Genomic DNA, 51101 nt, shown 5'->3' on the forward strand with positions numbered 1-51101 from the left:
GCCTGAGGTGGGATTAATCCAAACAGTCTTTCCTAAAATACCCTTCATGTGAACCCCTGGGACTTTATCTACTGTGTGCAAGGGTTTGGACTGCGCAGGTCCACCTCTGTTGATGGATCCTCAAGTGTTCACCATCCAGGTGGCTTTGGCTAAGTTCACTTCCCAATTCTTGAAGGTCCCTCAGCCTAGTGCCTTCAGGGTACTCTTCAGTAGTCCATTGCACCGTTCTACTTTCCCGGCAGCTGGTGCATGATAAGGGATGTGATGTATCCATTCAATGCCATGTTCTCTGGCCCAGGTGTTTATAAGGCTGTTCTTGAAATGGGTCCCATTGTCTGACTCGATTCTCTCAGGGGTGCCATGTCTCCACAGGATTTGCTTTTCCAGGCCCAGGATGGTGTTCCTGGCAGCAGCGTGAGGCACAGGGTAGGTCTCCAACCATCCAGTGGTGGCTTCCACCATGGTCAGCACACAGCGCTTGCCTTGGCAGGTTTGGGGAAGGGTGATGTGGTCAATCTGCCAGGCTTCCCCATACCTGTACTTAAACCATCATCCACTGTACCATAGAGGCTTCACCCGCTTGGCCTGCTTGATTTCAGTGCAGGTTTCACAGTTGTGGATGACCTGGGAGATGTTGTCCATAGTAAGGTCCACCCCTCAGTCACGGGCCCGTTGGTATGTTGCATCTCTCTCCTGATGACCAGAAGCATCATGGGCCCAACGAGCCAGGAATAATTCTCCCTTGTGCTGCCAGTCTAGATCTACCTGTGATACTTTCACCTTGGCACCTTTGTCCACCTGCTTGTTGTTGCAATGCTCTTCATTAGCCCAACTCTAGGGTACGTGCACATCCACGTGTCGAACCTTCACGCTCAGTTTCTCTACTCGGGCAGTGATGTCCTGCCAAATCTCAGCGGCCCAGATGGGTTTTCCTCTGCGCTGCCAGTTAGCCTTTTTCCAGTGATTCAGCCATCCCCACAGGGCATTCGCTGCCATCCCCACAGGGCATTCGCTACCATCCAGGAGTCGGTGTAGAGATAGAGCCTTGGCCACTTCTCTCGTTCAGCAATATCCAAAGCCAGCTGGATGGCGTAAGCTCTGCAACCTGACTCGATCCACCTTGTTTCTCAGTAGCTTGTGCAACTCGTCATGTGGGGCTCCATACTGCAGATTTCCATTTCCAATTAGCACTTAGAATTTGACAGAAACCATCAGTAAAGAGGGCATCTCTTCTTTCAGTCTCTGGTACCTCATTATACGGTGCGGCTTCCTCAGCACATGTCACCTCCTCCTCCTCTTCTTCAGAAGATAATCCAAAAGTCTCACCTTCAGGCCAGTGTTGCCATGAGGTTTTTTCCTGGTTTGCCGAGCGTTCATATTAAAGGAGAAATGTGCAGTTTCTCGCGCTCGTGAATGTATACACAGGACCATGTTTTGTAAACACCGCCCTTTTTATGAATTCCTTCTCAAGGAGAAGAGGAAGTTGAATGACAGCCGCCTTGGCCAATGTGGTGGGGAGGTGGGAATTCCATCCTCCAATCCACAGGCCTCATAGGAAATGTATAAAGGTGGGTTTTTTAAATAAACTGGGTCTTCCTGCCCTGCATGCTCGATGAACCCAGATCTGTCCCCGAGTCTCATTTCTGGTTAGGCCCCGCGGTGATAGGCCAGTTTGTTTTAATTTCCAGAATCCCAGGGCAATTCGGGTTTCCAATACAGGCACGCTGTGTAATGAGGGCAATCCATTTGCTTCATGTTGTGTCGGTGGCGTGATGTGTGGAAGGAACCTTTCCCTTGAACATGCACTCCTGTCACAGACGACACGAAAAGAACCACACGAGAACATGCTGGTGAGTGAAGCAGGAAAAGGGATGAGTTTATTTACAAAATTCAACTTCATACATTTCCTATGGGGTCTGTGGATTGGAGGATGGAACTCCACCTCTCAAACCACATTGGTCAAGCCAACTGCCAATCAACTTTCTCCTCCCTACTAAAAATATGTAAACAATGAAAGACAGTTACCAAAACAAGGCCATTGTTTATAATACAAGCTGTGAGAAAGTGAAAATTCTTACTAATATGAAGAACATTACAGAAGGCTTAGAAAAGTCTTCAAAACCAAGGTGACACACTCCAGCACCGGTAGTTGGGGTGCCAGAAGTAGCTGCATTTCAGTCCTAATCACTTCTGAGGCTGCTTCAGCTCCTTCATAGCCAGCCAAGATTTCCTTCTCTGTGGGAGTGTAGTTGGCTTCAGACCCTCTGTAACTTCGACTCCAGAATCCCAGTGGTTGACCCCAAGTCTCACCAGGCACCTTCTGCCAAAGGCTCCAGGACAGGTCATGGTTCCCGGCTGCAGAGCAGAGCACGTTCTTCACTTCTGGTCCTGTCCTGACTGGGCCAAGGTCTACTGCATGAGCAATCTCCCTCTTGATCTGGGCAAAGGCTTGTTGCTGTTCAGGGCCCCAGTGGAAATCGTTCTTCTTGTGGGTAACCAGGTAGAGAGGGCTCACAATCTGGCTGTACTCGGAAATTTGTATTCTCCAAAAGGAGAATTCACCCAGGAAAGCTTGTGTTTCCTTCTTGTTGGTAGGTGGGGACATGGTGGTGATCTTGTTGATTACCTCTGTTGGGATCTGGCAATGTCCATCTTCCGACTTTACTCCCAGGAACTGGATCTCTTGAGCTGGTCCTTTAACCTTACTTTGCTTAATAGCAAAACCAACTTTCAGCAGAATCTGGACAATCTTCTCTCCTTTCTCGACTTCCCCTGCCGTGTTCCCCCATACAATGATGTCATCAATGTACTGTAGATGTTCCAGAGCCTCGCCCTTTTGCAGTGCAGTCTGGATCAGTCCATGGCACATGGTGGGGCTGTGCTTCCACCCCTGGGGCAGTCGGTTCCAGGTGTACTGCACGCCCCTCCAGGTGAAGGCAAACTGGGGCCTGCACTCTGCTGCCAAAGGAATGGAGAAGGCGGCATTGGCAATATCAATGGTCACACACCACTTTGCTGCCTTGGATTCCAGCTCGTACTGAAGCTCCAGCATGTCCGGCACGGCAGCCCTCAATGGTGGTGTGACCTCATTCAGACCATGGTAATCCACCATCAGTCTCCATTCTCCACTGGAATTACGCACTGGCCATATAGGGCTGTTGAAAGGTGAACAAGACTTGCTGACCACCCCTTGGCTCTCCATTTTACGAATCATCTCATGGATAGGAATCACAGTGTCTCTGTCAGTGCAGTATTGCCGACAGTGTACAGTTGCTGTGGTGATTGGTACCTGTTATTCTTCAACTCTCAGCAGTCCCACAGCAGAGGGATCATCTGAGAGACCAGGCAAGGTATTCAGCTGTCTGATGTCTTCTCTCTCTACAGAAGCTATTCCAAAAACCCAACAATATCCTTTTGGGTCTTTGAAATATCCATTTCTGAGACAGTCTATGCCAAGGATGCATGGGGCCTTTGGGCTAGTCACAATGGAGTGTTTTTGCCATTCGTTCCCAGTTAAACTCATTCAGCCTCCAATACAGTCAGCTGCTGGGATCCTCCTGTCACCCCAGAAATAGAAATGGATTCTGTTCCTACATAACTTGATGGCATCAGGGTGCATTGGGAGCCAGTGTCAACCAAAGCCGTGTATTTTTGTGGGTCAGATGTGCCAGGCCATCGGATCCACACAGTCCAATAGATCCGATTGTCCCTTTCCTCTACCTGGCTAGAGGCAGGGCCCCCCTATTCCTGCTCATGCTGCACGTTGCTCTCTTCCTGTAAATATGTTTCTGAGGTCCCTTCAAGAGGATCAGTCATATCATCACTCCTGTACTGTCTGGAGTTCTGTGCATGAGAGAGCAGAGCAGTGTTGACTCTAGATGAGCTCCTCGTGGTAGGTGTCCCTCTTTTCAGTTCACGTACCCAGGCTGCTAAGGAGGAGGTGGGTTTTCCAACCCATTTACTCATGTTTTCTCCATGCTCCCGAAGAAAAGACCAAAGGTTACCTAGTGGAGTGTATCCTCTCTCCCTGGCTGGGGGACACCTGCTTCTAATGGCAGAAACTCTTGTTGGTTCTGGCGAGATGTGGTAAATTTCCTCCTTAAGTTCTTTTTTCAGTTTCTGGTGGCCCTCTTCAATCAAGCTCCTGACTTGCTCAGCTGACAGCCTTGTTTCCACAGATGAGACATGGGTGAGAAAAGGGGTGGTGACAGTGTCCTCATAAATTCTTAGTTTATTGACCAAGGCGCCCACCCTGTCCTCGCCTTCTCTCCATTGCAGTGTTGCCTGATAATGGGACACCATCTCCGGTCCAAGCCGTGCGAGTCTCAGCCACATCTGCGATGTGCACTGGACACCGTCTGGGCTTTTAGGGAATCTCTTGTCTTTTGAAAAATGATCTCCAGAACAGCCAATTCCCTCAGGCACCGGATACCTTGTTCCATTGTGCTCCATTTTCCTTGGTACACCTGGAGGTCTTCTTTACAAAGGTATCTGTCCTTCCAGCAGTCGCTGCCATAAGCTGAGAGTTCCTTGGATTCTCCGGATCCCCTGGTCAATGACCACATCCCGGGACAGCGATCCCAGTTGCCTGGCCTCACTTCAATCCAGAAGGGTGTCATTGGCTGCAGAGTCCCAGATGTGAAGCAGCCAGGTCAGGATGGACTCGTTTGTCTGGCAGGTGAATTCTCTCCGCAGGTTACGCAGCTCACCCAGGGACAGAGAGCGAGTGATGATCTCCGGCTCTGTCTCTTCTGCTGGGTGCGAAGGTCCTGCTGCATCCTTGTCAGTCACTATGCGGACTGATTTGCTCTTTGATTTCTTCTTCTGAACAGGGGCAACTGCTACCGGTTTAGGCTGTTCTGGTTAGGTGACGGTTTGTGTGGGGATGCTGACCGTGCTTTTGGTTCCTTCCTCCTCAGTGACAGCCTGTGTAGACACTGACGCTGTTACTTTGTGTTTGGTTCTCTTCTCCTCTGTGACAGCCTGTGTAGACACTGACACCGTTGCTTTGTGTTTGGTTCCTTCCTCCTCTGTGACAGTCTGTGTAGACACTGACACCGTTGCTTTGTGTTTGGTTCTTTTCTCCTTTGTGACAGCCTGTATGCACATGGACGCTGTTGCTTTGCCTCTTTTCTCCTCTTCCTCAAGAAGACGCTGCACCACACCATGTAGCGTTTTGTTTCTAAGCATGTTGCAGGCCGTGCAGAGAAGACAAAGCAGAACCACTATACTGTCCTTGGCATCCAGAGAGAACTCAATATTTTCAAAAACTGCTGTGTCAGGCCTGAAAGGCTGGAAAAATCATTCTTTACCCCTCCCCACAGGGGCTGGGTGTGATTGTAGAGGCCCCAGACGTAGCATCCTAGACTAGGACAAGCAAACAAAATTGAGTATATATTCCAAATGACGTTCATTGCCTTGGAGGTTATCATGCAATAGACATAATAGACCAATAAAGGAAATTTGATACCATACCCCGGTCTAGACAAGAGCATTAAGACCAGCAGATAGTGCCCTATGTGTGGAAAAAAATAGAGAGCTAGGTACAACACCCATGTAAACATGCTGAGTGTCATAGAAAACAGGTGTCTCCTTCAAAAAAAAACCAAAATTGTAACTCTGACTTTTCTCAGTAGCTCTTGTGCCCCACATTGGGCACCAAAAACTATGTGCTGGTTTGAGAGCAAAACCAGTGAGACTCCAAGTCAGAAATACAATTTAATAGAGAGAGAAGAAACAAACAACAAAAAGAATAAAAATAAGATAACTACAACAGAACAAAGGACCACTGACAGAGTCAGAATGCAAACCTGACACCCTGTTGGTCAGGGTGTTGGAAGCAGCCCAAAGTAAGTCCTCCCAGAGTGACAGATGTGGCTCCATTGAAGTAGAGATGATCCTCAAGAAAAGGTCCAGTTGTCCTCTGGGAATCCAGTGGAAACAGGCCCCCTTGGTGTTTGGGAGTGCTGGTTTTATCTCAGTGGAAAGGCTCTGGCTCCTCCTGCTGGGTGGAGCATCTCACAGTGGAATGAAGTAATGTTATCAGTCATGTGAGAGGCCTTAAATGGCCCATTCACAGGTGATATCCCTCAGAGGAGGATGGGTGGAGGAAGAGATAAGAAGGCACTGCCTTATCTGGTGTTATCAATTGTCCCATTAACAGAAGGCATCTGCCCTCTTTCCACCCCTAGTCACAAGAGATAAAGAACAATATCTACCAACCGACTTCAACAGATGAAAATAAAATACACATTTTGGTTACATTTTTCAACCCAAGACAGGTGGGCACTGGCCTCACACAGCTCCTCGAACGTGGCCACCTCAGCCACCAACCTCTCGAGGACATTGGGGGTTGCCTCCTCTGTCCTCTTCACACAGTGCTCGATGTAGGAGAGAGACCTGTCCATGTCACAGGGGTACAGGCAGACAGCATCACACGTGTGCACCAAGCGCTCCAGCAGCTCCCAGGACTCCTTCACCTGCTGTCCCCTTCTGGTGGCCACTCCTGCCTGCCTGGTGGCCACCACAGCTTCTTCCCTAACCTTGGTGGCTGCCACAACAAGGGCATCGTGTACAGCCACTTCTGAGGTCAGGGCCACTGACAGCTGCTGGGCCGTGGCCACCAGGCTGTCCCCAGATGTCTCCCAGCCAGGGGGGTGTCGTCCTGCAGGTCCCTGGCCAGGCCGGTGGCGGTGGCCTCGTTGGTGGCCTCAGCAATGTCCTTGTCCTCGAAGGTGCTGAGGATCTCCATGGCATCCCTGGACAGCCGCTCGCAGCTCTCATCAAGCGCTTTCACCAACTCCCACCAGGCTCTGACCATGGCTGTCACATCCTCCCAGGGGGCCCCTGGGGTGGCCTTGAGGGCAGCCAGGGCCTGGCTCAGGGGGGTGACACCGTGCTGGCGCAGGGAGGTGACATCGCAGTGGTCCAGGGTGTCCCTGAGGGTCCAGATGAATCTCCTCAGGTCTGTGTGCAGGGACTCTGGGTACAGGAGCGGCCACGCGCGCCTGTGTGGCATGGTCACAGTGGCCACCAGCTCGTCCAGGGCACCCACCACGTCCAGCTGTGCCTCCAGCTCCTGGGGAGGGGACAGGGGAGGTGGCAGGGACCTCCTGGCACTTGCGGCCTCCTTGGGTGGCCCTGCCACTGCCTGCTGTCCCTCCTGCCACCCCCTGCCACCCTCATCATCTCCTCGGCCACCCGGTCCCACCCTCCTGCTGTCCCCCTCCCATGCCTGCCACTCTCGGTCCCCTCTACCCTTCTGTCACCTCCCCCCTTCCTGCCACGCCCCCCTGTCCCCTTTGCACCCCCTCGTTCCCTCCCCCACCTTGCACCGGGATTGTCGCACCTCACGGGGCTCCATGGCTGCTGGGGGCACTCTGGGGACACCTTGGGGACACTCTGGGGACACTCCGAGGACACTCTCGGGCGGCGAACAGGCCCGAACCGGCACTCGGTGACAAACCGGGAATGTCACGCCGAAAAGGGGCGGGGCGGTGTGACGTCACGGCTCGGACACCCCCGCCCCTCCCCCCGCCATTGACCGTCCTCAGCCACCCCCAGGGACACCGCGGGGACACGGGGACAGCGCACAGGTGGCACCAGGGACGGGGCAGTGCCACCAGTTCCAGCCCAATGCCACCAGGGCTGTCCCGGTGTCACCACCCCAGTGTCCCCCATCCCATCCCGGTGTCCCTAGGGGCAGAGGAAGGGCTGAACTGGTCTGTAAGGCCCCATACTGGTCTGAACTGGTCCGAACTGATCTGTACTCGTCTATACTGGTTTGAACTGGTCCATACTGGTCTGTACTGGTCCGTACTGGTCAGGGAAGGGGGAAGTCCCTTCTGGTCTGTAGAAACTTGTACTGATCTGAACTGGTCACCACTGCTCTGTACTGGTCTGTACCAGTCTACACTGCTCCATACCAGTCCATACTGGTTTATATTGGTCTATACTGGTCCATACTGCTCTGTACTGGTCTATACTGGTTTATAATGGTCCGTACTGGTCCCTACTGGTTTTTACTCATGCACGGCCACACACAGCACCATCAGGCCCACAGCCAGCCTGTGCCAACCCAGAGCCCACCTCATCCAAACTTGTCTATACTGGTCCATACTGGTCTGTACTGGTCTGTACTGGTCCATACTGGCTCACACTGATCCATACCGGTCTATACTGCTCTATACTTGCCCATACTGGTCCATACTGATCTGTACTAGTCCATACGGGTCTGTACTGGTTTATACTAGTCCATACCAGATTTCACTCACACCATTCTCTCCTGTTCTTTCCTTCAGGCCCCGCCCCTTTCCCACACCCCCAATTCTTGCCCCGCCCCTTCCCTTCCCCACGACTCACAGGCCACGCCCCTTCTTTCCCCATTGGCTGCCGCTCCCAGGGCCCCGCCTCCTTTTCCCAGGCCTCCTTCCAATCCCAGCCCCTCCCTGATCCACGGCTCCCCATTGGCTGCCCCGAGAGGCCCCGCCCCTTTATAGGCGTGGCTACAAGACCGATCGGCGTTTATTGAAAGGCTCCGCGCAGCGGCGGCCCCGGGGGGTGGAGCCAGCCCGGCCCCACCGGGGGGGCTCGGGGGGTCCGGGGGGGCTCGGGGGGGCCCCGGGGGGTGGAGCCAGCCCGGCCCCGGCGGGGCCCAACGCGGGCCGGGGGGGGCCGAGGGGGGAGGGGCTGGGGACGTTCGGGGGCGTTCAATCAATGGGAGGGGCCCGGGGGGTGCTGAGAGGGGGGCGTGGTGAGTGGGGGGGGGTCCCATGGATTGGAGGGTCCTGGTGAGTGGGGGGGGCGCGGTGAGAGAGGGGTGGTGAGTGGGGGGTCCTGTTGCACTGGGGGGGGCTCATGGATCGGGGGGGCCCAGCGCTTTGGGAGGGGTCAGTGAAGGGGGGGGGCAGTGAATGGGGTGTCCCGGTGCGTGGGGGGGCCCCGGTAAATTCGGAGGGGTCCCAGGTGATAACGGAGAGTCCCGGCTGATAATGGGGGTGGGAGGACAAGACTGAGCCCCAAGGGACCCCCCCGGTGCTGGGGACCCCCCTGTGTCCCCCCAGTCCCGCTCAGGTCCCCTCAGTCCCGGCGCTGTTCCTGGGGGATGAAAGGGAAGGGGCTGAACCCCCCGGGATGGGTGGGGGGCACAAAGGGGGGCCCGGGCCCGGTGCACGGGGGGGGTCGGTACACGAGGGGGGGTCCAGTCCCAGTTCCGGTGGACAAGGGGGGGTCAATGCACAGGGGGGTCCCGGTGCACGAGGAGGGTCCAGTCCCGGTGCTGGTGCACGAGGGGGGGGCGGTGCCCGAGGGGGGGTCTCTGGTAGTCCCGGTGATTCGTGGGGGGGTCTCTGGTAGTCCCGGTGCATGAGGGGGGTCCCGGTGCACGGTGACGGTGACTTGGGGGGGTCTCCGGTGGTCCCGGTGCACAATGTGGGGGGGTCAATGCTCGAGGGGGGTCCTGGTTCACGGCGCTGATCGATGGGGGGGGGTCTCCGGTGCTCCCAGTGCCTGGGGTGGGTCCTGGTGCACGAGGTGATTTCGAGGGGGGGGTTTATGGTGGTGCCGGTGCACGAGGAGGGGGGAGGTGAAATTCGAGGGTCCTGATGGGTGAGGGGGGTCCTGAGGGGGGGTCCCGGTGCACGAGGATGGCGAAATTCAGGGGTCCCAGTGCACGAGGAAGATGATGACGATGATGATGGGTGAGGGTTCCGGTGCTTGAGGCAGGGACTGGTCCCGGTGCTCGGGGGGTCCCCGGTGGGTGCCCAAGGGTGGCATGTGACACAGAGAGACCCCGGGGACACTGGGGACCCTTGCAGGGGGCGGGGCCGGTCCCGGTGACACACGAGGAGCTCTTGGGGGCACAAGGACCCCCTCCCCCATCTTCTCTGACACGAGGTCCTGGTGACACGAGGAGCTGGTGGCACTCGAGTGGCTCTTGGTGACACGAGGACGTGGTGGCATCAGGGACCCTTGCACGAGGGCTGGGCTGGTCCCGGTGACGCGAGGAGCCCCCCAAATTCCTCTCGGTGACACGCGAGGGCCTGGTGACACCAGGAGCCCTCGCACGAGGAGCTGGTGACACACGAGGGGCTCTGGAGCCAGGACCCCAAAATTCCTCTTGGCGGCACGAGGAGCCCTTGCAGGGTGACCCCAAAATCCTCACACGGGGACTCCAAATTCCTCTCGGGGGCACGAGGAGACAGCGGCACGAGGAGCTCTTGCGCAGGGACCCCGAATTCTCGCACGAGGACCCCGAAATCCTCTCATGGAGACCCCGAAATCCTCATGTGGGGTCCCCAAAATCCTCGCTCCCCCCCCCTTTTCCCCGTGCGAGGAGCCCTTTGCACGAGGATCCGTTCACGCGAGGACCCCCCTCACCAAAAAATTCCTCGCGTGAATCCCCCCGAATTCCTCGACTGGAGACCCCTCCCGGGGCGAACCCCCCTCGCCCTCTTCCTCCTCCTCCTCCTCCTCCTCCTCCTCCTCCTCACCCCGGGGGTCTCCGGGTGTTCCCCCCCCCCCTCCCGCCCTCCCCTTTTCCCCTTTTCCCCCAGGGCTGGGGGGGTCCGGGGGCTGAAGGGGGTTGCGGGTGCGGGTTTTGTTTTTGGGGGGGTCCCGGCGACCCCCGGGGCGGGGTCAGTGCTCAGCAGCGGGGCCGCGCCGCTCGCAGCCGTTGGCCGTGATCGGGGGTGGCGGGGGCGGAGGCGGGGGCCGCCCGGGGACCCCCCCGGCCCCCCAAATCACACCCGGGTCTGCTGCACCCACGGCGGAAAGCTGCCTCTCCTGCAAGGCACCGAGGGGGCTCATTCACCCCCCCGCCCTCGCTGCCCTAAACGTCCCCAAAGTGTCCCCAAAGTGTCCTCAAAAAGTGTCCCTGGCACCCGGAGACCCGCCCGCTCCGCGCCCCCCGCCCCCAACCCCGGGGGTCACTCACCTGCGGCACCGGCGTGGGGCCCTCGGGGCAGCCCCAAATCAACGTGAATGCACCCAAAATTAACCCTGAGCTCCCCCAAATCAGCCCTGAGCTCCCCAAAATTAACCCTGAGCTCCTTAAAATCAGCCCTGAGCTCCCCCAAATCAGCCCTGACCCCCTAAAATCATCCCTGAGCCACCCCCAGGATTAACCTTGACCCCCTAAAATTATTCCCGAACCCCTAAAATTAATGCAGAATCCCCGAAATTAACCCTGACCTGCCCCTGGAATTAACCCTGAGCCCCCAAAATAAACCCTGAGGCCCTAAAATTAATCCTGATCTGTCCCAGAATTAACCCTGACCCCTAAAATTAAACCTGATCTGCCCCAAAATTAACCCTGAACATTCAAAATTAACCCTGAACCCCTAAAATTAACCCCGAATCCCCCAAATTAACTCTGGCCCCTAAAATTAACCCTGACCCCCCAAAAATCATCTGTAAGCCGCCCTGGGATTAACCTTGACCCCTAAAATTAACCCTGACCCCCCCCCCCGAATTAACTCTGAACCCCTAAAATTGACTCTGACTCCAAAAATTAAACCCCAAATGCTCAAAATTAACCCTGAACCCTTAAAATTAATCCTGACTCCTAAAATTAACCCCTAACCCCTAAAATTAATGCTGGACCCCCCAAATTAACCCTGGCTTCCCCAAATTAACCCTGAACCCCTAAAATTAACCCTGATTCCCTAAAATCAACCCCGCCCCAAAAAATGTAAAATTAACCCCAAAAATGAAGGCAAAACGCCCCCGATGTGGCAACTGAGGCGATTCACCCCCAAATTGTCACCAACCCCCCCAAATTGTCCCCACCCTCCTCTAAAGTGTCCCAAACCGCCCCCACTGTCCCCTCCCCCCGCTGTCCCCTCCCCCCCGGTGTCCCCTCCCCATGGTGACAGGACATGGCACACGGACACGGTGTCACCTCCCCCCTCCCCCATGAGATGGGGACAGACACAAGACACGAGGATGGTGACGGTGACAGCGCCAGCGCTGGGGGACAGCTGGTGACAACCCCCCCTAATCCCCTCCCCCAACCACGGTCACACCCCCCGGGGAGGTGGGGACAATGGTGGCACCCCCAGGGGGTGTGGACAGGGCCAGTGGTGGCACCTGAGGGGACATGGAGACACCTGGGGTGGTGTTCCCACAGTGTCCCCAGTGTCCCCAAAGGGTCCCCAGTGTCCACAAGGGACATGGGGACACCAAGAGGGACATGGGGACACTTGGGGTGGTGTCCCCAATGGGTCCCCAGTGTCCCCAGGGGGTCCTCAGTGTCCTTGAGGCACATGGGAACACCTGGGGTGGTGCCCCCAAGGTGTCCCCAGTGTCCCCAAGGGACATGGGGACATCATGGAGGGGGACATGGGAACACCAGGGGGGACATGGGGTCATCTGGGGTGGTGTCTCCAAAGCGTCTCCAGTGTCCCTAAGGGACATGGGGACACCAGGAGGGACATGGGGACATCTGGGGTGGTGTCCCCAAAGGGTCCCCAGTGCCCCAAGGGGTCCCCAGTGTCCATAAGCAACATGGGGACATCAGGGGGGACAAGGGGACACCAGGGACAGTGTCCCCAGGTGACACAGGGACACGAGAGGGACAGGAGGACACCAGGAGGGACACAGGGACAGCAGGAGGGAGGTGGGGACACCTCAATCCATGTCCCCAAGGGACATGGGGACACAGGAGGGACATGGGGACACTCCAGATCCCTGTCCCCAGTGGTCCCCAATGTCCCTTGGGGACATCAAAGGATCTTGGGGACACCCGGATCTGTGTCCCCAGTGTTCCCAAGGGAGGGGGAAGGGACATGAGGACACAGGAGGGACATGGGGACACTCCAGATCTTTGTCCCCAGTGTCCCTTGGGGACAGAAAAGGGTCTTGGGGACACCTGGATCAGTGTCCCCAAGGAATCCCCAGTCTCCCTGAGGGACATGGGAAGGACACGGGGACACCTGCATCAATGTCCCCAGTGGTTCCCAATGTCTCCTGAGGACACAGGAGGGTCTTGGGGACATCTGGATCCATGTCCCCAAGGGTCCCCAGTGGTCCCAAGTGTCCCTTGGGGACAGAAAAGGGTCTTGGGGACATTCCAGATCTGTGTCCCCCCAAGGAGTCCCCAGTGTCCCTGAGGGACATGGAGTCACAGGAGGGCCTTGGGGACATCTTGGATCCGTGTCTCCAAGGGTGACACCGGGATCCGTGTCACCAACAGCTCCTGAGGGACACAGGGACATCAAACTGGGGATCTGTGTCCCCAGTGGTCCCAAGTGCTCCTTGGGGACAGAAAAGGGTCTTGGGGACATCTGGATCCGTGTCCCCAAGGGGTCTCAGTGTCCCTGAGGGACAGGGAGGGACACAAGGACATCTGGATCCATGTCCCCAATGGTCCCCAATGTCTCTTGGGGACACAGGAGAGTCTTGGGGACATCTGGATCCATGTCCCCAAGGGTCCCCAATGGTCCCCAAAGTCCCCTGGGGACAGAAAAGGGTCTTGGGGACATTCCAGATCTGTGTCCCCAACGAGTCCCCAGTGTCCCTGAGGGACATGGAGTCACAGGAGGGCCTTGGGGACATCTTGGATCCGTGTCCCCAAGGGGTCTCAGTGTCCCTGAGGGACATGGGAGGGACACAAGGACATCTGGATCCATGTCCCCAGTGGTCCCCAATGTCTCTTGGGGACACAGGAGAGTCTTGGGGACATCTGGATCCGTGTCCCCAAGGGTCCCCAGTGGTCCCCGAAGTCCCCTGGGGACAGAAAAGGGTCTTGGGGACATTCCAGATCTGTGTCCCCAAGGAGTCCCCAGTGTCCCTGAGGGACATGGAGTCACAGGAGGGCCTTGGGGACATCTTGGATCCGTGTCCCCAAGGGTTCCTGAGGGACATGGGACACCAAACTGGGGATCTGTGTCCCCAATGGTCCCAAGTGCCCCTTGGGGACAGAAAAGGGCCTTGGGGACGCCTAGATCAATGGTCCCCAATGGTCCCCAACATCCCTTGGGGACATAAAAGGATCTTGGGGACATTCCAGATCTGTGTCCCCAAGGGTTCCCAGTGTCCCTTGGGGACAGAAAAGGGTCTTGGGGACACCTGGATCCATGTCCCCAAGGGTCCCCAATGTCACTGAGGGACATAGGAGGAACATGGGGACACAGGAGGGCCTTGGGGACATCTTGGATCCATGTCGCCAAGGGCTCCAGAGGAACACGGGGACAGCAAAGGGTCTTGGTGACACCTGCATCTCTGTCCCCAGTGGTCCCCAATGTGCCTTGGGGACAGAAAAGGGTCTTGGGGACATCTGGATCTGTGTCCCCAAGGAGTCCCCAGTGTCCCTGAGGGACATGGGAGGGACATGGGTTCACAGGAGGGCCTTGGGGACATCTTGGATCCGTGTCCCCAAGGGTTCCTGAGGGACATGGAGACACCAAATTGGGGATCTGTGTCCCCAGTGGTCCCCAGTGTCCCTTGGGGACAGAAAAGGGCCTTGGGGACATCTGGATCCATGTCCACAATGGTACCCAGTGTCCCTGAGGGACATGGGGACACAGGCGGGCCTTGGGGACATCTTGGACCCGTGTCCCCAAGGGTCCCCAATGTCCCTTGGGGACATAAAAGAGCCTTGGGGACATTCCCGATCCATGTCCCCAAGGATCCCCAATGGTCCCCAACATGCCTTGGGGACAGAAAAGGATCTTGGGGATACCTGGATCCATGTCCCCAAGGGTCCCCAATGTCCCTTGGGGACATGAGAGGGCCTTGGGGACATCTGGGCTCCGTGTCCCCAAGGGTCCCCCTGTGCGGCCCGGGGGGTGACGGGGAGGGGACAAGGACCCACCTGGGGTGTCACCGGTGGCCGAGGGTCCGGTGCCACTGGCGGGGCCAGGCCGCGCTACCTGACGGACAGCTGTGACAAGAGAGACACGGGGAGGGGACATCAGGGCCACCGCGGCCACCGCGCCACGCGGGTGGCCCTGAGGTGGCACCGGGGTGGCACCGGGGTGGCCCTGAGGTGGCACCGGGGGGACCCCAACCCGAGGAGGGGGCACAGGAACGGCCCCGTCGCTGGGGGGGGACACGGGGGTGGCCTTGGGGACACCAGGGTGGCCTTAGGGACATGGGGGTGGCACTGTTCCTGCAGTGGGGGGATGGGGCGGTGTCACCTCCGCCCTGAAATGTCCCTCTGGTGTCACCCCAGGGGTGGCCCTGTCCCCTCTGGGGGTCACTTTGTCCCCTTGGGGGTGGCCCTGTGTCCCTCCGGGGTGGCCCTGTCCCATCTGGGGGTCACTTTGTCCCCCCTGAGGTGGCCTTGTCCCAACTGAGGGTGGCCCTGTCCCTCCAGGAGTGGCCCTGTCCCTTCCAGGGGTCACTTTGTCCCCTCTGAGGTGGCCCTGTCCTTCTGGGGGGGGTCACTTTGTCCCCCCAGGGGTGGCCCTGTCCTCACTGGGGGTGGCCCTGTCCCCCTCACATCCCCCTGGGGGTGGCCTTGTCCCCTCTGGGGGGGTTCCTGTCCCCTCTGGGGGCCACTTTTTCCCCTCTGGGGGTCACTTTTGTACCCCAAGAGGTGGCCCTGTCCCCTCTGGGGGGGTCCCTGTCCCCTCTGGGAGTGGCTCTGTCCCCTCCAGGGGTCCCTTTGTCCCCCCGGGGGTGGCCCTGTTCCCCTGCGTCCCCCCCCAAGTGCCACCACATCCCCCCCAGGCATCCCCAGCCCCCCCCCAGGGGTGGCCTTGTCCCCCCACGGTCCCCAGAGGTGACAGGAGCCCCCCTCAAGGTCCCCAAGCCCTCCCAGAGGGACCCAAAATGCCCCAAGACCCCCCCAAAAAATCCCCAAAGATCACCTCAAAATCACCAAAGACCCCCCAGGGACACCCAGAGACCCCCCCGGGGTACCCAGAGACCCCAAATAACCCCCCCAAAACTCCCGAAACGCCTCCAGGGGCACCCATAACCCCCCCAAGGTCCCCATAACCCCTCCCAAAGCTCCCAAATTCCCAAATACCCCCCATAGACCCCCAGTCACCCCCCAAATCCCCCTCAGAGACCCCAAAGAACCCCCCAAAATACACAAACGTCCCTCCTGGACACCCAACCCCCCCCAAACCATCCCAGGACACCCCAAAACCTCACCCACAGACCCCAAATAACCCCCCAAATTCCCAAACATGCCCCCCAAAATAGCCCCAAACCTCCCAAAAACCCGAATTTGGACCCACAGGGACACACCAAAACCTCCAGAACACCCCCCACAGACCCCAAATAACCCCCCAAAATCCCCAAATCCCCCCGCAGACACCCATAACCCCCTCCCCAAACCCCCAGTAACCCCCCCAAACCCTCTCTAGGAGCCCCATAACCCCCCCAAACCCCCAGTAACCCCCCCCAAACCCCTCTAAGACTCCCAAATAACCCCCCCAACCCCCCCTCAGGACCCCCCCGGGGCCGCCCCCGCCCCCCGGCGCCCCCAGCGCGGCGTGGGATGGCCGATGTCACACGGAGCAGAGCAATGACATTGTAATTTCCACCTGAGCGTCGAGCAGCCGCCGCCGGCCCTCGGATGGGTCGTGGGCGCCCAAGTGATCCCTGCGCAGCTCCTGCTCCACCAGCATCAGCCTGCGGGGCCAGGCTTCACCGGGGTCATGCTGCCACCCCCCCGGGGACATCCCCGGGGACACCCAGGGACACCCCCCGGGCCGTGGGGACACCCCCCGGGACAGCCCCGGGCCGTGGGGACACCCCCTGGTTCATGGGGACATCCCCAGGGACAGTCCTGGGGACATGGGGACACTGCCAGGGACAGCCCCAGCGATGTGGGGACACCGCCAGGGACAGATCAAGGACATGGGGACACCCCCTGGGTCATGGGGACACCACTGGGGACAGCCCAGGGACATGGGGACAACCCCAGGGACCGCCCAGGGGACACCCAAACCCATGGGGACAACTCTGAGGACATCCCTTGGGACACCTCAAGGTCATGGGGACACCCCTGGAACCAGCCCGGGGACACCCAAGGACATGGGGACACCCTGGGGACACCCTGGGGACAGCCAAGGCCATGGGGACATGCCAGGGATACTCCCAGACATGTGGGGACAATCCTGGGGACACACGTGGGCCATGCTGTATCCCCGTGTCCCCTTGATGTCCCCATGGCCCCTGTCACCTCTGTGTCACCCGTGTCCTACCTGTGCTGTGTCACTACCATGTCCCTCTGTGTCCCCAATGTCCCTGTGTTCCTGTGTCCCTTGTGTGCCCAATGTTCCTCTGTCCCCTGTGTCAGTCTGTGTATCCCCAATGTCCCTGATGTCCCTGCGTCCCCTGCTGTCCCCATTTTCCTGTGTGTCCCTGCTGTCCCCATGTCCCCACTGTCCCTGTGTCCCCACACCCGTGTGTCCCCAGTGTCCCTTGCTGTCCCCGTGTCCCTGATGTCCCTGTATCCCTGCTGTCCTCACTGTCCCCAATGTCCCTGCTATCCCCTGTGTCCCCAGTGTCCCTGGCTGTCCCCAATGTCCCTGTATCCCCACTGTCCCTGTGTGTCCTCAGTGTTCCTGTCTATCCCCATGTCCCTGTCTCCCCAATGTCCCCACTGTCCCCTGTGTGTCCCCGTGTGTCCCTCACCTGCCGTTGATGCTCCATATCTGAGAGTCCCCGTATGTTGTTGTGTCCCCCTAGTGCTGTGTGTCCCCAATGTCCCTGTGTGCCTGATGTCCCCAATGTCCCTGCATGTCCCTGCTATACCCTGGCTGTCCCCAGTGTCCCCGTATCCCTGATGTCCCCAGTGTCCCCACTGTCCCTGCTGTCCCTGTGTGTACCTCACCTGCCAATGATGCTCCTGATCTGGGAGACCCCGTGTGTCCCTGTACTCCAATGTCCCTGTGTGTCCTCAGTGTCCCCAATGTCCCCCTGTCCCCACTGTCCGCGTGTGTCCCTCACCTGCCGATGATGCTCTTGATCTGGGAGTCCCCGTGTGTCCCCACATCCCCACTGTCCCCACTGTCCGCATGTGTCCCCATGTCCCTGTGTGTCCCTGTGTCCTCGTGTCCCCATGTCCCCTGGCTGTCCCCACTGTCTCTGTGTGTTCCTCACCTGCTGATGATGCTCCTGATCTGGGAGTCCCCAATGTCCCTGGCTGTCCCCACGTCCCCACTGTCCCCTCTGTCCCCACGTGTCCCCATGTCCCTGTGTGTCCCTGTGTCCCCGTGTCCCCTGGCTGTCCCCGCTGTCCCCGTGTGTCCCTCACCTGCCGATGATGCTCTTGATCTGGGAGTCCTTCTCCTGCTGCTGCTGCCGCAGCCGTTTCTCGCTGAGCTCCAGGCGCTGCTGGTACTGCAGGAGGATGCGGCTCGTCTGCTCCTCCTGCGTCACCAGGCGCCGCTCGTACTCCTCCAGCTTGCGGTTGGACATGTGCAGCCGCTCCTTCAGCGAGTGGATCTCCTCCTCGTACTCCTTCACCTGCCAAAGGGACACTGCAGCACACCTGGGCACGCCCGGCACACCTGAGCACACCTGGGCACAGCTACGGGCACACCTGGGACCCGCTAAAACCCCCCTATGGGCACACCTGTGACACCTGGGCATGCCTGGCACAAATGGGCACACCTGTGACCCCCTAAAACCCTGCTACGGGCACAGCTCTTACACCTGGGCACCACTACAGGCACAGCTGTGACACCTGGGCACACCTGGATCTCCTCCTCGTACTCCTTCACCTGCCAAAGGGACACTGCAGCACACCTAGGCATGCCTGGGCACACCTGGCACACCTGGGACCCACTAAAACCTAGCTATGGGCACACCTGTTACACCTGGGCACACCTCGATCTCCTCCTCGTACTCCTTCACTCACCAAAGGGACACTGCAGCGCACCTGGGACCCGCTAAAACCCCCTACGGGCACACCTGTGACACTTGGGCATGCCTGGCACAAGTGGGCACACCTGTGACTCCCTAAAACCCCGCTACGGGCACAGCTTTTACACCTGGGCACCGCTACAGGCACAGCTGTGACACCTGGGCACACCTGGATCTCCTCCTCGTACTCCTTCACCTGCCAAAGGGACACTGCAGCACACCTGGGCATGCCTGGGCACACCTGGCACACCTGGAACCTGCTAAAATCCCGCTACGGGCACACCTGTGACACCTGACATCCCCCTGTCCCTGTGCAGCCGCTCCTTCAGCGAGTGGATCTTCTCCTCATATTCCTTCACCTGCCAAAGGGACACTGCAACGCACCTGGGCACACCTGGCACACCTGTGACCTGTTAAAACCCTGCTACAGGCACACCTGTGACACCTGGGCACACCTCAATCTCCTCCTTCTACTCCTTCACCTGCCAAAGGGACACTGCGGGGCACCTGGGCACACCTGGACACATCTGGGCACACCTGGCACACCTGGACACATCTGGGCACACCTACAGTACCTGGGGACACCTGGGGACAGCTACAGCACCTAGGAAAGCTGGACACACATGGGCACACCTGGATCCCTACACACCTGGGCACACTTGGATCCCAGCACAACTGAGCTCCACCAGCATCATCCCCGGGATCCCTGCACACCTGGGCACACCTGGGTACATCTGGGCACACCTGAGCACACCTGTACCACACACATCTGAATCCCTGCATGCCTGGGAACACCTGGGCACACCTGTACCACTCACACCTGTACCACTCACACTTGAGCACACCTGAGCACACTTGGACACACCTGAGCACACCTGTACCACTCATACCTGTACCACTCACACCTGGGCACACCTGGGCACACCTGGCATATCTGACCCCACCCAGTCCAGCTGGCTCTTGTCCATGGACTTGGACTACTCCTTGAAATTGTACCACTCACACCTGGGCACACCTGGGCACGCCTGTACCACTCATACCTGTGCCACTCACACCTGAGCACACTTGGGCACACCTGAGCACACCTGTACCACTCACACCTGTGCCACTCACACCTAGGCACACCTGGGCACACCTGGCACATCTGACCCTACCCGGTCCAGCCGGCTCTTGTCCATGGACTTGGACTACTCCTTGAGCTTGTACTCCTCACACCTGGGCACACCTGGGCACACCTGGGCACACCTGGGCACACCTGTACCACTCACACCTGGGCACACCTGTACCACTCACACCTGGCACACCTGGGCACACCTGCACCACGCACACCTGGCACACCTGGGCACACCTGGCACAGCTGACCCTACCCGGTCCAGCCGGCTCTCGTCCATGGACTTGGAGTACTCCTTGAGCTTGTACTCCTCGCGCTCGATGTGCGCGCTCTCGATGTCGGCCGACAGGTGCGGCATGTTGGACACCCAGGCCACCGTGCGCTCCGACGCCGGCAGCACCGGGTTCAGCGTGGAGGGCGCCTGCGACGCCTGCGGGGACACCGGGGGACAGAGAGGGGACATGGGGGATGTTGGGGAAATGGGGGATGTGGGGGGAAGTGGGGACATGGGGGTGTGACAGGACACAGGGACATGAGGGGACATGAGGGGGACAAGGGGGGACACAAAGATGAGTTTGGTTTCCTCTCCACCACCATGTCCCCAGCATGTCCCCGAATGTCCCCATGTCCCCAAATGTCTCCAACGTCCCCACACCCTCCACACCCCCCACCCCCCACATTCTCCCGTATCCCCCAATGTCCCCATGTCCCCAATGTCCCCAATGTCCCTAATGTCCCCAGTGTCCCCGAAGTCCCCATATCCCCAATGTCCCCTCATGTCCTCATATCCCCACACCTCCCAACACCCCGCACATCCCCACGTCCCCAATGTCCCCATATCCCCCATGTCCCCATATCCGCCAATGTCCCCGATGTCCCCATATCCCCCATGTCCTCACTGTCCCCATATCCCCCCACATCCCAAATATCCCCAACGCCCCCAACACCCCCATATCCCCCCCATGTCCCCAATGTCCCCCAGTGTCCCCAACACCCCCATATCCCCCCACGTCCCCCCGCCCCCCGCGCGCCCCCGTGTCACCTGCTTGGTGACGGGCGGCTTCATGCCGGCCACCGAGGCCTCCTTGGCCAGCGAGGGCTGGCGGGAGCGCGGGGGGCCGTAGGCGGGCTCGGGGGACGCCAGCAGGTTCCCGCTGGCCGGCCGCGGCTTCTGCGGCACCCCCAGCGCCGAGGAGCCCCCGCCGCCCTTCCCGGCCCGCGACCCCCGCGGGGTGGGCGGCGGGGGCGCGCCGATGGTGATCTGCGGCGGGGCCAGCGTGTCCTGCAGCGACAGCTGCCGCCGCCCGAAGTCGCCGCCGGGCCGCCCGAACTCGTCGCTGTAGCTGTGGCTGTGCGTGATGTGTTTTTGGGGAGGGGTCGCCAGCTCCTCGCTCTTGCTGTAGCCGTGCAGGGGCGGCGGGGGGCCCCCGAAGTGGCCCCCGTCTCCGCCGCCCCCCTCGCCCCTCCCGCCGCCCCCGCCGCCGTCGGGGCCGCGCAGGGGCCCGTCGGCGGCCAGGTGGAACAGGGGGTTCTGGAAGGAGAGCGGGACCCTCAGCTGGGGTCCCCCCGGCTCGGGCACGCCCAGGCGCGGCGGGGCCAGGCTGGAGGCGCTGCCCTGCGAGAGGCGGCCGGGCCGCAGCCCCCCCTGGCCCGCGCCCCCCGGGGCCGGCGCCCCGGCCAGCAGCTCGGCCGGCAGGCTGGGGATGCTGTCCACGCGTCCGTCCTGCAGGTCCAGCATGGACACGCTCTTGCCCACCCCCAGCGCGCCCCCGCGGCCGCCCTCGGGCTCGGTGAGGTCGGAGCTGCTGGTGCAGTAGGCGGGGGACGAGCGGGCCAGCGGCGGGCGGCTGAGCACCAGCACCTCCGGGGGACCCTTCTCCTGCGGCGGGGACGGCAGGCGGGGCACGTCCATGGAGCTGCGGGGCGGGATGTGGGGTATGGGGATATGGGGCGGGGTTGGGGCGGGATGGACGTATGGGGATATGGGTTATGTGGATGTGGGGTGGGGAATGGGGTGGGGAGGGCGATATGGGGTGAACAGGGTGGCACGGGAGGGGGAGGGGGATATGGGGTGGGGGCACACGGGATTGGGATGTGGGACAGGGGGCATGAGATGGGGAGGGAGGAGAGACACGGGGTGGGGAGGGGGACATGGGATGGGGACATGGAAAATTGGGATGGGAGATTGGGATGGGAAATTGGAATGGGGAGATGGCAAGGGATGGAGGGGACATGGAATTGGGGACACAGAATTGGGGACACAGGATGGAGGGATGGGGCAGGTGTGGGATGCGGAACACAGATGGGATGAGGGCGGTTGGACACGGCCCCAAATCCATCTCTGGAATCGTCGTCCCTGCCATCCCAAACATTCCCACCCCAAAAACATCCCCATCCTGAACATTCCCACCCCCATCTCAAACATTCCCTTCCCAAACATTCCCACCCCAAACATCCCCATCCCGAACATTCCCACCCCCATCCCAAATATTCCCTTCCCAAACATTCCCATCCTAAACATTCCCATCCCGAACATTCCCACCCCCATCCCAAACATTCCTATCCCAAATGTTCCCATCCCAAATGTTCCTGTCCCAAACATTCCCATCCCCCTCCTGTTCCCATCCCAATCCTCATCCTGTCCCTGTCCCCGTCCCCATCCTGATCCTGGTCCCAGTTTCATCCCCACCCCAATCCCAATCCCCATCCTCATCCTGTCATGATCCTCATCCAGTTCTGGATCCAGATCCCAATCCTAAATCCTGATCCCAAATCCAATACAAAATCCCCATCCCAAACTCCAAACTTGGTCCCATCCAAATCCCAATCCCATCCCTGCCCTGATCCCAAATCCCAAATCCCAAATCCCAAATCCCAAATCCCAAATCCCAAATCCCAAATCCCAAACCCCAAATCCCAAATCCCAGTCATGATCCCATCCCAATGCCATCACCATCCCCATTCAAATCCCAAACCTCAAACCCCAAATCCCAAACACCAAATCCAGTTCCCAAACCCCAAATCCCGCCCCTCACCTGTTGAGCCCCCGCACCATGTAGGACTGGAGATCCACGGAGCTGCGGGAACAGGGACAGGTGAGACCCCAGGTGAGACCCAGGGACACCTGGGACAGGTGGGGATATGGGGGGACACTGGGGCAGGACAGGTGAGACCTCCAGGTGACATCCCCAGAGACACCTGGGACAGGTGGGGACACGCAGGGGGACACTGGAACAGGACAGGTGACACCCCCAGGTGAGACCCGGCAACAACAGGTGACACTGAGGGGTCACAGGTGGGACATGAAGGTCCCACAGATATTTGGGGGTTACCACGGGGGGGGAAGGGGGGTGACAGGTGGGTGGGGCCACCCCAGATGAGACCAAAGCCCACCAGGTGAGGGCAGGTGAGGTGGAGGGGTCACCTGGGCCACACATGGACACGACAGAGGGGTCACAGGTGGGTGGGGCCACCCCAGGTGAGACTGAAGGCCACCAGGTGAGACAGGAGGACACCTGGGCCACACAACTGGACAGGATAGAGTGGTCACAGAAGGGTAGGGCCACCCCAGGTGAGGCCAGGTGAGATGGGGGAACACCTGGGCCACACAAGCGGACAGGACAGGTGCCACAGGGGTGATGGGTGTTCTCGCAGCACCCCCCGGGCCGGGCAGGTGCGCTCACCTGTTGAGGTCGCGCACGAGGTAGGGCTGCAGGTCGGCCGAGGGCCCGCGCAGGACCAGCCCTTTGGGCGGCAGGCGCTCGCCCTGGCTGGGCTGCCGCTGCAGGTGAGGGTTGCGCAGCGCCACGCTGATGTCGGTCAGCAGCCGCGGCAGCGGGCCCAGCTTCAGCAGCGCCTCCTGCGGGGACAGGCGGGCACACCTGAGCGCACCTGGGAGCACCTGGGCACGCCTGAGCCACCTGGGAGCACCTGGGCACACCTGAACGCACCTGGGTGCACCTGAGCGCACCTGGGTGCACCTGAGCGCACCTGGGAGCACCTGGGCACACCTGAGTGCACCTGAGAGTATTGAGGCACACTGATTGCACCTGAACGCACCTGGGTGCACCTGAGCGCACCTGGGCACGCCTGAGCCACCTGGGAGCACCTGGGCACACCTGAGCCACCTGGGCACACCTGAACGCACCTGGGCACGCCTGAGCCACCTGGGAGCACCTGGGCACACCTGAACGCACCTGGGTGCACCTGGGAACACCTGGGAGCACCTGAACGCACCTGGGTGCACCTGGGAACACCTGGGAGCACCTGACCACAGTTGGGAAAACCTGGGCACACCTGGGAGCACCAGGGGTATCACCCATGGGAACCGCATTGACCTCACAGTGACAGCGAGTCCACTTTGAGCACACCTGGGAAGCTCACCTGGGCAGGTGGCACCTCTGGGACCTCACCTGGGGGAACCCCAGGAACCTCCCATAGTGGGACACCGGTGGAGGAACACCTGTGGAGGCTGGGGAGGGTCACCCCACCCATGATCACCCCCACGGGCACACAGGTGAGGCCGCAGGCACACAGGTGAGGCTGTAGCTGCACAGGTGAGGCTGCGGCTGCACAGGTGAGGGGTGCCCAGGTGCAGTACCTTGCTGCCCTGGCTCATGACCTCCCAGAGTAGCACGTGCAGGGTGTCCATCCCCATGACCACCCCCAAGTGTCCGCCAGGTGAGACTGTGGCTGCACAGGTGAGCCTGTAGCCGCACAGGTGAGACTGTTGCTGCACAGGTGAGGCTGCGGCTGCACAGGTGAGGGGTTCCCAGGTGCAGTGCCTTGCTGAGCTGGCTCATGACCTCCCAGAGCAGCCCCATGACCATTCCCCAGGTGTCCCCTAGGTGAGGCTGCAGCCGCACAGGTGAGCCCGCAGCCGCACTGGCGAGACTGTTGCCGCATAGGTGAGGCTGTAGTCGCACAGGTGAGGCCACGGCTGCACAGGTGAGGGGTGCTCAGGTGCGGTACCTTGCTGAGCTGGCTCATGACCTCCCAGAGCAGCGCGTGCAGTGTGGACAGCTCGCGGCCCAGGTCAATGTAGCCCTCGAAGCTGGTGCTGTTGGTCAGCGTGTCCAGGTTGGAGATCTCGTACAGGAACTGCTGCATGCTGGCCCACTCCAGCTCCAGGAACTCGTTCATGAATGCCATGTACTCCTCCTTGCTCCCGAACCTGCGCCAGGTGCACCCAGGTGAGGGTGGGGTTGGCAGGCAGGTGGGAACACCCCTGGCAGGTGAGGGTGGGGCTGGCAGGTGGGTGGGAACACCCCTGGCAGGTGAGGGTGGGGCTGGCAGGTGGGTGGGAACACCCCTGGCAGGTGAGGGGTGTCCGGGTATAAGGGCTGGAGTGGGAGGTGGTAGGTGAGGGTTGGGGAGGGGTGGGGACGGGGGTTGTCTATCATCCATCATAATTTGTTGTCATCCATGGTCATCCATGGTCATCATCATCATCATCCATTGTCATTTGTCATCCACCATCATCATCCATCATTATCCACCATCATCCATCATCCATTGTCATTTGTCATCCCTCATCATCATCATCATCCATTGTCATTTGTCATCCATCATCCCTTGTCATCATCCACCACTACCCATAATCCATCATCAACTGTCATCCATCATCATCCACCATCATCTATCATCATCATCATCATCATCAACCACTGTCACTTGTCATCCATTATCATCCACCATCATCATCATCCATTGTCATTTGTCATCCATTGTCATTTGTCATCCATCATCATCCACCATCCAGCATCAGCATCAGCATCATCCATTGTCACCTGTCATCCATCATCATCCTTCATCGGTTGTCATCATCCACCATCATCCATCATCATCCATCCATCCATCATTATCCATCATCCATCACCAGCCATCATCCATTGTCACCTGTCATCCATCATCATCCTTCATCGGTTGTCATCATCCACCATCATCCATCATCATCCATCACCACCCACCATCCATCCACCATCATCCGTTGTCATCTGTTATCCACCATCATCCTTCATCCATTGTCGTCATTTACCATCCACCATCTGTCATCCATCATCCACCATCCACCATCATCATCCATTGTCATCTGTCATCCATCATCATCCCTCATCCATCCATCATGTGCCATCCATCATCATCATCCATCATTACCCATCATCATCTGTCATCAATCATCATCATCCACCATTAAAATCATCCATCATCATCATCCATCACCACCCATCATCCACCATCATCTGTCATCCATCCATCGTCCTTCATCCATTGTCATCACCTATCATACATCTATCACCTGTCATGCATCATCATCATCATCCATCATCAATCATCATTATCCCTTATCATCTATCATCCATCATCGATCACCCAGCATGATCCACTGTCATTTGACATCCATCATCATCATCATCGTCATCCATCATCCATCATTATCCATCATCATCTGTCATCCATCCATCATCCTTTATCCATTGTCATCACCAATCACCCACCATCATCATCCATCACCATCATCATAATCCATCATCCACCATCAATCATCATTATCCATCATCATCCACCATCCACCATCCACCACCATCATCATCCATCGTCATTCCTCATCCATCCTTATCACCATCCCTCCTGCATCATTATCCATCATCATCCACCATCCATCCATCATCCTTTATCCATTGTCATCACCAATCATCCACCATCATCATCCATCACCATCATCATAATCCATCATCCACCATCAATCATCATTATCCATCATCATCCACCATCCACCATCCACCACCATCATCATCCATCGTCATCTGCTGTCCATGGTTATCTGTCATCCATCATCCATCCATCATCCATCCATCCATCCATCCATCCATCCATCCATCATCCATCATCTGTCATCTGTCATCCATCATCTGTCATCCATCCATCCATCCATCCATCCATCCATCCATCCATCCCTCCATCCATCCATCCATCCATCCATCCATCCATCCATCCATCCGTCATCCATCCATCATCCATACATCCATCATCCATCCATCATCCATCCATCCATCATCCATCCATCATCCATCCATCATCCATCCATCCATCCATCCATCCATCCATCATCCATCCACCTTTTCCCCATCCATCATCATCATCATTGTCCATAATCCATCACCATCACACAATGATTGTCATCCATCATTCATGGTCATCCATCATCCGTCATCATCCATCATTATTCATCATCATCCATGGTCTACTGCCATCCATCCATCATCCATCCATCCATCATCCATCCATCATCATCCATCCATCCATCATCCATCTCTTGCCCATTACCTCATCCATCCATCCATCTTCTCTGCATCATCCATCCACCATCATCCATTATCCTTCATCCGTCATCCATCCACACTCCATCTCCTGCCCATCAACACATCCATCCATCCTGTCCCTCAACTCACCGACTTCCCATCCATCATTCAACAACCCATCCATAATCATCCATCCATCCACCCATCCACCCATCCATCCATCATCCATCATCTGTCATCCATCCATCCATCCATCCATCCATCCATCATCCATCCATCATCCATCATCCATCATCCATCATCCATCATCCATCATCCATCATCCATCCATCCATCATCCATCATCCATCATCCATCATCCATCATCTGTCATCCATCCATCCATCCATCCATCCATCCATCCATCATCCATCATCTGTCATCCATCCATCCATCCATCCATCCATCCATCCATCCATGCATGCATCCATCATCCATCATCCATCCATCCATCCATCCATCCATCCATCCATCCATCCATCCATCCATCCCTCCATCATCCATCATCCATGCATCCATGCATCTATCCATCATCCATCATCCATCCATCATCCATCCATCCATCCATCCCTCCATCATCCATCATCCATGTATCCATGCATCTATCCATCATCCATCATCCATCCATCATCCATCCATCATCCATCATCCATCCATCATCCATCATCCATCATCCATCATCCCTCATCCATCATCCATCATCCATGCATCATCCATCATCCATCATCCATCCATCCATGCATCATCCATCATCCATCCATGCATCCATCCATCCATCCATCATCCATGCATCATCCATCATCCATCATCCATCCATCATCCATCATCCATCCATCATCCATCCATCATCCATCCATCATCCATCATCCATCCATGCATCCATCCATCCATGCATCATCCATCTATCATCCATCCATCATCCATTCATCATCCATCATCCATCCATGCATCCATCCATCCATGCGTCATCCATCCATCCATCATCCATCATCCATCATCCATCATCCATCATCTATCATCCATCCATCCATCCATCCATCCATGCATCTTCCATCCCTCCATCCATGTTCCATCCATCCACCTTCTCCCCATCCATCTCCACCCATCCCCTCCATGACCCCACCCCTGTACCCTCCTGCTGTCGCCGCCCTCACTTGGTGAAGTTGGCCAAGTTCTGGATGACCTTGGCGATGAGGGTCAGCGTCCGGGCCGTCTGCTCGTCGGGGTACTCCTGCATCAGGCCGAAGAGGCTGGGGGACATCACGGCGGGGCACAGGAAGCGCAGGAAGAGCGAGGCGCTGATCAGGCGGTCGGCGATGTCCTCACGCCCGCGCTCGGCGCAGCGCAGCCGCCATGAGGCGAACACCTCCTTCAGCTCCCGCGGGAACACGCTGCCGGCGGGATGTGGCGTCACGCGGCGTCACGCGGTGTCACACGGCGTCACGAGGATCCCGGGGACCTTCCCGGGATGTCCCCACCGAGTCCCCCACACTCACCAGTGGGAGTTGACCACCTTGCAGAGCGCCAGCTCACAGCACATGCGCAGGTTGGCCTGGTGGTCGGCCAGGGTGGAGGCTGAGCACTTCATGGGGTCCACCTCGCAGTTCTCCTCCGACTCGTAGAGCGCGCGGATGAACTCGCCTGAGAAGCGCCGTGGGCGGGGGGACGCGGGGACACCCCCAGGGACACCAAGGGGGAGGGGGAGAAGGGACCCGATCGTGTCATGGACGTGAGAAGGGACAACCCAAAGGTCTTGTGGTGGTGGTGATGGAACATGACTGTGAGTGGGGACCATGGAATGACATAATGGCCATGAGGGGGGGCCATCCAATGACATAATGGCCATGACATGGGCCACACAACCACACCATGGTCTTGAGAAGGGACCACCCAAAGATCTCCTGCTGGTTGTGCCAGAACATGACCGTGAGTGGGGACCATCCTATGACATAATGGCCATGAGGGGGGATCATCCAATGACCTAATGGCCATGACATGGGCCCCCAACCGTGCCATGGCCTTGAGAAGAGACCCCCCCGATGATTTCATGACCACAAGGAGGGACCACATGATGATTTCATGGCCGTGAGTGGGGGTCACCCAATGTTCTCACAATGGCAGGGATAAAACCTGGCCATGGGTCAGGACCACCCAAAGATCTGCTGATGGTGGTGATGGAACATGACGAGGAATGGGGACCATCCAATGACATAATAGCCATGAGTGGGGACCATCCAGCTGTGTCACAACCACAAGAAGTGACCACCTAAAGGTCTCCTAATGGTGGTGATGGAACCTGGCCATGAGTGGGAACCATGCAATGACCTGACAACCCTGAGTGGGGACCATCCAACCACGCCGTGGCCATGAGGAATGACCGCCAAAGGATCTCCTGATGATGGTGATGGAACATGACAGTGAATGGACACTATCCAATGACCTAACGGCCACAAAAAGGACCACCCAGCAACGTCATGACCACAAGAAGGGACCATCCAATGATTTCATGGCCATGAGTGGGGGTCACCCAAAATCTCATGATGATGGTGATGGAACTTGGAACCACCCAATGATCTCACAGCCATGAGAAGGAGCAACCCAACAATCTCACGATGTTGGTGACAAAACCTGGCCATGACTGGGGGACACCCAAGATTGCATTATGATGGTGATGGGTTGGGACCACTCAACTGTGTCATGACCACAAAAAGGGAGCACCCAGTGATTCCATGGACATGAGAAGTGACCACGCAGAGATCTCATGATGGTGGTGATGGAACCTTGCTGTGAGGGGGGACCATCCAGTGACCTAACGGCCATGACAGGGACCACCCAACCATGCCATGGCCATGAAAAGGGACCAGCTGATGATTTCATGACCACAAGAAGGGACCACCCAATGATCTCATGGCCATGAGTGGGGGCCACCCAATGATCTCATGAAGATGGTAATGGAACCTGGAACCACCCAATGATCTCATGGCCATGAGAAGGAATGACCCAACGGTTCTCATGATGGGGGTGATGGAACCTGGCCATGAGTAGGGACCACCCAACCACCTCATGACCACAAGAAGGGGCCACCCAACCATGTGAGGACCATGAGTAGGGACCACGCAGATGTCTTGTGGCCACAAGAAGAGACCACCCACCCATCTCAATGATGAATGTGATGGAACTTGACTGTCATAGGGACCATCCAACCATCCCAGAACCATCTGACTGGGGGTGTGGCCATGAAAAGGGACCACCCAATGATCTCATCACCATTGGAAGGGGCAACCCAAAAATCTCATGATGATGGTGATGGAACCAGGCTGTGAGCAGGGACCTCCCAGCCATCTCATGAGCACATGAAGGGGACACTCAACATGTCATGGTCACCTGTGGGACCACCCAATGACCTTGTGATGGTGGTGATGGAACCTGGCTGTGAGTAGGGACCACCCAACCATCTCATGACCACAACAAGGGGCCACCCAACCATGTCATGGCCATGAGCAGAGACCACACAAATATCTCGTGGATGTGAGAAGGGACGGCCCAACCATCTCACGATGGTGGTGATGGAACCTGGTCATGTGTGGGACCCCAAACAATGTCATGGCCATGAGTAGGGACCACCCAATGATCTCACAATGGTGGTGATGAAACCTGGCCATGAGTGAGGATCACCCAACGATCTCATGATGATGGTGATGGAATCTGGCCATGAGTGGGCACCATCCAATGAGCGAATGGCCATGAGTGGGGACTATCCAACCATCTCATGACCACAAAAAGGGGCCACCCAACCATGTCATGGCCATGAGTGGGGACCACCTAATGGTCACATGGCCAAGAGAAGGAACCACCCAACCACCTCATGGCCATGAGTGGGACCACCCAACCACTCCACCCAATCCCACCCCTGCCAATGAGGTCACACTCCCGCTGGCATGACCCCGGTGCCACTGGCACTCACCAATGGCATCCTTGAGGTATTTCTGGCCGATGAGCTTCAGGTACTCCTCGATGGCTTTGGTGGCCAAGGTGTTTTCCCGGAAGATCAGGTGCTCCCGGTCCATGAAACGATCCACCTCCGTCATGGCCATGTCCGACAGGAAGTCCTGCCCAAGACCGTCAGGGCGGCCCAGCGCCAGATGTCCCTCTGTCCCATCTCCGTCATCCACCCATCCACCTGTCCATCCATCCATCCACCTGTCCATCCATCCATCCATCCATCCATCCATCCATCCATCCATCCATCATCCATCATCCATCATCCATCATCCATCCATCAACCATCATCCATCATCCATCCAACATCCATCCTTCTCACCCCCCACCCTCCCGAAATCCCCCCCTGGTCCCCACCTTGGCCTTCCCGGTGCTCTGCAGGATGTGCACCAGCGCGCAGGCCACCTCCTCCTTGCTCTTGACGCTGAGCACGGGCTCCAGCACGGCGCACAGCATGCGGTAGTTGTTGGTGACGTACTCGGCGAACTCCTTGTAGAGCTCCATGGGCAGGATGCTCATGGTCTGGAAGCGGCTCTTGACGCGCAGCGCCGGGCAGCCGGCCTTGCTCTTGCTGCCGCTGGGCTGGCTCAGGGGGTACCACTGCTCGGCGAAGTGCCGCCCGGTGACGCTGGCGATGGGGATGCTCACCTGCGACGATGCGTGTGCACGGTTCAGGCCGCTCCACTGGCCAGCCAAACCGCGTGTTTAACCAGAACTTAACCGCCTGCGGGTTTTGTTATCGGAACCCGCAGGAGTTCCTCAAGGTTACTGATAAAAACAAGAGTGAAATAAGAGCCTGAGGAACTGCCAGGAATGCAAAACCCAGACAGAGGAGGCACAACAGGAGGATGGACCCTGACCAATGAGGTGTCCTGGAGGATGCGTGCCTGTTGGAGTTCTAGAAATTCAGGATTTAGGATTTTAGATATGGGAGTCAAGACGGAGAGCTTTGGGTGGGAATTAATTGTCTTTTTGCACCTTCCTCCTTCTCCTTCACGAATCTGGGTGGTTTTTCTGTAACTGGGTGAAAGAGGTCTGCATTGCGGGTCTCGGGTGATGATAATTGGATTAGAAGCACAAATAATGCAGATGTCGGTTCATTATTAGACAATAAGTGTATAAATAACTTTAGGTAGACACCATTTTGGCTCACTTTCTCAACTTGTTAGAGCTCATATCTCCTGAGATTGTAATAGATAAAGATCATAAATTTCAGAGTGAGACTTCAAAAACAACATCTCCTGAGTTTTATTCGCCCTGACCTTGGAGCAAGAAGAAGCCAAGAACTCCCACAGGTGCCTGCCCTGTGGACAAGGCGAGCCAGCCAATGAGACGATGCGTGAACACGTGAACGAACACTTAGGATCTAAAACTGCAGCTTCATCATCCATCCATATCCATCCGTCCATCCACCCAAACATCCATCGACCCATCATCCATCATCCATCATCCATCATCCATCATCCATCATCCATCATCCATCAGCCCACCAGTTTAACTCAAACCGACTCTCCTCCTGCCCAACCGTGCCGCTCGGCCGCGCTGATGCCCGCTCCTCCGGCGCTCACCATGCCCACGTAGTTGCTCTTGTCCTTCTTCCTCTTCTTGTCGGTGTCCTTGTAGAGGTGCAGGCGGATGGTGCGCACGGCGGGCAGGTTGTTGAACTCGAAGTGCTCCCCCCAGAAGACGTTGTCGGTGCGGGCCTTGCTGGTGGTGCGCGCGTACAGCATGTCGTCCAGGCACAGCTCGCAGTAGTAGCGCTTCTTGGGCGGCAGGTCGCGCGCCTCGATCACCCACAGCTTCAGCACATTGTCCACGCGCCGGCTGTTGTCCTGCGGGGCGTGGGGCGGGGTCAGCGGGCAGCGAGGGACACAGCGGGGCAGGCTCGGGACCGCGGCCAGGCCGTGTTAGACAGGGTGGCGTCACCGCCAGGTGACCATCAACGCCAGGTGACATCAGCGCCAGGTGACATCAGCACCAGGTGACCATCCCCATTGCCACCAGGTGACACCAGCACCAGGTGACACTAGCACCAGGTGACCATCAATGCCAGGTGACATCAGCACCAGGTGACACCAGCACCAGGTGACATCAGCACCAGGTGACCATCAGCACCAGGTGACATCAGCACCAGGTGACATCAGCACCAGGTGACACCGGCACCAGGTGACATCAGCACCAGGTGACCATCAGCACCAGGTGACATCAGCACCAGGTGACATCAGCACCAGGTGACCATCAGCACCAGGTGACATCAGCACCAGGTGACATCAGTGCCAGGTGACCATCAATACCGGGTGACCATCAGTGCCAGGTGACATCAGCACCAGGTGACATCAGCACCAGCTGACCATTGACACCAGCTGACCGGACTCATCACCGTTCCTTGGCCGTCCCTAGCCCAGCTGACATCAACAACAATGGACAGTCCCCATCCCCACCAGATGACCACCAATACCAGCTGACCATTCCCACCAGGTGACCACCAATACCAGCTGACCATTCCCACCAGGTGACCACCAGTACCAGCTGACCATTCCCATCCCCACCAGGTGACCATCGAGCACAGGTGACCATCAACAACACTTGACCATAAACACCATAACCAACCCCACTGCCGGTTGGCCATTGATGCCAGCTGACCATCAATACCAGGTAACCATCTCCATTACCAGTTAACGATTGACACCAGATGACCATTGACACCAGATGACCATCCCCACCACCTGCCCATCAACACCAGCTGACCATTAACACCAGCTGACCATCTCCATCACTAACTGATCATCAATATCAGTTGTCCACTTCCATCACCAGTTGACCATCAACACCATGACCATCCCCATCACCGTCTGTCCATCCCCACCCGCTGACCATCAAACATCAGCTGACCACCAACACCATGATCACCCCCACCAGCTGACCATTCCCATGACCAGTTAATCATCGACACTGGTTGACCATTTCCATTCCACCACTCCACCATCTCGATGACCAGTTCAGCCCCACGTGACCAGTTGACCATCAAACACCAGCTGACCATTGAACACCAGTTAATGACCCCCTTTCCCACCAGTTCCCCACCCCCGTGACCAGTTGCCCATCCCTATCCCCAGCTGCCCATCCCCATGACCACTTGCCCACCCCCATGACCAGCTGACCCTCCCCACAACCACTTGACCACCACTTGACCATTAAACACTGCTGACCACCCCCATCCCCACCAGCTGACCACCTCCATCCCACCACGTGACCACCCCACCCCCACCAGCCCCTCGCCCACCTTGTTGGGCTTCACGGCGCGCTGGAGGTTCTCGATCCATTTGTCCCTCTCGGCCGCCGACCGACAGGCGAAACATTTGGTGCCCGACGCCGTTGTCACCTGCGGGCAAGGTGAGCCACGCCCCCCACTCCGGGTCAGCCACGCCCCCAGGGAAACCCCCCCGGAGGATTCCCAGAAAGTTCTGGAAGCCGCACCTCGAAGCAGAACTCCTGGCCCAGGATGCTGCTGTGCACGGCCTTGATGATGGAATCCTCGTCCAGGTTCAGCTCCAGCGCCTCGGCCGCGCTCGAGGGGCTCAGCAGCGACTCGTGTGAGTGGGACTCCTTAAAGCTCTGCATCAGCCGGGCCCTGCGCGGGGAGCGGGGGATTTGGGGGGACTTGGGGGGAATTTGGGGAACTTTGGGGGGAATTTGGGGGAATTTGGGGAATTTTGGGGGGATTTGCGGCATTGGAAAGGGATCTGAGGGGGGTTTGGGGGGATTTTGGGGACTTGGAAAAGGATTTGGGTGGATTTTGGGAGTGGGACTCCTTAAAGCTCTGCATCAGCCGGGCCCTCTGGGGGGAACTGGGAATTTGGGGGAATTTGGGGCACTGGAAAGAGATCTGAGAGGGATTTGGGGGGATTTAAGGGGATTTTGAAAAGGATTTGGGTGGATTTTGGGAGAGGGACTCTGTAAAGCTCTGCATCAGCCGGGCCCTCTGGGGGGAATTGGGAATTTTTGGGGGGATTTGGGAGGAATTTGAGGGAAATTTTGGAGGGACTCAAGGGAATTTGGGGAGAATTCAGGGGATTGGAAAGGGATTTGGGGGCGTTTTGGGGGGGATTTAGGGAGTTGGAAGGGAACTGGGGGGGGATTTGGGGAATTCGGGCGGTTGAGATGTCATTTGAGGGGGGTTGGGGTGTTGGAGGGGGATTTTGGGGGGTTCCAAGGGAGTTTGGGGAGATTTGGGGGGGATTTGAGGGAGCGGGACTCCTTCAAGCTCTGCATCAGCCGGGCCCTGGGGTGGGGATTTGGGAATTTGGGGGGGATTTTGGGATTTGGGGGATTTGCAAGGGGTTGGGAGGGGATCTGAGGGGGGGTTGGGAGGGGATCTGAGGGGGGGTTGGGGGGATTTGGGAAGGATTTGAGAGGAATTTTCGAGGAATTTTGGGGAAATTGAGGGAGATTTGGGAGGATTTTGGAGAATTTTCGAGGGGTTTGGGACAGTTCCTGGTGGACTTCAGGGCACCGCCATGCTGGGACCCTGATCGGTCCCGGGGTGCCCCCAGGTGTGTCCCCGGTGTCCCCCCAGGTGTCCCCCCAGGTGTGTCCCAGGTGCTCCCAGTACCTGTCACGCTCGGCGCTGTGGGAGCTGCTGGTCCAGTGCCCCCAAATGTCCCCAAATGCCCCTGTGGTGTCCCCAGGTGTGCCCTGATGTCCCCAGGTGTGTCCAGGTCTCCTAGGTGTGTCCCAGGTGTGTTTCCAGGTGTCCCCAGGTGCCCCCAAGCTCCCTCAGGTGTGTCCCCAGGTGTCCCCACATGTCCCCAGGTGACCCCAAGGGCCTCCAGGAGTCCCTGTGGTGTCCCCAGATGTCCCCAGGTGTGTCCCCAATGCCCCCAGGTGTGTTCCAGGTGCCCCCAGCCATCCCCAGCTGTATCCCAGGTGCCCCAGGTGTGCCCAGTTATGCCCAGGTATATCCCAGGTGCCCCAGGTATGTCCCCAATGCCCCCAGCTGTTCCCAGCTGTGTTCAGGTGTGTCTCCAATGCTCCCAGGTGCCCCCAGCTGTCGTGGTCAGCACTCTGGAAGTGTGGCAGGATCTGCCAGAAGCTGCCCCCATTCCCCTCAGGTGTGTCCCAGGTGTGCCCAGGTATATCCCAGCTGTATCCCAGGTGCCCCAGGTGCCCCCAGGTTCCCCCCAGCTGTGCCCAGGTGCGCTCACCTGTCATGGTCGGCGCTGTGGAAGCGCAGCAGGATCTGGCGAAAGCTGCCCCCAACCCCCCTCAGGTGTGTCCAGCTGTGCCCAGGTGTGTCCCAAGTCCCCTCAGGTGTGTCCCCAATGCCCCCAGCTGTACCCCAGGTGTCCCAGGTGTACCCCAGGTGTATCCCAGGTACCCCCAGGTGTGCCCAGGTGTGTCCCAAACCCTCTCAGGTGTGTCCCCAATGCCCCCAGGTGTATCCCAGGTGTGCCCAGGTGCCCCAGCTGTACCCCAGGTGCCCCCAGCTGTGCCCAGGGGTACCCCAGGTGTATCCCAGCTGTCCCAGGTGTATCCCAGCTCTGCCCCAGGTGTGTCCCCCATGCCCCAGCTGTGCCCAGGTGTGCCCAGGTGCGCTCACCTGTCGTGGTCAGCGCTCCGGAAGCGTGGCAGGATCTGCCGGAAGCTGCTGGTGCGGTCCAGCTTGGGCTGGCTCTTGGTGCGCTTGATGGAGCTCTTGAGGCGCCGGCTCAGGAAGCCTTGCTGGGGGCAGAGGTCACCGGGGGTCACCGGGGGTCACCGGGGGTCACCGGGAGTCAGCCAGGGGTTATTCAGGGGCAGGGGTCAGCCGGGGGTCAGCCAGGGGTCAGGGTCAGCCAGGAGACACCCAGGGGTCAGCCAGGGTCAGCCAGGGGTCAGCCAGGGGTAATTCAGGGTCATGAGACATCCAGGGGTCAGCCAGGGCCACCAGGGGTAAGCCAGGGGTCATCTGGGGGTCAGCAAGGGTCAGGGGACATCCTGAGGTCAGCCAGGGTCACTCAGGGGTCACTCAGAGGTCAGCCAGGAGACAGCCAGGGTGACAGAGGGGTCAGCCAGGGGTCATTCAGGGGCCGCTCGGGGTCACCCGGGGTCAGGGGTCAGCTGGGGTAACCTGGGCTCAGCCAGAGTCAGGGTCAGCCGGGGTCGGTCAAGGGTCACACAGATGTCACTCAGGAGTTGCCACGGGTGAGCCGGGGTCACCCAGGGTCAGAGGTCACCCAGGGGACAGCCGGTCATTCAGGGGTGATCGGGGGTCACGTGGGGGTCACTCAGGGCTCAGCTGGGGTCACCGAGGGATCACTCGAGGGTCACCCGGGGTCACTCAGGGGTCAGTGGACATTGGGGTCATTGGGGTCTGGGGTGGCCACAGGGGTCACTGAGGGGTCAGGGGTCAGCAGGCGGTCACCAGGGTCAGGGGGGGTCAGTGGGGTCACCACGGGGGTCATTGGGTCACAGTTGCCATGGTGACGGGCAGGGGTTGCCATGGCAATGGGCAAAGTCCGGCAGTAACCACAGGCAGAGCACTGCCATCGTTACCATGGCAACGGGCATTCCAAACTCAGGTTACCATGGCAACGGAGCATTCAGGATTAAGGTTCCCAGTTACCATGGTAACGGGTTATTCTGGATCCAGGTTACCTGGTTGCCATGGCAATGGGTCAGTAAGGACCTGCGTTAACCAGTTACCATGGCAACGGGCCATTCCAGACCTGGCTTGCTGGGTTAGCATGGCAACGGGGCATCCAGGACTTGGATCACTCAGTTACCATGGCAACAGGTCATTCAGAACTTCAGTCACACAGTTACCATGGCAACGGTTTATTCCAGACCTGCGTTACCCGGTTACCATGGAAACATTCAGGACCTGGGTTACCTGGTTACCATGGTAACAGGCTAGTCAGGACGTGCTTTACCTGGTTACCATGGCAACAGCTCACTCATTACAAAAGTTACCTGGTTTCCATGGCAACGGGGCATTCAGGACCTGGCTTGTCTGGTTACCATGGCAATGGGCAGCCATGGTTGCCATGGAAACAGGAGAGGTAGGAGCCAGGTTTCTCAGTTACCGTGGCAATGGATTCTCCAGGCCCTGGATTACTGTGTTGCCATGGTAACAGGCATCACAGGGCCATGGTTGCCATGGTGATGGGCAATGAAGCATCACTGTTCTGGTGCTGACAGGTGGGGGAGGAGCTGCCATGGCAACGGGGACATGGGGACCACAGGAAACATGGGTAGGAAGGAACAGTAACCATGGCAACAGGGATGGACCGGGTCATGGTAACCATGGCAATGGGGATGGAATGGGTCAGGGTAACCATGGCAACAGGGACGTGGGGACCACAGAAACCATGGCAATGGGCACAGCCACGGTAACCATGGCAACGGGCACAACCATGGTAACCACGGCAATGGGGATGTGAGCATGTGGTAACCATGGCAACGGGCACAATGGGTTTTGGTGGACCAAAACCGGACCTAGGATGGGGTAACCATGGCAACGGGGATGTGCTGGGTTACTGTAACCATGGGAACAGGCCAGGGATGGGGTAACCATGGCACGACAGAAGTAATGGGCCACAATAACCATGGCAACGGCTGCCTGGGTACCACAGTAACCACACCAAGGGTGATGGAGGACCATGGTGACCATGGCAATGGGTGGTGATTAACAGAGTAACCATGGCAACGTGTGTGCGATGGGGTAACCACGGCAATGGTTACCTCAGTAAACAAGACAACAGGTGTGGGGGGGCCACAGTTACCATGGCAACGGGTGTACAGTGAGGTAACCACGGCAACACGTGTGTGCAGACCGTAGTAACCATGGCAATGTGGAAAGAGTGAGCACGGTAACCATGGCAACAGGTGATGGGGCAATGGTAACCATGGGAAACAAGTGTATGGAGGGGTGGGTACCACAGTAGCCATGGCAACAGGTGACGGGGGCACAATAGCCATGGCAACGGCTGAGTGTCACTGTAAGCATGGTAACGGGACTCAGTAACCATGGCAACGGGTATGTGATGGGGTAACCACGGCAACAGGAACACAGGCACCTGCAGTAACCACGGTAATGCAGAAATGGGACCATAGTAACCATGGCAACGGGTGTGTGATGGAGTAACCATGGTAACGGGTGTATTTGGGGCCACAGTAACCATGGCAACGGATGATGGGTGCCAATGGTAATCATGGCAATGGAGGGTAGGGAACTATGTAGCCATGGCAACGGGCCTTTGGGGACCATGGTAACCATGGCAACGGGCATGTGGTAACCATGGCAACAAACATTGTGTGACGATGCTAACCATGGAAGGGGGGCAGGGACCATGGTAACCATGGCAATGGATGATGGGGGGTAGCCCAGTAACCATGGCAACGGATGATGGGTGTCAATGGTAACCATGGCAAGGGGGGGCACGGATCATGGTAACCATGGTATCGGGCATGGGGGACCATGGTAACCATGGCAATGGGCATGGGGGACCATGGTAACCATGGCAATGGATGATTGTGGCAATGATAACCATGGAAGGGAGGGTGGGGACCACAGTAACCCTGGGAACGGGCATGCGGGGCCCACAGTAACCATGGAAACAGATGATGGGGAGCATGGTAACCATGGCAACAGACATGTGGTAACCATGGCAACAAACATCAAGTGACAATTGTAACCATGGAATGGGGGAAGGGACCATGGTAACCATGGCGATAGATGATAGGTGGTAATGGTAACCATGGCAATAGAGGTTACAGACCATAGTAACCATGGCAACGGGCATGTGAGGCCCACAGTAACCATGGCAACAGCCCCCCGAGGTTGCCATGGCGATGGGCACTCACCGAGGGCCGGAAGGGCGGCGCGGGCGGCGCGTCCATGTTGATGCTGAACTGCTTCCCCCCGGGAACGCTCTTCCTGCGGGAGCGGCCGCCGTGGTAATCTGGGGACCGGGGGGGTATGGGGGGGTCAGGGCGCCCCAACACCCGGGGGGACCCTGGCTCCCACCCCAACACCCGGGGGGACCTCAAAAATCCCACCCCCAAATCCTGTGGGGGTCCCAAAATCTGCCCCCAGGGGGTTGGAAGGGGGGATTTGGGGTCTGGGGGGATTGGGCGGGAGATTTGGGGGGGTTTAGGGGTCACGGAGAGTGAGGGGACCCCTAAATCTGAGGGGACCACCAATCCCACCCCTCAGCCCAGGGGGACCCCAAAATCCCACCCTCTGCTCGTGGGGGTCCCAAAATCTGTTCCTTCTGATGATGGAAGGGGGGATTTGGGGTCTGGGGCGGATTTTGAGAGGACTTTGGGGGGGTTTAGGGGGGTCACAGAGGGTCAGGGCACCCCCAAATCCGGGGGGACCCCCATTCCCACCCCTCAGCCCGAGGGGGGTCCTAAAATCCCCCCCCATCATTGTTGGGGTCCCAAAATCTGCTTGGTGGAGGGATGGAAGGGGGAATTTGGGGGTCTGGGGTGGATTTTGGGGGCACAGTGGGATTTAGGGGGGTCACAGAGGGTGAGGGGACCCCAAATCCAGGGGACCCCCACTCCCAAACCTCAGCCCGAGGGGGGGGTCCCAAAATCCACCCCAGCCCCTGTGGGGGTCCCAAAATCTGCTCTAAGGGGGGTGGAAGGGGGGATTTGGGAACCTGGGGGGGGTTGGGGGGGGCACAGGGGGTTTTAGGGGGGTCACGGAGGGTGAGGGGACCCCAAAATATGAGGATGGTGGGGGGGGTCCCAAAAATTCTCACTCCAACATCTGGAGACCCCAAAATCCCCCCCAAAACCCCTCAAGGGGTCCCAAAATCTGCCCCAAGGGGGGGTGGAAGGGGCGATTTGGGGTCTGGGGGGATCTTGGGGGAAGTTTGGGGAAGTTTTGGGGGGTCCCAGCAGCCCCCCGGAGGACCCCCAGCTCCACCCCCCCCCCGTTCCCCTCCCCCAACCACCCCCAGCCCCAAATTTTGGGGTTCCATCCCCACTTTCAGTGTCCCCTCCCCAACTCAAATCCCCTTTACCCCCCTCCCAAATTCTTCCCCTGCCCCAAATCCCCTTGGCCCCGCCCCCACCCCCAAATTTCGGGACCCTCCCCCCAAATTTTGGGGTTGCCTTCACTCTGCCCCTCCCCAAACCCCCCTGAACCCCCCCAAATTTGGTACCGCTCCCCAAATTTGGGATCTCTTTAACCCTGTCCCCCCAACAACCCCCCCTAACTCCACCCCCTCGAAACCCCTCCCCAAATTTTGGGGGCCCTTTTACCTCCTCCCCCCTAAATGCCCCCAAAATTCTTCCCCCACCCCCAAATCCTCTTTAGCCCCTCCCACCCCGAGCCCCTCCCCAGATTTCGAGCCCCCCCCTCCCCAAATTTTGGGCTCCCTTTAATTCTGCCCCCCTAAAATTCCTCAAAGCCCCCCCAAACTCCCCATAAATTCTATCCCCGCCCCCAAATCCGCTTTAACCCCTCCCCTCTGAGCCCCCTCCCCAAATTTGGCGCTCCCTTTAATTCTGCCCCCTAACCCCCCCCAAATCTTTCCCTCCCTCAAATCCCCTTTAACCCTGAGCCCCCTCCCCAAATTTCGAGCTCCTCCTCCTCCTCCCAATTTTGGGATCTCTCGATCTCTCGAACTTTTGCACCCCCCTCCCCTTCAAATTCTTCCCTCCTCCCCAAGCCCTCCCTCTCTCCCCTCCCCCTCCCCAGGTCCCAGCCCCCTCCCCCAATTCCCCTCCCCCCGTTTCCTACCGGCCACGGTGCTGCTGCCGCCCTCGGGGCCGAGGCGGGGGCCGGGGGGGGGGCCCAGGGTCCAGGGGGACCCCGAGATTTGGGGGGGGGGCGCGGCGGGGGGGGGGCCCCACATGGTCCTAGAGCGGCCCCGGGGCCCCCCCGAGCCCCCCCGGCGGGGCCGGCGCGACCCCCGCGGGCATCCGGGGGGGGGCGGGGGGGAGCGCACCTGGGAGGGGGGAGGGGCACAGGCTCACCTGGGGGGGGGCACAGACACACCTGGGGGGGTCAGGCACACCTGGGGGGGTCAGGCACACCTGGGGGGCACAGACACACCTGGGGGGGTCAGGCACACCTGGGGGGCACAGACACACCTGGGGGGGGGCACAGACACACCTGGGGGGGCACAGACACACCTGGGGGGCACAGACACACCTGGGGGACACAGACACACCTGGGGGGTCAGGCACACCTGGGGGGGGGCACAGACACACCTGGGGGGCACAGACACACCTGGGGGGGAGGGGCACACCTGGGGGGCACAGACACACCTGGGGGACACAGACACACCTGGGGGGTCAGGCACACCTGGGGGGCACAGACACACCTGGGGGGGGGCACAGACACACCTGGGGGGTCAGGCACACCTGGGGGGCACAGACACACCTGGGGGGGGGCACAGACACACCTGGGGGGTCAGGCACACCTGGGGGGCACAGACACACCTGGGGGGGGCACAGACACACCTGGGGGGCACAGACACACCTGGGGGGCACAGACACACCTGGGGGGGGCACAGACACACCTGGGGGGTCAGGCACACCTGGGGGGTCAGGCACACCTGGGGGGGTCAGGCACACCTGGGAGGCACAGACACACCTGGGGGGGGCACAGACACACCTGGGGGGCACAGACACACCTGGGGGGCACAGACACACCTGGGGGGGGGCACAGACACACCTGGGGGGGCACAGACACACCTGGGGGGCACAGACACACCTGGGGGACACAGACACACCTGGGGGGTCAGGCACACCTGGGGGGGGGCACAGACACACCTGGGGGGCACAGACACACCTGGGGGGGAGGGGCACACCTGGGGGGCACAGACACACCTGGGGGACACAGACACACCTGGGGGGTCAGGCACACCTGGGGGGCACAGACACACCTGGGGGGGGGCACAGACACACCTGGGGGGTCAGGCACACCTGGGGGGCACAGACACACCTGGGGGGTCAGGCACACCTGGGGGGGAGGAGCACACCTGGGGGCAGGGGCACACCTGGGGGGCACAGACACACCTGGGGGGGCACAGACACACCTGGGGGGGCACAGACACACCTGGGGGGGTCAGGCACACCTGGGGGGCACAGACACACTTGGGGAGGTGGGGACACACGCTCACCTGGGGGGGCACACACCCCTGAGCCCTTGCACACTCACCCGAGCCCCTTTTGGCCCTTACACGCTCGCGGAGCCCCCGGCCCTCATACGCTCACCTGAGCCCCCCCCGGCCTTGCACACTCGCCGATTCCCCCAGCCTTGCACACTCACTGATTCCCCCGGCCTCGCACACTCACATGCAGCCCCTCCAGCCTTGCACACTCACTGATCTTTCCCCCCCTTGCACACTCACTTATTCCCCCCAGCCCTTGCACACTCACTGATTCCCCCGGCCCTTGCACACTCACTGATTCCCCCGGCCTCGCACACTCACATTCAGCCCTTCCAGCCTTGCACACTCACTGATTCCCCCCAGCCCTTGCACACTCACTGATTCCCCCCCAGCCCTTGCACACTCACTGATTCCCCCGGCCTCGCACACTCACATTCAGCCCCTCCAGCCTTGCACACTCGTTGATACCTCCGGCCTTGCACACTCACGGGTCCCCCCGGCCTTGCACACTCACCTGAGCCTCCCCAGCCCTTGCACACTCACTGATCCCACTCAGCCTTGCACACTCACCTGAGCCCCCCGGCCCTTGCCCTCTCCCCTTCCCGTCCCTTCCCACGCTGCCCCGTTGCACACTCACTCCCCCCTCCCCCCCCTTTTTGCACACTCACTCCCCCTCCCTTCCCCCCCACCGCTCGCGGCTCCGCGCGCCGCCCCCGCCGCCCCTCCCCCCCTTCCCTCCCCCCTCCGCTCTGCGGGGGGGCCCGGCCCCGCCCCTCCCCCCTCCGGGCACGCTCTCCTTGCACACTCGCCCCCCCCTTGCACACTCGCCCCCCCCCACTCACCCGGCGCCGCCGCCGCCGCCCCGCGCTCGGGAGGCCCCGCCCACCGCGCTCAGACCACGCCCACCGCGCTCGGGACACGCCCGCGGCGTCCTCGGCCACGCCCACGGCGCTCGTGGGGCGCGCGCTTTGCGCGGGGAGGCCACGCCCCGAAAAGGAGGGGGCCACGCCCACCGCGAGCGGAGGCCACGCCCACCGGGAGGGAGGCCACGCCCACGGCGGGGGCGTGGGAAAGGGGCGGGGCCAGAGGGCCGTGGGAAAAAACGGGGGGGGTGGGGAGGGAGGGGGGGACGCGGAGGTGATGGGTGGCACCGGGGACACTGGGGACAGTGGTGGCACTGGTGGCACTGGGGTGGCGCTGGGGACACGGGGGACAGTGGTGGCACTGAGGATGATGACACTGGGCACACTGGTGGCACTGGTGGCCAGTACTGGGGATGGTGGGGATGGTGACACTGGGACACAGCAGGGACACTGAAGATGGTGACACTGGGACACACTGGTGGCACTGGGGACACTGGGGATAGTGGCACTGGTGACACTGAGGATGGTGCCACTGGGGACACTGGGGACGGTGGCACTGGGGACACTGGGGATGGTGGGGATGGCGACACTGTGACACGGGGGGGACACTGGGGATGGTGGCACTGGTGGCACTGGGGACAGTGGGGACGGTGGCACTGGGGACACAGTGGGGATGGTGGGATGGTGGCGCTGGTGGCACTGGGGATGGTGGCACTGGGGATGGTGGTAGTGGGGACAGTGAGTGGTGGTGCTGGTGGCACCGGTGTTGGTAACAATGGGACACACTGGGGACAGTGGGGACAGTGGTGGCAGTGAGTGGTGGCACTGGGGATGGTGGCACTGGGACCCACTGGGAGGGTGACTGGGGACACTGGGGGTCACTGATGGCACTGGGTGGCAGTGGTGGCACTGGGGACACTGGGGGTCACTGATGGCACTGGGGATGGTGGCACTGGGACACACTGGGGACACAGGGGATGGTGGCAGTGGGGAGAGTGGGGACAGCGGTGGCACTGATGACACTGGTGACACTGGCGATGGTGGCAATGGGCACATTTATGGCAGCAGATGGTGACAGCGGTGACAATGGCACTGGTGGCACTGCATGGTGACAGCGGTGGTGGCAGTGGTGGCAGCGGCAGAGGATGGCGGCACTGGTGGCACTGCATGGTGATGGTGACAACGGCACTGGCGGCACTGGTGTCCCCTGTCCCCAGTGGCACTGGTGACAGCAGGAGTGGTACCGGGGGGGTGACAGCGGTGGAAGTGACATGGGTGGCACCAGTGTCCCCTGTCCCACCTGTGGGAGTGGCACCGTCCCTTTCCCAGTGGCACTGGTGGCACCAGGAGGATGGCAGCAGCACGGTGGCACCAGGGGGGTGACAGTGGTGGCACTGCTGGTGGCACTGGTGGCCTCTGTCCCCAATAAGGGTGGTTGCACTGGCGTCCCTGTCCCCAGCAGCCCTGGTGGCACTGCTGTCCCTATCCCTGTCCCCAGTCCCGGGGATGGCACTGCTGTCCCCTGTCCCCAGTCCCGGGGGTGGCACTGCTGTCCCCTGTCCCTGTGCCCTGTCCCTGTCCCCAGTCCCGGGGGTGGCACTGCCGTCCCCTGTCCCTGTCCCAGTCCCAGGGGTGGCACTGCTGTCCCCTGTCCCTGTCCCCTGTCCCTGTCCCCAGTCCCGGGGGTGGCACTGCTGTCCCCTGTCCCTGTCCCCCTCCCCCCCTTTCCGGAAGCCCCATTTTTCCGATTTTTCCTTTTTCCCCCCCAAAAACCCCGCGGGGCGGGGGCGGGGCCACCCCTCCCCCCCCGTGTCCCCTCGTGTCCCCTCGTGTCCCCAACCCCCCCTCCCCCCGCCCCTCCCCCTCCCGGGGGGTGGCGCCGCAGGGGCCTCCCTTAACGGGGGGGGGGAGGGGAGGGATTTTTTTGGGGGGGGGTGGAGGCGGGCGGGGGGAGGGGGGGCCAGGCCCGTGTCCCCGTTGCCATGGCGACGGTCGCCAGGCAGCGCAGCGCCTCTGCGAGCATTATGGGATGTCACCATGGCTCCCATGCGGGCCATGGGGGGGGTGTCAAACCCGCCCCTTCCCCTCCTCCAGCGCCGCCGCCGCCCCCACCCCCACCCCGGGCAGGGGGGAAGGGGAGGGGGACCCCAACCCCCCCCCGTCCCCCCCGGCCCCCCCGGGCCCCCCGCCCCGTTACCGTGCTCGGGGTGCGGGCGCCCCTCCACCGGCACGCTGACGGTCCTCCGCAGCAGCTTGCTCCGGCACGGTTCGCTCCGCCGGTCCCGGATGAGCAGCGGGTGGATCTGGGGGGGTCCCGGGGGGGGCTCAGCGCTCTGGGGACCCCGCGGGCCCCCCGCGCCCCCCGGCCGCGCTCACCTCCTCCTCATCGAGCATCAGCAGCTGGTTCCCGGAGATGATGCAGAACCGGGGGTTCCAGGGTGGGCGCTCGTAGGGGGAGGGGGCGTAGGGCCCGCGGGCCAGGGGGGCTCCACGCACATCTGGGGGGGGGCGGGGGTCGCAGCTGGGCGCCCCCGCCGGAGCCCACCCATGGGTGCTGCCCACCGGCATCCCCTCCCCGCAGCCCGCCCGGTTGCTCCGGCAACCGCGGCCCACGGGCGGCGCGCCGGGGGTGGGAGCGGGGGGTCCCCAAATTCCTGGGGAGGGGTCCCCGCATCCGCCGGGCACCCTTGGGCCCCCCCCGCCACACCGCGGGAGCCCCCCGAGCCCCTGGGTGCCCCCCGAGCCCCCGCAGGGCGCCGGGGTAGACCTGGTGGCCCAAAGGCCGGGGGGGTCGGGACCTCACTGGGGGTTAAGGGGGGATCCCCAAATACTTTTGGGGGGAGTGGACGGCACCAGAGCACCCTTGGGACCCCCCCGGACCGCGCCAAAGCGCCCCCCAAGCCGCGGGTGCCCCCCAGAGCCGGGGGTGCCCCCGCAGCAGCCGCTGGCGGGGCTGGCCTGGTGTCCGGGACACCCCAAATCCCCCCCGGGAGCCCCGAAACTGCCCCGAAATGGGGCGGGGGAGGGGCGAGGGGGCGTCGGGAGGGGTAGTGGGCAAGGCCCGGGTGCCCCCCCAAATCCAGGGTGCCCCCCAGAATCCAGGGTGCTCCCCAGAATCCAGGGTGCTCCCCAGAATCCAGGGTGCCCACCCAAATCCAGGGTGCTCCCCAGAATCCAGGGTGCTCCCCAGAATCCAGGGTGCCCCCCCAGAATCCAGGGTGCCCCCCGAATCCAGGGTGCCCCCCCGAATCCAGGGTGCCCACCCAAATCCAGGGTGCCCCAGCGCCCGTTGGGCGGTTTGACCTGGTGTCCCAGATTCCAGGGATTTGGGGGATTTTGGGGGGGATTTGGGGGATTTTGGGATTTTTTGGGGGAATTTTGGGGGGATCGGGGGGGTTTGGGGGGATTTGAGGAATTTTGGGGGATTTTGGGATTTTTTGGGGGGGATTTTGGGGGGTTTTGGGGTCCCTCAGCACCCCCGGGACCCCCCAGGCCCCGCGGGACCCCAAAGCCCCCAGCAGGCCTTGGATGGGTAGACCTGGTGTCCAGCATGGGCATGGACCAGTATGGACCAGTATGGACCAGTATGGGCCAGTATGGATCAGTGTGGATCAGTGTGGATCAGTGTGGACCAGTGTGGGCCAGTGTGGGCCAGTAACTCCCACTATGGACCAGTAACTCCCAGTTAGAGCTGCACTGCTCCCAGTAACTCCCAGTAAGGACCAGCCAGACCAGTAACTCCCAACGCAGACCAGTAACCTCCAGTATGGACCAGTAACTTCCAGTATAGACCAGTAACTCCCAGTTGCAGCACCCACAGGTTCCAGTGACTCCCAGTAAGTCCCAGTTAGAGCATCCCCTTTTCCCAGTAACTCCCAGTAACCACATCCACTGGCACCAGTAACTCCCAGTAACCACATCCCCTGGCACCAGTAACTCCCAGTTAACTCCCAGTTAGAGCATCTCCTTGTCCCAGTATCACCAGTTACACAATGCACTGGCACCAGTATCACCAGTAACAGCATCCCCCAATCCCAGTAACAGTATTGCCATGCACCAGTAACTCCCAGTAACAGCCTTCACTGGCACCAGTATCACCAGTAAGAACATTCATCAGCACCAGTATCACCAGTAACAGCCTGGGCACACACCAGTATCACCAGTAACAGCATGCACTGATCCCAGTAACTCCCAGTAACAGCACTCGTCAACCCCAGTATCACCAGTAACGGCACCGCTGCATACTGGGACCCCCAGTTATCACATGCCCCGACACCAGTATACACCAGTAACAGCCTAGTCACGCACCAGTATCCCCAGTAACAGTATCCCCCCGTCCCAGTATCACCAGTAACAGTATCCCCCAGTCCCAGTATCACCAGTAACAGCATGCACCAGTCCCAGTATCACCAGTAACAGAATGCATCGGTCCCAGTATCACCAGTAACGGCTTCCCCCAGTCCCAGTATCACAAGTAAGAGCCCACTCCCGCACCAGTATCCTCCAGTGCCAATCCCAGTATTCCCAGTATAAGGCCTCTGCTCCCAGTATGACCAGTAACAGCCTCCTCCAGTCCCAGTAAGAGCCTCCCCCGTTCCCAGTATCACCAGTAATGGCCCGAGCACACACCAATATCCCCAGTAATGCCCTGAGCACACACCAGCATACACCAGTAACAGCCTGGGCACACACCAGTATACACCAGTAACAGCCTGGGCACACACTAGTATACACCAGTAATGGCCTGAGCACACACCAGTACCCCCAGTAACGGCCTCCCCCAGTCCCAGTATCACCAGTACCAACCTCCCCCAGTCCCAGTATCACCAGTACCAACCTCCCCCAGTCCCAGTATCACCAGTGTCAACCTCCCCCAGTCCCAGTATCACCAGTACCAACCTCCCCCAGTCTCAGTATCACCAGTGTCAACCTCCCCCGGCACCAGTATCACCAGTGCTCTGCTCCCAGTATCCCCAGTACAGCCTCCTCTGCTCCCAGTATGTCCAGTACCAGCCTCCCCCACTCCCAGTATCCCCAGTCCGAGCTTCCCTCACTCCCAATTTTCTCCAGTCCGAGCCTCCCCCACTCCCAGTATCCCCAGTCCGAGCATCCCCCGCTCCCAGTATTCCCAGTAAGAGCCTCCCCCGCTCCCAGTACCCCCAGTCCGAGCCTCCCCCACTCCCAGTGCTCCCAGTCCCGGCCGCCCCCGGCCCCAGTAGAGCTCCCAGTGCTCCCAGTCCCGGCCTTCTCCTCTCCCAGTGCTCCCAGTAAAGCCTCCCCCGGCCCCAGTGCTGCTACCAGTACCGACATCCCGCGCTCCCAGTGCTCCCAGTGCTCGGCCCCGCGCGGCTCCCAGTCTGCCCAGTCCCGGCCTCCCCCGCTCCCAGTCCGAGCCTCCCCCGCTCCCAGTATGCCCAGTACCGGCATCCCCCAGCGCCAGTGCCGCTCCCAGTATCACCAGTAAGAGCCTCCCACGCTCCCAGTCTGCCCAGTCCCGGCCTCCCCCGCTCCCAGTATCCCCAGTAAAGCCTCCTCCGCTCTCAGTCCCGGCCTCCCCCGCTCCCAGTCTGCCCAGTAAGAGCCTCCCCCGCTCCCAGTAACAGCCTCCCCCGGCCCCAGTCCGAGCATCCCCCGCTCCCAGTATCCCCAGTCCGAGCCTCCTCCGCTCCCAGTATTCCCAGTAAGAGCCTCCCCCGCTCCCAGTGCTCCCAGTACCGGCCTCCCCCGCTCCCAGTATCCCCAGTCCGAACCTCCCCCGCTCCCAGCGCTCCCAGTACCGGCCTCCCCCGCTCCCAGTATCCCCAGTCCGAACCTCCCCCGCTCCCAGCGCTCCCAGTACCGGCCTCCCCCGCTCCCAGTATCCCCAGTCCGAGCCTCCCCCGCTCCCAGTATCCCCAGTCCGAGCCTCCCGCGCTCCCAGTATGCCCAGTCCGAGCCTCCCGCGCTCCCAGTGCTCCCAGTCCCATCCGCCCCCGGCCCCAGCAGCGCTCCCAGTGCTCCCAGTACAGCCTGCCGCGCTCCCAGTCTGCCCGGTGCCGCCTCCCAGTGCTCCCAGTCTGCCCAGTACGGGCCCCCAGCGCGCCCAGTGCGGCTCCCAGTGCCCCCAGTGCCCCCCCCGTACCTCGGAAGGGGACATAGGACATGGTGCCACCGGCGCGCGACACCCCCGGCGGGGGGAGGGGCGGGGGGAGGGGCGAGGGGGAGGGGGAGGGGGGGAGGACCCGAAAATGGGGAGGGGGAGGGGGGAAGGGGGAGGGGAGGAGGGGCCGGGACGCGGAGGGGGAGGGGGAGGGGCCGGAAATGGGGGGAGGGGCCCGGGGAGGGGTTAGAGGTGGGGGAGGGGCGGGAGCGGGAACCGGGAACAGGAGGGGGGAGGGGCCATGGGGGAGGGGCGGGGCCAAAGCGGGGGGAGGAGCCGGAGCCTGCGGGAGGGGGAGGGGCCGCGAGCGAAAGGGGAGGGGCCAATGTGGGGGAGGGGCGAGCCGAGGGAGCCCCGGGCTGGGGAGGGAGGGGGAGGGAAACGGGGGGAGGGGGAGGGGAAGGCGGAGGGGGGGGAGGGGAAGAGGGGGGTGGGGACTCCCCCTCCCCCCCCTCCTCCACCCCCGGCCGCTTCCGGCGGCGCCGGTGACGTCACGGGGCGGGGGCGGGGCCTGGCAGGTCACGTGGGGGCGGCGGCGGCGCGAGCGGCGCGCGGGGAGCGGTGAGGGGGGAGGGGCGGTGAGGGGGAGGGGAGGGGGCGAGGCCTGGGGGGGTCGGGGGGAATTTGGGGGGGACTTGGGGGAATTTCGGGGGGTTTTGGGGAGGGGGGAGGGTTCTGGGGGGTTCTGGGGGAGGTTTTGGGGTGAATTTG

At 60.0% G+C, this 51101-nt stretch overlaps 1 protein-coding gene across 22 annotated transcripts; it reads right to left on the bottom strand.

The window, feature by feature from the left end:
* Positions 1–10571: 10571 nt before the first annotated feature.
* SYNGAP1 (synaptic Ras GTPase activating protein 1) lies at positions 10572–50442 on the bottom strand. 22 transcript variants are annotated; one of them, XM_063424995.1, is made up of 21 exons: positions 46628–47591; positions 46449–46554; positions 40120–40217; positions 36875–36996; positions 35888–35998; positions 34753–34906; positions 34559–34657; positions 32844–33107; positions 31633–31923; positions 31241–31385; positions 28773–28917; positions 28431–28667; positions 24908–25109; positions 23620–23795; positions 22972–23013; positions 20979–21852; positions 20193–20366; positions 18215–18426; positions 16497–16597; positions 14813–14881; positions 10572–10782 (listed from the first exon to the last, which is right to left on the bottom strand). In XM_063424995.1, exons 1-21 carry the CDS (start codon positions 46817–46819, stop codon positions 10643–10645), a joined length of 3954 nt encoding a protein of 1317 aa, XP_063281065.1. In that variant the 5' UTR covers positions 46820–47591; the 3' UTR covers positions 10572–10642. The 22 variants fall into 22 exon arrangements, 20 of the variants coding, with proteins under 20 accessions (XP_063281065.1, XP_063281064.1, XP_063281069.1 ...); XM_063424994.1 differs by having other exon boundaries at positions 16494–16597; XR_010083908.1 differs by having other exon boundaries at positions 10646–10782; positions 16494–16584; positions 46628–47588.
* Between the last annotated feature and the right edge of the window lie 659 nt (positions 50443–51101).

Source organism: Prinia subflava, unplaced genomic scaffold (assembly GCF_021018805.1).
Source record: "Prinia subflava isolate CZ2003 ecotype Zambia unplaced genomic scaffold, Cam_Psub_1.2 scaffold_47_NEW, whole genome shotgun sequence".
NCBI lineage: Eukaryota > Metazoa > Chordata > Aves > Passeriformes > Cisticolidae > Prinia > Prinia subflava.

Bases quoted from the DNA above. Each gene is read 5' to 3' on its own strand.
- SYNGAP1 (XM_063424987.1), bottom strand. From the start codon at position 46,819: ATGCCGGTGGGCAGCACCCATGGGTGGGCTCCGGCGGGGGCGCCCAGC. The intron at 31,386-31,632 runs GTGGGGACCAGG...GGTCTTGGGCAG, and splicing joins AGAGCACCGGGAAGGCCAAG to GACTTCCTGTCGGACATGGC. The intron at 16,598-18,214 runs GTGAGGGACACA...ACCCCGGTGAAG, and splicing joins ATCAAGAGCATCATCGGCAG to CCTGGCCCCGCAGGCTGATG.